At 40.1% G+C, this 72089-nt stretch overlaps 1 protein-coding gene across 1 annotated transcript; it reads right to left on the reverse strand.

Moving 5' to 3' along the window:
* Positions 1 to 12453: 12453 nt before the first annotated feature.
* Positions 12454 to 48113, reverse strand: LOC105863124 (fatty acid desaturase 2-like protein FADS2B). Its single transcript, XM_012749877.2, has 12 exons — positions 47455 to 48113; positions 35561 to 35671; positions 32498 to 32695; positions 31054 to 31155; positions 25159 to 25284; positions 22220 to 22280; positions 19497 to 19573; positions 19211 to 19308; positions 18114 to 18210; positions 16062 to 16141; positions 14306 to 14431; positions 12454 to 12924 (listed from the first exon to the last, which is right to left on the reverse strand). The coding sequence occupies exons 1-12, from the start codon at positions 47779 to 47781 to the stop codon at positions 12873 to 12875; spliced, it is 1455 nt and encodes a 484-aa protein (XP_012605331.2). The 5' UTR covers positions 47782 to 48113; the 3' UTR covers positions 12454 to 12872.
* Between the last annotated feature and the right edge of the window lie 23976 nt (positions 48114 to 72089).

Raw genomic sequence — 72089 nt, forward strand, 5'->3', positions numbered from 1 at the left:
TGTGCTGGATAGTCAGCAGAACCCCCTTGAGATTTGGGGAACTGAGTAGGCGCCAAGGTGAGGTACAGGTGTCCTGGTGAGTAAAAAAAATAGGGTAATCTAGGATGTTCAGTGAAGTTTCGTGGTGCCTAGGAGTAACATGGGCCAGATACAACCTGCAGCTCTTTTTAAAATTTGGATCTTGTTAGAGGATCAAAAAGCCTGTACATAAGAAATTTCTCCTTATTTTCCTTTCATTTTACAGAATAAGTTTAATCATAAAATTGTGTTATAGTTCAAAGAACCATTTTGAGGCCAAATTTCCTGGTCTCCAAGTTGGTATATGGGAAAGACAGTATGGTGATAGCAAATAAATTTCTTTCTTTTAGTTATTCTGACTTAAATATATCCCAGTTGTTGAAGAGTCATTGTAGTGGGGAATACTTTGGGATCCTCGTTGCCATCCCCATTTTTGAATGGGATTTGTATTAGATGTGGAGGCTTCTCCAAGCCTGGCAAGGAACTAATTATCTTGTCTCCCAGATTCCCACCTCCTCTTTTTAATTAAGAAAGTCAACAAGGCAATAGTGACCGAACCTTGCAAGGTCAAGGTTGATGCAGTTGAGAAAGCATGAAGGCTACATCTGTGCAGAATAATGGGGGCTATGTCCTCCAGTATAATGAACACAGCAAAACAAATGTTCCAATACACTAATTGCAAAACTAGGGCTAAAAGTATATGTCACCAAGGGGCCTGTTTCAGCCCTTTAACTTGTGGTCACTAAAGCAAAGAGAATCCCTTTCCCAATCGCTGAAAACCCAAGGGTACCTGGGGGGCAGTGTGGCCTTTTTCAGCCAATTGGTGTTACAAGGGGCCTGTTTAAACCCTTTCACTTGATATCACTGAAACAATGTGGCTCTGGCATCCCAGAGTCACCACAATATGAGATCTCTATTTAACAAAAGGAAAATAATTTCAAAATAGGGAAAATGATAATGATATGCTTTACAAAGAATGGAAACCATCACCCAAATATCTAAAGCAAAAAGTATAAATGCAGCTATCAAATAATGACAGGCATTAATTTATGGACTAAGACAAAAACAGGTCAGTGACAGTCCAAAACATGGAAGTGAGCAAAAAAGAAAGGCAAAAGGAGACAGTGAATTGCTGGATTCCTGATTGGTGTGGAAACAAGTCCTCACCAACTCCCAAGGCTGAGATCACCCAGCATCTGTCAATTACTTTAATCTGCACAGCATGGAGATTTAAAACTCCTGCCACCCTGTTTGTTACCAGGGGAGCCATAGTTAGATGCATGAAGTGAGTTTATGTCATTTAATTCAGAAAGAAAGTCTCAAGAACAGAGTCAGAAATGTGATGCTTTGGAAGACAAGAACACTGAAAAGAAACTAAACTAAACAAAGGGAGACTTATCCATCCTTCAGGTTCCAAATAGTGCTACCTGGTTTCAGTTTGGGGTCTGGGTGTGGGTATACCTTGGTCCCTTCATGGTTGCCAGGAAGATGACACAGGACAGTAACTCCCAATCCTGGGAATCACTTGAAGTCCAAGTGGGTCCTATGCTTTGTGCAAGAAAGAATTCAGGAAGGAGCCGGCAATGTAAAATGAAAGCAAGTTTTATTCAAGAAGTATAGAAAATCAACTCTACAGACAGAGCAGAGGCTATTCTCCCTGTGGAGGAGGACTGGCTCCCTGGTTCCTTTAGCCCTTGTCTTTAAGCAATGGCTTAATAATAGGCTCAACAAGGGGAGGGATATTCATGTTATTTCTTGCAAAGGGGCTGTGCTTTCCTAGAATTAAGGTGACACCTTTCTTTTGACCAAATGTGATCAAACAAGATGTGTTACAGTGTCAGGTGCATGATAGGAGTGGGAAGGTTCTTTAGAAACTTCTATGGTAATGAGGGAATAATTAAGTGGCAAGGTCAAGAGGCAGTTGATTTCTCTGCCATCTTGGTTCTAACCTGTTGTAACTAGTCCTGCCCCCATCTTTTTTTGATCAGGGTAGTTTGAAACCTCCTATCTCGCGTCCTGTTTTAATCAGGGTGGTTTGAGACTTTGTTTTGAGACTTCCTGACTCAGTTAAAGCAACACTATCAGTTCCCTACCTCTCTTTCCACACAAATGACACTATTATTCACATTGTTCAGATTGCATTTCACTTAATATTTCTGGGTGATCTGTCCACATCAGTATGGAAAGAGAAGCCTCACTCTTTTTGATGGTTGCGTTATATTTTATTAACCAGTGGCAGCACTTCATTTGTTTAATCAGACTCTACCCGTGAATGGTATACATTTAGAGTTTGTCCAATGTTTTACTAATATAAACAATGTTATAATAAACATGTTCGTAGGTGTGAATATATCTCCAGTATTACAAATGTTTAGGGAAGTGCTGAATGGTATGAGCACTATAAATTTTCATAGACATTGCCTAACTGACCTTTGATTTACATCACTTCTCTTTTTTTTAATTTCATCATATTATGGAGGTACAAATATTGTTAGGGTTACAAATATTGCCCCTGTCCTTCCTCCCTCCCCCCGATGTGTCCAAACCCCCCAGTAGTGTGGACCTGTGGACCACACAGGTTATGAAAGCATACACCCCTTTCCTCCTCCCCCCTCCCACCTGCCCACCACCCGATAAAAAGTTTTTTTTTTTGACATTTTGGTTACATTGTATATCTTTGGCTCTCCCTAAAAAGGGTTACAGTTATGCCCTTCCCCTCTGAAGTGCTCACCACATCCCTAAGATTGGGTCCCCCCTCCCCGCGCCCCCCACAATCCCTGGTGAGCATTGCCACCATTTGAAAACCATAGTTTTAATCAGTCAGTACCAATTTGATAGAGAGTAGATGTGCGGCCCATTTTCCATGTCTTGTGTCGCTTCGCTTTGGATAACGGGCTTAAGCTTAATCACTTCTAACAATTCTAGAATGACTATTACTCCAAATTCTCTTTTAAAGTGTTAGGAAATTTTTGTTATATATTGTCATTATGAGAGGTAAAAAATAATGTATTTTACTGTTTTTGATTATGTTATGAGTGAAGTCGAGCATCTTTGCATATACTTAGAATGATTAGTATTTTATTTTTTGTGAATTGTCTATTTATTTGTTTTTATTTCAGAATATTATGGGAGTGCAAATGTTTTGGTTCGTATGGATTGCTTTTGTGCTACTTGAGACAGAGCTATAGTATGTCCAAGACCCAGATAGTGTACATCGTACCCATTTGGTTTTATTTAACTCATCTCCTAATCCCCCACACCACTTGCTTTAGTTTTACTTCCATTTGTGTGCATGAGTGCCTTTCAGTTAGTTCCAGTTTAATAGTGAGTACATCTGGTGTTTGTTTTTCCATTCTTGTGATACTTCACGAAGGAGAATGGTCTCCATTTTTATCCAGATTGTTAAAAAAAGGTTATTAATTCATTTTTTAATGTCTAAGTAGAACTCCATGGTATACATATACCACATTTTATTAATCCACTCATAAATTGAAGGGCACATGGACTGATTCCATATCTTTGTGATTGCGAATTGTGCTGCAATAAACATTTGAGTGCAAGTGGCTTTTTGATAAACCGACTTTTTTTCTCTTTGTGTAAATGGCCAGCAGTGGGATTGTAGGATCAAATGGTAGCTCTACATTTAGTTCTCTGAGGAATCTTCATACTGTTTTGCGCAAAGGTCTCAACAGTTTGCAGTCCCACCAACAGTGTGCAAGTGTTCATATCTCTCCATATCTGTGCCAGCATCTATTGTTTTTGGATTTTTTTTAATAAAAGCCATTCTCACTAAGGTTAGGTGATATCTTATTGTGGTTTTGATTTGCATTTGCCTGATAATTAGTGAATCGAGCATTTTTTTCAGCTCATTTTTTTATTGACCATTAGTCTACTTTATTTTGCAAAGCTTCTATTCATGCCTTTGGTTCACTTTACAATGGGGTTGTTTGATTTATTCTTGCTGATTTGCTTGAGTTCTTGGTAGATTTTGGTTATTAGTCCTTTATTGGATGTATAGCATGCAGATATTTTCTCCCATTCTGTAGGTTGTGTATTTCCTCTGTTGATTGTTTCCTTGGCTGTGCAGAAGCTGTTAAGTCAAATCTCATTTATTTGTTTTTGTTGTCACTATTGCCTTTGGGTCTTCTTCATAAATCCTTTTTGTAGGCTAATATCCAGAAGAGTTTTCCAATATATTCTTCTAGAATTCTTATGATTTCATGTCTTAGCTTTAAGTCAGTTATCCATCTTGAATTAATTTCAATGAGTGGTGAGAGACTTGGATCCTGTTTCAATCTCCTACACATAGCTATCCAATTTTCCCAGCACCACTATTGAATAGAGATTCTTTTCCCCAGTGCATATTGTTGCCTACTTTGTCAAAGATCAGACGGCAATATGTGGATCATTTTATATCTGGGTTCTCTGTTCTGTTCCCTTGGTCTGTCTCTATTTTTGTGTCAGTGACATGCTGTTTTGATTACTATAACCTTGTAGTGTAGCCTAAAATCTGGTAACATGATGCCTCCAGATTTGTTCCTTTTGATTAAGATTGTTTTGACTATTTAGGCTCTTTTTAGATTCCAAATGAAGTGTAGAATTATTTTTTCTAGATCTGTGAAAAATGACTTTCATATTTTGATGGGAATTGCATTAAATCTATAAGTCACTTTGGGTAGTATGGACATTTTAACAATGTTGATTCTGATGATACATGAGCAGGATATGTTTCTCCATTCATTTACATCATCTGCAATTTCCTTCCTTAGTGATTCATAGTTCTCTTTATAGAGGTTTCTCACCTCCTTGGTTAAACATATTCTTGGATATTTCATTTTTTTTTTGTAGCTATTGTGAAAGGTATTGAGTCATTATTTGATCCTAAGCTTGACTGTTGTTGGTGTATAGGAATGCTACTGATTTTTGTACATTGATTTTGTAATCTGAGTCTTTGCTGAATTTGTTTTCAACTCCAGGAGCCTCTGGGCAGAATCTCTGTTTTGTTTGTTTGTTTGTTTGTTTCAATATATGATCATGTCATCAGCAAAGATCAAGAGTTTAATCTCCTCTCTCCCTATTTGGATACCCTTGCATAATTACTCTGTATGTGTTTCTGGTTAATCCAGCAAAAGTTCCATCAATTTTGTTTATCTTTTCAAAGAATAAACTTTTTTTTTGAGACAGAGTTTCACTCTGTTACCCAGGCTAGAGTGCCGTGGCATCAGCCTAGCTCACAGCAACCTCAAACTCCTGGGCTCAAGCAATCCTTCTGCCTCAGCCTCCCAAGCAGCTGGGACTACAGGCATGCACCGCCATGCCCAGCTAATTTTTTCTGTATATTTTTAGTTGGCCAATTAATTTCTTTCTATTTTTAGTAGAGACGGAGTCTTGTTCTTTCTCAGGCTGGTTTCAAACTCCTGACCTTGAGCGATCCACCTGCCTTGGCCTCCCAGAGAGCTAGGATTACAGGGGTGAGCCACCATGCCCAGCCAGAATAAACTTTTTGTTTCATTAATTTTCTGTATTTTGTTTTGTTTTGTTTTCAATTTTACTTATTTTTTACTTAAGAATGTATATTCATTTTGGGTAGAATGGTCTGTAAATGTCTGTTAGGCTCATTTGCTTTAGAGTTCCATTTAAGCCCAGCATTTATTTGTTTATTTTCTGCTTGGTGGATCTGTCCAATTATGTCAGTGGTGTGTTAAATCCCTGGCTATTATGATGCTGTTGTTTATCACTTTTTTTTAGAAGTTATGAGTTAAAGGGTTTATTCTTTTTTTATTTCAGCATATTATGGGGGTACAAATTTTTAGGTTATGTATATTGCTCTTGTTCCCTCCAACCCCCTCCCCAAGTCAGAGGTTCAAGCGTGTCCATCCTATCACTTTGTTTTGATCTAGTAGGTTTTGCTATGTGAATCTGGGTGCACCTGTGTTAGATGCATAATTATTTAGAATTCTTATGTCTTCTTTTGGAATTGCTCCCTTTGCCATTATATTATGACCATCTTTGTCTTTCTTTACTATCATTGATTTGAAGTCTGTGTTATCTTATATGAGAATGGCTATGCCTGCTTTCTTTTTATTTCCATTTGCATGGAATATTGTTTTCCATTCCATTTCCTTGAGTCTGAATGAGTCCTTGTGGGTTAGATATATTTCTTGGAGGCAGCAGATACTTGCCTTTTTAAAAAAATTCATTCAGTGAGCCAATGTCTCTTCAGTGGGGAATTCAAGCCATTTACACTGACAGAATTGATAAGTGGAATGTGTTTCTATTCATCCTGTTGTATAAAACCTTATTGTTTTGTTTTACCTCTTGAGACATTATTACATATGAACTCTGAGCTTTTGCTTTTGGGTGCTTTTACACTGATGGGTATCTATTATGCTGGTTTATGTATAATGCACATCTTAGTACTTCCTGCAGAGCCAGTCTGGTCTTCACAAATTCTTCCAGTGTTTATTGTTTAGAAAAATTCTGTATTTCTCCTTCATATAATAAACTTAGTTTTGCAAGATACAAAAATATAGGTTGGCCATTATTCTATTTAAGAAGACTGAAGTGGGGCTGCAATCCCTTCTGGCTTGTAAGGTCTCATTTGAGGAATCTGCAGTTAGCCTGATGGGTTTTCCTTATTAAGTTACCTGATGTTTTTCACTTATGGCTCACAGGAGTTCTTTCATGTTAACTTTTGCTAGTCTGATGACTATGTGTCATGATGATTGCCTCTTTGCAATGAATTTCCCAGGTGATTTTTGAGCTTCTTGTACCTGGGAATGTAAATTTCTAACAAGACCAGGGAAGTTTTCCTCAATTATATCCTCAAATAGGTCTTCCAACCCTTATATATTTTCTTCTTTACCCTCAGAGATTCCAGTGATTCCTATGGTAGGTCTCTTTATATAATCCCATATTTATGTAGGTTTTATTTCTTCCTCTTGTTTCTCAGATCTTTCTCTTTGACTGACTTGTTTAATTCATTGACATCGTTTTAAAGCTCTGAGATTATTTCTTCTGCCTATTCTTAAGGCTTTCCACTGTGTTTTATAGTTCCTTGAACTAATTTTTCATTTCCAGACATTCTGTTTGATTTTTTTAAATAATTCAACTTCCTTAGTAAATTTTTCATTCTTTTCCTGCATTGTTTTTGTGGTTTCTTTGTGTTGGGTATCTATTTTCTCTTGTATTTCATTGAGCTTCCTTACAATCCATATTTGGAATTCTTCATCTGTCATTTCAATTTTTTCATTTTGGTTGGTATCCATTGGTACTTCTCAGATTACCTCTGACCTACTTTTTTCCCCTCTTCCCAATAGTGTGTAGTGAGTTAGTTCCCCCAGCTTGCTCTCCATGACAGTTTGTGGTATTTTTGAGTGACAATGAGCCACACCTTATTTGCTTGAGTCAGAAGATTCTATAATGAACTATATCATTGTTTTTCCTCTCATTGGTTGATGTTTGTGTGATAGAACCATCTGCTAATATGCTCTTTTGTGTTTGTGGTAGACTCTGGTCCCTCAGGTGGAACACTTTAGTGCCTCAAGCTTTAGGGGGGGACTCTGTAGCTCCCAGGGATTTTTTTTTTCTTGACCACCACTGAGGTGCTGGGCAGAGCAAGGCAGTTTGTGGCCAGGTCCTGGGAGCCGAAAGGCTTTGCAAAGCCTCAGCAGGGCACAGAAGTTGATTTTACTGCCATTAGGGGGAGTTGCTGGTAGGAGGGTCAGGACAAGCAGCAGAGCTGTTCACTTGGAAGAACAGCTAAATTCTTCTAAGCTAGGGCCATGGGCTGAGTTCTTTCTGCCCTTATCTAGTAGTGCCAATTTTCTGTGGGGAAGGGTAGGTGCTCCCCCAAATGGCCACTCCTTTGTCCACCACACACCCCGTAAAATTGAGTCAGTAAATGCTCTAAAGGGCATGGAAATTGACCTCCCTGTCACTTGGAAGCACTTACTAGAAGGAACAAGCTGCAATGTTGTTTTAGGGTCCTATGACCAGCTCTTATCCCTCCAGAGAAGTACTCACATGCCCCAGGTGGTGGGTGGGAACTTCAAAATTCCTGGTGAATCCTTATTCTCTGCCATAGCAGAAAAGGGTGGAGGAATTTGGCTGGGCAGGGCTGGCTTGGGCAAGATTGCCCTCAAGCTCCACAAAAGCTGGCAATGTAGCAGTTTTGGCAGTGGTCAAATGTCTGCTGCCAGCTTCTGGGCGGATCTGCCAGGGAGAGGCTGAAGTGGTCCCACCCAACCAGAAAGTCTGCTTGTGGAGGCAGGTCCATCTGAGATTCACAAACTGGCAGTCTGCAGTGGGCCTCACTCCTTCCCCCCACCCTCTGCACTATAGTTTTTCCCTAGCCCCCCCTGGTAGGCAGGAGCCCCATCCAGTCAAGCTCCCCAATACTTGCTGTGGGCTGGGATTTCCCCAGCCAGTATCCCAGCCTGAGCTGAGAGTGTGGCCTTCCCATGGGGGAAGGGGTGCCCCATGAGCATGCCGGAGCTAGGACCCACACTGAACCCTTCCCCAAGTTGTGCCCACGCATGTTCCTTCACCTCCTGAGACCAAAGAGATCAATTGCTGACCATGCCAGGGAGAAGCGTACTGGTCCCAAGTCGTCCATGGGGTGGCCAAGCAGAATCAATGTCCCTCTGCCTCAGGGCATGCCTTGCTCTGATGGAGTCACCAGGCAAGCAGAATCATGGAAAGCCGGCAAGCAGGGAATTCACAGTTTGAGCACTCCTCAGATCACTGCAGGACAATAAGAAGAAAGGCCTGAGCCCCACTCTTCATGGAAGACTCTGTGTGGTGGCTCAATTTTCTCTCTCACAGCCATAGTGGGTGAGAGGAAGGGGAGGAAAAGAGTCTGTATGGAGGAATGCTAGCACTCTGATCATCTCTGACCATCTCTCTGGGAGGCAGTCCATCCAGAATGTGCAGACTCTGAAGTCATGAAGATCACTTGGGACCCATTAGACCCTCGTGACTCCTGCAGTCTGGGCAGGAGTTGGAAAATGTCTGTGTAGAAATAAGCAAGATGAAACCTGAGGAGTTGAAGCCCCCTGGGGAGGACAAAGGTGCACAGTGGGTGGAGAAGCAATATGGCATCTGCTGTCCTAGCTTGGGTCTGTGGTGGCAGGAAGTGGCCCAAGGGACTGGGAGCCTGGTGCACTGTCCACAAGAAGTTCTCAGCCCACAGATGGCAGCAGCCCCTGGGCTCATGTGGGCAGAAAGTCTCTCCAGCAGCTTGGGATCCCACTGACTGTCAGATATGCGAGGGAGGGAGGAACGAATCTCTCCACCTACCCTTCTTGCTGGACTTCAGGCCTCTTGGGGGTTCAACTTCACCAATACCTTGATCCTTCTTGTTCTGCACTGCAATTTCTTCCCATAGAGTCTCCCAAAGGCTCAGGCACCCTTCCTTCAGACTAACATACAATCTATGTTTCTCTGTCTGTTTTTTCTTCACTGTAAAATTATTTTTTAAATTTTTTATTTTCTCACAAGAATGGAAAAAAAGGACCCCATGTACTCACCATTAAATTGGCATTAATCGATCAACACTTAAACTCACACATATTAGTAACATTCAGCGGGTGTCTGGCAGATGGGAGTGGGGAGGAGGGAATGCACACGGTCTCAGGGATGGACACTGTAAAATTCTTAAAACGCTGTTGTCTGTTTCATAAATAATGTTGGGAAAGAAAAGGCACCTGAGGGTATCCCTGCCTTCTACAGGATTTAAGTTCAATCTCCTATACTTTCTGCACTTTTAGGATTGTACTAGAAGAGTGGATGACTAACAAGGAGGCGCACAAGAGATTCCATTATTATGGAATTGATTAAGCAAAAAATGGTATACTTATGTTGTACACCATTAGTAAGATTTCCAACAATAAAAATGGCACAATCAGGTGATCAGCCATGAGTTTGGACAGCTAGAACCCTGGCTTTCTACCCTCCTCCTCAGCCTGGGAGCTGGATGCTGCTCCCAGGGGATTAAGTACAGTCAGAAGTGGTATGTGATTCATGGGTGTTACTTGTTGCAACAGGAGAAATCAGTTTTTTCATTTGTGACTCATGAGCCTTTCATCTGAGAAAAAGTGCCCATTCTGTGAGTCTGTGTCATTTTGTGTCCTTTTTTGCGCTTAGTGGCTCTGGGATGGGAGGAACTCTCATTACAATAATAATGACAATAATTAGAATCTGAATGGGTGTTTCCTGCTTATAAAATCATTCCATTTGGCTTACTTCACTTCATTGTCACAACATGCAATGATGCACATAGACCAGGTAATATTATGGCCCAGCCCTATACAAAGGTGGGGATTGAGGTATGAAGTGTGTAAGTCACCTTGCCAAGTTCATTTTAGGGCACTAAATTAATGATCTGAAATTAGAGTTTAGGTTCCTGACTTCTAATCCAGTCACTCTTATTTAATGCCCAGTTGAAAATACAGGCAAATTCTCACTGCTTAATTTTGCCAAAAAGAGTAAAACTTTAGAAGAAATAGGGAATCAGGGAAAGCCATACAAATATAGCCATAGAAAAGATGAATTTGACCTGGGTTGAATTCCTGCCACTTAATTCTCCTTTAGTTTGGATTTCCTGGCATGGAAATTAAAGAACTTTGACTGTGAAGTTAGATATTCCTGGGTCTGAAACTCTACTTCACCAGTTTCTGCCTCTAATATCAGGAAAATTGTTTCACCCTCCTAAACCTAAAGTTTTTCATCTATAAGTTGAGGTTATTTATAACACCTGGTCCATGGGCCTGTTATGAGGATTAAATGGAATAATGTCCATGAAGAGGGTAGCTCAGAACTCATTAATAGTACATGGTTATAGTATTGGTAACAATTTTACTTAGCAATCCCAGTTCTGGGGATGTATTAAAAATGTTGAAATCAGAATCTCAAAGACTTAGCACTTCTATGTTCATTGAAGCAATATTCATAATAGCCAAGATGTGGAAATAAACCAAATGTTCATCAGTGGATAAATGGATAAAAAATATGGTATATACATACAATGAAATATTATTTACCCTTAAAGAAGGAAATCCTACAATATGCAATAACATAAATTAACCTCAAAAACATTATGTGAAGTAAAGAAGCCAGTCACAAAAGAACAAATACTGAAATACTGCATGATTCTACTTATATAAAATATCTAAAATAGACAAATTCATAGAAGTAAAGAATAGAATGGTAGTTTCCAGGGGCTTGAGGAAGAAAACAATAAGAGTTTCTAGTCAACAGGCATAAAATTTCAGTTATGCAAGATGAATAAGTTCTAGAGATTTTCTTTGCATCATGGTGCCTATAGAAAACAATACTGTCTTGTACACTTAACATATATGTTAAACGGGTAGCTCTCATGAGGTGTTCTTACTACAATAAAACAAAAAAGATCATACTTAGAATATAGAAGTGCTTCTCCTATATTTGATAAAACTTATCTTTCTACCTAACTGGAAAGAATTACATTAATATATTTTTATAATCAGAAAATTCTCATGATAAGAAAGCTTTAAATGGGTTTTTAATTGTCAGGAAAAACTTATTGGTGCTGGACATCCATAAGAAAGAGCAAGGGGATTTTAAGTTATAGCCCCTTAGGATGGGCATCCATCCATGCATTTCTCCCTTCCTGCCTTGAGTGCATCTTCACTGCGTGTCTACCACATGTCAGGCAGTCCCTGCTGTCATGGATATTGCAGGCTACAGGGGAAGACAAACAAATTAAGACATTATACCAATGAATGTAAAGTTATACCTGTCGTGCTTGCTACAGATCACACCACAGTAGGCCTTGACTCAGCAGGGCAGCATCCCTGGGGTGGTGGGTAAAGCTATGCTGAGACGTGATAAGGGTGCTAAGATCTGAAGGTGTGTGGCAGCCAGGTGAGAGGGAGTGAGGGCAGGGAGGGAGACAAAGTGGTTCAGACACTGGGATCAGGAGCAAAGACCCTGTGGCAGAAGGGGGCATGAAGACTTGCAGATAGTTCACTGGCTGAAGCAGAGGGAACAAGGCCAGAGTGGTACCAGGTAGGACAGTCTCAGGGTTTGGTCTTTATTCCAAGAGCCATGGGAATCCACTGGAGAGTTTTGCATAGGGCTCTGACATAACTCTTGGAAGTCATGTAATGTAAAAAAACAGGAGACTGGTTGATTAAGCCACCTTCATTCATCTACCAATAGAGCCGAGCCCCACAGCATGAAGCACAATATAAGTACAAGATAAGATGACCTGTACTTCAGGTCATCCAAATTCTAACTCAGTGCTCAGCAATCTGGGAAGCTATGAAAGCAACAGGTTTTGGTTCTCTTCCTCTGGTAAAGATGTTGAACGAGCAATAGAAATACAGTCAATGACTCATCAGTGGAAATACCATCACCACAGGGTGAGTGAGAAAAATCAGTTGAGATGGTGAATTCAGAAAAATGATGCTTTTTATTCATGAAGCAAATTAAGATTTACTCCACTCATAAATTTTTGTTCTTACCTAGCACCCTTTTCCCACATGATCCTCAATTTTGTGTTTGCTATTCTCTTACAGCATTTCTACATGTTTATGAATCCCTAAACAACAAACATCTTGTTTAAAATACTAATGAACAAATAAAAACACTGGGCTCCCATTTCCTTTTTGTCACCCTTTCCAATGTCATCTTGTGTTTCCTGGCTTCTTATTTGCAGAGAAGACTTTCAGGGAAGGAGTCATCAGGTGTCCTTGGGATTCACATTCCTGCACACTCAGATGTGCCAGTGGTGCTAATTAATTCCCAGTTCAGCAGGGAAGGGCTCTTGCACATCCACCAACCCTTTTCAGAGATGCAATTGCATGCATGCATCATGTTTCATAGTAAGCATCCTTCCAGAGAGACCCAGATTTCTTCAAAGCCCTGTGGGAGGAGTAAATGAAATCATCAGCAGGTGAGATTGTAATATAAAGGGGGCTTCTCCACAAAATTTGCTCCTCTGCCTGTTTCAGGGCAATGTCATCATTTCCAGCTGCATCTGATAAATGTCATTCTCTGTTCACCAGTGGAGGGGGGGTCAAATACACCAAATTGCTTTTAGTAGGTGGGTTCGCCTTTCCTTTTTGGAGGAGATTAAGATTTTCTTTCATTTTATTCTCTTCATTTTCATCTCTTCATTTTATTCTCAGGTATCTACACACCTGTATAAGAACCCATCCTATATCTACCTACCGTTTTCCATTCCATTCCTATTTTATAAGGTGGAAGATACTTTTCTGAGCTCTAGGGATACAGCAATGATTAGGATAGGTGTAAGTTTTGTCCATATAGAGTTCCTGGGCTAGAGTGAGAGACACATATTAAATAATTTCTTAGCCAATATGTCATTTAAAAATGATTGTGATAAAGGCCACACATGAAGAGAACCAGATGCTGCAAGAGCATGTGATGGATTTAGTTGTGGGGGTCAGAGAAGACTGACTCGGGGAAAAGACATTTGACATGAGACTTGGAGAGTGAATTGGAACCGACAGGTGGTGTGAAGGGAGGTGGCTGTTTGGAAGAAAACAGTGGCAAAGGCATGGGATGGCTGGTGGCAGGGAGTTTTGTAGCAACTGAGGATGGGTATCTAGAGGGCAGAGAGGGAGGAGGGGAGTGATGGAGAGTCTGAAGTTGGAACATTAGTCAGATATTATAGCAGATCAAACCTTCCCTGATAAATTTTGTTTCCAATCCTAAAAGGAAGAGAAAGTTATTAAACCCAGACCTCCAGCTGTTAACTTCACCAGCACAATCAATGTTCTCTATCTAAGTAATTGTATGTGAACACCTAAGTGTGAGTTTGGATTTTTGGTTCCCGTGCAGTTCACTATTCTTAATCAGTCAGCCCAGCCTGATTCACAGGTTTATGTCCCAGTGGACCCTGAGGTGTCTACAGTTGCAACACTGGACCAGATGACTCCACAGTTCCTCCCACCACGTAAGTTCTAAAGCATGTGCAAAACTCTGTGGGGCATGGAAAAGCACATAACACACACCCTTGGCTTCAAGAAACTTGAAATTCCATAGGGAGTAAAGCATTCTCACTAAGTCTGTAGAAGGCAACAGATGAGGGTTAAGTATTATTGTTGTTATTAATATCTTTGTTGTTGAGATGGTTCCCTGTAGGGTCTGTGTCCATGCTGTGCACACAGGCGCCCTCAGTAAATGGGTGTTAGGTGAATGACCCACAAACCAGTGACTAGTAGGGGACTGGCAGAGAAGAGAAATGAGAGCTGTGAGCTGAGAGAAGTTATGTTCTTACCTGACAATATCTCCAAACGCCTTCAACATGGGCTTATTCACGTACTGTAATCCGTGCTTGGCACACAGTGACCTCACCAGAGGTGCCACTTTGTGATAATTATGGCGTGGCATTGTGGGGAACAGGCTAGGGAAACAGACCGGAAATATAAACCTTAGACCTAAAGAAAAGCCCAAAGGACTTTTCTTTCCTCTATTGCCAAATAAATTATAATACCAATGCAGACCCAACTTTGAGCTTGCACAATGCTTCTGGGAAGTTCAAAAACTCTTGCTAAAATAGTCTAATCTTATCTCTTAACACCTCTGCAAGCTCTGTGGGTGGTAAATATTTGAAAAATGCTAATAAAATAAATATTACCTCCATAGACTATGTATATTTTTGGCCAGGTCAAATGAAGGTATGGGTTGTCTAACCTTTTGAATTACCGTGGAGTGCTGGAGATATCCCCTTCCCCATCTCTGTCTCTATCTCTCTCTCTTTTTCTCTCTATCCTTCCAACTCCTGAGCCTTGAATAGATGAGTATTCAATAAGTTCTAGTCATGGTATAAATGGAAAATCCAGTGTAAGATACTGGGCTATAAGGACAATGGACACCTTCCAGCTTCTGTTTACTGCTTGTTTGCTAACCGCAAGGCATTATGAGTACATTATGAGATGCAGAGGAGAAAGACAAAGAACGCGGAAACCTGAGTCTCTCAGCTAGGACTCGGAACAGGTTAGAGCCTATCATGGGCAGGATGAAGTAAGAATCACTGTGGGGGCGGATGCATGACCAGTGTGTAAACAACTGAGTTATAAAAGAGTCTCTAACACACAAAGCAGGGTCCCTGCCCGAAGAAGAGGCCACTGCGCTGGCACTCTGGGGGCTCGGACGCTAGCTCGAGCTAGACAATAAAACTCCTTTTGATAATTACAGCCTCAGTGACTCTGTCTCTCTGTCCTGTGGCCCTGCGAATCTCAAATATAACACCAGGATAGAAGGAATATAATCTTATCTTATCCTAAAGATTTCTACCAATCAGCCAGGTGACCTTCTTGAGTTTTAAATTCCTCTTTGATGAAATATGACTAATAATAATGCTTTCTTTTTTTCCTGAGGTTTTTAAGGACTAACATGGAAAAAAGAATGAGGAAATGCTGTGGACAGCTAAGAGACCTCTTTTCTTCTCTGACTATCCCAGATATGACTTAGATAAAAAGGATGCAAAAAGTCTGTCCCCTGAATATTCTAAAGGGATTGGCTCTCCAAGTGTCATCATTTTCTCTTTCTGTTTTGCATGTCCAACTAACTGACCCATTGGTGAAATACTGCCAGATACCATTTGGAAATTGCATCAGACGCTGGGTTTCATTTTGATTATTTCGTAACTTTGGCTCTAAAGAGACAGATATTTAAGTTCTACTTAAATTTCAACACAACTTGGTTATGCAAATGGTATGTTTTTCTTGGGTTTCACCAACAAACCAAATACCTAGAAAACAATCACAAATCCCTAAGCCTGTAGGTGTCTGGAAACTGAGGCACTGGTACTTTTCCAAGATTCCGCTCCATACTCAGAATTGTCAATGCCTCCTTCTTTCCTTTCTTTCTTTCCTCCCTTACCATCGATGCTAATGGAAAGATAGCAACCTTTAGAGAATCCTGGTTTTCCCCCTCTGAGACCCTGAGCCGAAGGCTCTGCTCTAGACTATATTTGGAGTTGTTATAAGTGACTACCCTCACCCCTGTCATGGACTATTTCTATTACTCACTGGTGCTCGATTTGGAAGTTCAGGTGCCCAGTGAACCAGTCATTGAAAAAGGACTGTTCGATATTACAGGTGGCCAAGACCTGCAAAGAAAAAGCTTACATTAGATATAAGTGAGCTCAAGTGTCAACAGAGAAAATGCTTTTTTATTCTTCTGTTTAGTCAATCATTTGATGAGTTTTCACTAAGTACCTATTTTATGTAAGAAACCATGAGAAATATAAAAGATACAGAGTCCCTAATCTCAAGAGTTTATACTTCAAAAAGAAAGTTAGACGTTTTGCTAAGAAGTACATACAAGGCAATCTACATAAAAAAGTATGTAGGATTTGAGGGGGAAAAGTCACTATCAACCCTGAGACATGGAAGACTGAGGTGTCATAAGTGAAGATGTTGGAAGACGGAAGTAGGGTTGTAGGATTGTGATAGAGATTGCAGGGATAGAATACCATTTTCACAGAGTGGACTTGAAGGACTTCTAAAGCAGTAGTAAGGCGTTCAGTTTCTATCCAAGTGTTCTGTGCATGGAAGTGCATTCCAAATTAAGCAGTTTCCTTTGTAATCTTATGTGCTGTGTTTTATGCATTAAAAACATTATCCTGAGAAGGAGTTCATAGCTTCTCATGCTGCCAAGGTTAAACACCCTTATGAATATCATTTTATTTGATTTTTTAAAAAGGTTTTATTCTAGCTGGGGTTATTGCCATTTTGAATGTTGTTTCTACTGTTGCTCTATGTTAGCGTTTCTCAAACTGTAGTTCAGGGAATCTTGAGGTTCCCCAAGATACCTTAATGAAATCTACAAGGTCGAAATTACTTCAATAACACTTCTAAGAGATTATTTACCTTTTTTATTCTCATTTTCCTATGCTCATACAGTGCAATTTTCCAGGGGCTACTAAACATGAGATGGCATCATCATTCTGATGTCAACATGTATTGCTTTCATGTCAGCAAACTTTTTCTATAAAGTAACGGTTAGTAGATATTTAACGTTTTTCACAACTACTCCTCTTTGCTGTTGCAGCATGAACAGTGAAAAAGAGTATTAAATGGATGAGCATGGCTGAGTTCCAATAAAAATATATTTACAAAAGCAAGCAATGGTCTGGATTTGGCCTCTGGAGTGGAACTGACTGACCCTTAGCGGGGGTCCTCAAACTACATGAGGGTGTTTTTGCCTGTTTGTTTTTTTACTTCAAAATAAGATATGTGCAGTGTGCATAGGAATTTGTTCATAGTTTTTTTTTAAACTATAGTCTGGCCCTCCAACGGTCTGAGGGATAGTGAACTGGCCCCCTGTTTAAAAAGTTTGAGGACCCCTGGTTTAGAGTAAAGGACCTATTTACTCTAGGTTTAAAACCTGCTTCACCCAATTAATTGTGTGACCTTATATAAGTTATGCAATTTCTTTGTGCCTCAATTTTATCATCTCTAAAGGAAGAATAACCATACATTTTTATGATTAAATAATACCTAATGCAGATAAATGCGGAGCACTTGACAGTCCCTGGCCCTGCCATGGTATGTACTCTTTTTTTTTTTTTTTTTTTTTAGCTGAGATGATTCTTTTTTTTATTTCGGCATATTATGGGGGTACAGATTTTAAAGTTTCAATAAATGCCCTTCCCCCCTCCCCCCACAAGTCTGAGTCTCCAGCATGACCATCCCTCAGATGGTGCGCCTATCACTCGTTATGTATGTATATACCCGCCCCCCCACCCCCCCTCCCCAATACCCTATTACTGTAGTACCTATGTGTCCACTTAGGTGCTACTCAGTTAATACCAGTTTGCTGGAGAATATATCTGGTACTTGTTTTTCCATTCTTGGGATACTTCACTTAGTAATATGGGTTCCAGCTCTAACCAGGAAAATATAAGATGTGCTATATCACCATTGTTTCTTAGAGCTGAATAGTACTCCATGGTATACATATACCACATTTTATTAATCCATTCTTGAGGTATGTACTCTTTAAGGGTGAGTCACTATCATTTGAGGTAACCAGTGTGTAAATCAGTGTGGTTTGAAGGATTCTCCCTCCACCATTACCTGAGTGCTGAGCCAGTCCTGGTTCTCCTCTGTGCTCATTTTCATTGGTATGTGGCTCATCTGGGTAACATATGCAATCCAGGGACTTTCAAGAAACCTTGGGGGCAATAAAGGGAGAAGGTGATGACACTTTGGGGTTTTTCAGTAGCAAGCACATCACTGGGCTTACATAACCCCTGGAAGAGCTCGCTGAGGACTGGAGGAAATGAAAAGGGCTCAAAGGTTACAGCAAAATGGTTGTCATTCTATTTCCTCTTTGAAAACCCTTTATGTCCTTTATAAAAGAGGTGACACATTAAGCATTCATTCATGTGAACTGCCCTGCTGCCAGGCATCTAGAGCTGTGCCTCTTAGGTATTCTGTAGCTCTGGTGCAAAGATCACAGACTCCAGGGAAACTCCAGAGCATGTGCAAAGCAGACCCAGATGGAGCTGGGTTCTCTTTTGGCACTGGCCTTAGCCCTAGCTTGCTCTTACATTCCTTTGGGCATGTCATTTAATCTCTTTGAACTTCAATTCCTGTAGCAGAAAAATGAAGATGATACTATCTACCTTGCGGTGTTGTGTGAGGATTACATCAAATAAGATAATGCATGTAAGGCCTTCAACAAAGTGCCTGAAGCATAGTAGGTACTTTACAATTACTTAGGATTTAGAAGAATAGTGCAACAGACTGAGGGAGGAATACGTTGGAAAGTTGGAAAGGGCTATTCAGGCAAAAAGAATAGTCTGAGATCGTTTTGTTTCTGGGAAAATCTCTAGTCATAAAAGAACTTTTAAAAAATCCTGCCCTGTCATTACCTATGCTAGAGATTATGATATCTAACTATTAACAAATTACAGTTTTAAGAGACTTGGGGATCCGCTAAAATGCTTCAACTGGGAATGAAGCCAGTGGGAAAAAAATGGAGATTGGGATAATATTCTTGCAAGGAGCTTGTCTTGTTCAACTATTTCAATTTTTTTTTTTCCACATTTGCTTGAAACACCTCAGTTCCAAATGGAGCATGGTGTCATCATCTTCTGCTAAAGACAAATAGCTCTGATAAGGAAGATAAGAGGGTCACCTGGGTTACGGTAATAAGATAATATTCTTACTTGACCAAATATATCAGCAATAGGGCTCCAAAGATTCCATAGAAAGGGCCAAATGTGATGAAATGTCGGATATAAAAGCTGCTAACCCAGGCGATGTCCTGCAGAGAAAAGCACTTGAAAGTTAGATGCTCTGAACATAATTTCATTTCCTCTTCATTGGCCTGGGGTCCCTTCAGGTACTGGCTAAATCTTATGCCCTGATGCTCAAGGAAGCTATATCTTGAAGCTATATCTCATTTTCCCTCTTCTACCTCTTTGGTTTTGGAGAATGAGCCAAGTTACTCACCACCCAGTCTCTTCTAAGGTACATCATTTCCATGGATTTCACGTTGAAATATGCAGGCATGAGGAGGGGGAGCCCAACTGAAAAGGAACACAAACAAGGCGAAGAGGTGATCAGAACGTGGCCCCAGTGCAAGTCAGCAGGAGTCTGTCTCCTTATTGTGCCGCTCCTGGAGTGCTGGCCCCGAGACGGGACACAAGTCCACATCCTGGACTCCACTGGACTTTCCAAGTTCAGGAAGCTGAACCAGGAATTGGGTCAGCATCTCCAGATTCTAGTTCTATCACAGTGGCTAGGGAAGCTTTGAAGATTTGAGTCATTTCTGATGGAGGCATCTCCAAAGAGCTTCTGCTCTGAGCTTTCAAATTTTTTCAAGGTCCTTAGAGTCCTTCAGTCTCCCAAAATTCTTAGGATTGGGCCTTGTCACAATATGTTAAGGTGGTGGAAATAAAGACCGTGTGCTCGTTTCCTGGTCAAAGAGTTATTTACCTGTGTCTCCCCCAGTACCATCGAGCTGCCCAGATCTCACAGGAGTCTTATAGAGACTCTTTGGCTGTCGGCAAAAACCCTCTCCTTGGCCAAACTCTAGTCTGTATCCTTTGAGCCCTCTTCTCCTGAACAGGGTTTCAACCTTGGCATATGAGGGCTGCAGACTCTCAGCACAAATGATTTTATCCATCCCACTCCAAGAAACTTGAACAAACACTAGCATAGTTTCTAAAAGCTCAATGTCCTTTCTGTAGGAGGACTCCAGCCCCCTTTAAGTTAGTTTCTGCCCTGAGAGAGCTCAATTCTGCCAAAAGAATTTACTGTTTATTCCAGCCCAAACCTGACTATAGGCACCTGATCCCCTTTTCTTAGAACATTTACTTTAGAAAACTTACAATTGTAAATCCTTCCTCTCTTCCTTTGAGATAGATCTTCTATAACCCAGAAATGTCTTTCTCAAGGACCTGAGAGCCATCCCTCTCAGATGTAGTTGTCAAGAAGGACAGGGACTCTGTCCGCCTGTCTCTGTGGGAGGGCAGGAGCCCAACTTCAATAAGCCCCAGTCAGCAGACATGATGGCCTGACTAATCACATGGACCAACTCCCCCACCCCTACCCAACTCCCCAACTTCTTTCAGTACTTTTTCTTTAGCTTGACCCAGCTGGTAAATAGCCTCTCCCCCACCTTTTGTTTCAGCAGAATTAAGCTCATTTTATACTGATGTTGCTCTCCCTTACTGTAGTAGCACAAATAAAATTTGTCCTGTTGCCCTTAATAAATGTCCAGTGTTCGTTCTCTTTGACAGTTTGAGTAGGGCTCATTTGCACCCAAGAAGCTAAGATGGCATTTGCAGGGAAAGGCCCCAGTGAAACAGCTCTTGGGGGGGCAGTGCAGTTTGTATTGTGGGCATTCTGCAGGGAATCCACACCATTCACTCATTCCTCATTAGCTCAGGCATATTGCACCACTGCAGACAGGGGAGGTAAACACACAGTTCTCTGGAAAGTTCATTAAAGACACTCCAACAGATTTTTCTTGTGCAAATGTAAATCTATTTAGGCTGAGGACCAGTTACCTTACAGAATGGGGCACCATTGTCCTCATTCCTGCAAGAGAAGGATAAGGGAGGAGTGCTTGGTAGGGGAGGCTAGATTCCAGCTGTTTAGGAGCAGGGATGGTCAGCCCCACCACCATCAAGTTCACCCACCACCATCTTCCTCAGGCATGTAACAATGGCCCCTAGTGGCAGATACTTGGACAAATCAGATCACCTGCACCAGTGTTTCTCAACCTCAGTACTGTTGGCATTTTGGCCAGATGACTATTTGTTATGAGGGGCTGTCATGTGTACTGTAGAATGTTTACAATGCATCCCTGGCTTCTGCCCACTGGATATCAGCACCACCCTCCACTTCTGTTGTGATAACTAAAAAATGACTCTGGGCACTGTCAAATGTCCCCATGGGGACAAAATTGTCCCTGGTAGAGAACCACTTGCCTACAGCAAATATTTGTTTCCTCCGCTGATTTTGATTTTTTTCCCAAGTGTGCTGCATGTTTTAGATGGGCAGATTTGAAGTTCCTTGAAAATTCTCTTTGTGAGCTGCCATGAATTTGCTTTCAGTTGAGAGCAAAGGCTTTTTACTCAAGATGTTCTTTTCACGGCATCAGAATTACTCAGCTACCGTATTTCCTTTCAGGCGTGGCCTATGTGTTCACACTCAGGTGTGTAGGTCTCATGCCTTCTATGGCTGTACATAGGCCATGGAGCTGCCAGCTTCCTTCCACACAGGGTCGTGGGAGACGCCTTTTACTCCTAGGCCTCTCCTTTCTCTGGTGTCACACTAAATTCTTCAGGATTATTATCCCATCTCCTTTCCATCCCTGCCCAAGTACCCCTCTCCTTTTCTCTTGGCAGGTGTCTTGTCTTTCCAGGATGAGAGTCCTGGGTGCAGGTCCCCTTGACCGGCAGCTGCCTTCCCTCCCTCGTGGGGCATCTCCCTCCTTCCCTGCTCACCACACAGAGTGAGGAGATGCTGGTTAAAAAGGCCTATTTGCTTTTCCATTTCCCTTTGCAGATGTCTACCTTAGTGAGTCTGAAGCAAGACATGCTGCTTTTCTCAGTAACAGTAGGAAATGTCAGGTTTCTGTGAGAGAATTGCAGTCAGCCTTCCGGCTTGACAAGGGCTCATTCAAGGAAATGGGATATTAAGGAATGTGTCTCTGGCAGACTCACCCATGTAGAAGTACAGGTGCTGCTTTTTGTAGTCGATGTATTTGATTTTCTTCTTGCCATACTGAATGGAGAGAGAGAGAAAAAAACTGAAATAAGGGAAAACACTTCTGGTCATCACACTCAAGGACATGTGTGTGTATGTGTGTGTGTGTGTGTGTCAGTGTGTGTTTAGTATCTCTATGAATTACATAAATTGCCTTTGCACCACCCACGTCAGAGCTACAAGCATTCCCACCCCAGACAGTGCATGCCACACCTGTTATGTATGAATTTTCCTATCCCCCCCTCCCCCCTCACACCAGCTGGTAATATTTTGAAATAAAAAGTTAAAAAATAATATCTCTATGGAGAGAGCCATCTAATCAGTTTTTGTTAGCTGTCAAACCTGAGGCACTAGAAGAAGCAGTACTAGGAAGGGAGGGAAATATTGTGGCTTCTTTTTGGTTTAACTAAATGTGGCCAATTCTTTCATGAATAGATTATGGGGATTCTGATCATTTGACTATGGGATTGTGATCATTTTATTTTTCTCATGGAAATAGTTTTGAAATTTTTTCTCTGTATGTGAAGTGGAATTCTGACTAAAAAGGAACATTTCTGTTGAGTTTTCTAGCTCTTCTTCGACTGTGGCATTTAGTATTCTGCTTGTAAATTAGATTCCATCTTCATTCATTCCTCCAACAGATACCAAATGGTCATATGATAAAAGATATAGGCATGGACTCCTCCTATTTGTCCCATCTTTTCTCTTTTGTATTCTCATCATGGATCTCACACTGTGATTTACTATTTTAAGGCATAATGCTAATATATTTTTATTATATATCATATAAAATTACTTATCATATATAATAATATAATTATTATGTTACACTCACTAATGACAATTTGATTCCTTTTTCTAACAGTCCACTTGGTTAATTTGGCTTGTGGTCAGGGCACAAAGACAGAAAATGCTTTGAGAGGAGGATAGAATTAATGGTTATATCTCCAATTCTCAGAAGACATTCAATAAATGTTTATTGAAGGAATTAATGAATGAATGATAATGTACACCCATTCCATATTTTTCTCTGTGCTCACTCAGTTGCAACGCTATAAGCAGTGTTTGACTCTTGTTTCCCCTATTTCTTTGATAAGTTCCCTCGTATGGATAGATTTCTTCCATTATTTGGATGGCATGGTTGGTCCTGCCTTCTCTTATTGTCACAAATCATAAGAATTATTATGGTGATGAAGTAATAATAGCTATTTGCAGTTACTCCCAAGTCTCCAAATATTTGAGTAATGGGAAATATGGAAAAGGGACTAGGTAGAAAATGCTTGGCGTGATTTTGATATCACTACAAAGGAGGATTCCAAGTCTTTCAGGATGTGAGCTCAAGACATAGAAGATTCAATAAATGTTTGTTGAAGAAATTAATGTCTGAAGAAAGTAGTAGAAAGACTGGCAGTAAAGAGGGAAGAAGGAAAACTCAGGGCTCAACAGAAATGTTTTTGATGACGAAGTGCTGAATTTTGGGATCTAAATAATTTTAGCATTTAAACAGAGTATAAATAATGTCTTGTACAGTGGCTTTGAAACTATACTACAGAGAACTCTAAGGCTCTAGGCACGTGTCCCCGGAGCAGATGCAGGAATTGGAGAGGAGCCTCCCTGATGTGTGAGGAGGCAGCAGGTGCACTGAACGCAGCTCTGGGGAAGGCAGACGTGGAGAGAGCCAGGCTGCTTCATGAACTGTAGTGGGACAATCTCCCTCGCTCTGAGCAGTGGGGGAAAATTAGAGAAATCAGTATTTCACAATTCTAGTGACAAGCACAGCAGTGCACAAACATCAGGGAAGTCCAACTTGTTTGGGGAGCCATTGTCAAATGCAAATAGTTTGTGATCACAGCCTACAATTTATTTTTTTAAATTGAAGCAAGAGACCTTGTTTCCTCTTTCAGCTGGGGAAGAGTGTGAGTCTCCCCAAACTGGGAAAACTTATTTTCAAAAAGTTGCAGGAGTTTTCATTTCCGTACCAGATAGGCCCAGAGAACAACTGACAAAACTACCTTTTCTATTATATAAATCTCTTCTGTTTTTCTATAAGGAGATAGGAACTTCTTCCTAAGAACCTCACATTCAGGAGCCAGTATTTCCCTTTGAGGAGAGATATATTTTTTTTGTTATCCTTATATCTCCTTTGTTTAAGGAAGACTCCCTCCTAAAAAACAACCTGGTAATTTAAATAGTCCTTTACATGATAGTTTCAAGTTGAAGTTAAAAAAAAAAAAAGCAAACAATCACTGAGAAATTTTGAAGATGACTTTTCTAGTCCATTTTATGTTGTTTAAGAAATTCAAATTAGATCTGGCATCTCTAGTGCTACAAGAAATTTAGGCTGTGGTTTATGTATAAATGCACCAAAATGAACATGAGTTAAATATAACAGTATAGACTCTTCTAACTGTGCTAGAATTCGTTGAGATAATGAGATATTTAAATACTTGTGATCTAGTGCTTATAGTATGTACTGACCTGTCTTCTCTCAGTGAAGATTTCTCCACATCCTCATTAAACTCTGGACAGTCACTGCCAAACTCACTCATCTAGATCCACTATCTATCCCTGGCTTGTGTTGCCTCAGAGGTAATGATAGGCACTGGGCAGGGACCCATTGTCACTGGGATAGCTCAAATAATCAGGGTTCTCATAGTTCCTGGAGCAGGATGTTGGACCAGATGGCCTTTAAAGCCATATATCATGATTCCAAATCTTGAGCCCTAGGTTCAGTTATACCAAGTCTATATTTTGGACCTAAAAGAAGGAACGATGCTCCCAGATCATGTGTAAAGCCAGAACTTCCAGCTTGATGTTTCCAAGGCAAGGCCAAAGGTCAGCCTTGCAGGAACCACTTCCAGGGACATTTCTCAGCTGCCAGGATTTCTAAATGTACCTTGACAGGTTGCAAATCTCCAAGCAGAAAAAGCGGACCCATGTTGATATCCGGGTCTTTGGGGTAGATGTTTGTTTTTACATGATGTTGGAAGTGCCGGTCATTCCACCAGTTTCCTGACAGGCCCTGAGGAGAAGAGAGGGCTTGTTAGCTGGAAGACTTCTCTCCAGAAATACCCTTCACTGTCAGAGTTTTCTGAATCCACCCTTAATGTCAAAATAAAATATCTGAGTTTCTTGAGCTTGTCCCCACTGCTGGGTCACAGAATGACTCACTGGACAGAGGCTCTCATAGCTTATGAAGAAATAATTCCCTGATCCAGAAACACCACTTCAGGCTAATAAGGAAAATAATAAAATTGTGTTGAAGTGAAATATTTTTCTATCCTTCTGTTATTTTATCCTCATTTACTAAAAAAAAAAAAAAATCTGAAGATAGATGGAGCAGAGTACTATTCCTATTTTATACACAAAGAAGCCTCAGCCCCAAGATTTTAATTAGCTCTGGAAAAAAAAAAAGTGGCCTCAGGTTTCCTACGTCAATGAATATTTCAAAGACTCATGGATCTGAAGTGATCTCTTTGGGGGGCTTGGCTCAGATCATTGCATATTCCGGCTTCAATGCTTTCATATCAAAATCAATGAGAATAAAAATATTTTAGCTGATGCCAAGCTTGAATCACCTCTGATTAACTTGTTTGTGAGTCTCTCTCACTGAAAGTCTGAAAGTTGTAATAAACAAAAGGATTTGGAAGCACAGCAACCTAGTTACACAAACTAGATGTATAAATACCGCTGTGTGGTTTGAGCAAATCACCCACCCTCTGTGAGACTCAACTCCATCTGCAGTACATACAGTAAAAGCACATTTACCTCCATGGGTTGTTTGGGGAGACATGACATGCTGTATGCAAAACGCTGGCAGAGTGAGATATTCAATTTTACCTCCTTCACATTAATAATTTACAGAAGAATAAACAGTAGTAGTAGTTTTTATCACATCTTAGGAATCAATTTATACATGTTCTACTCTGCACAGTCTAGTATAGTAGCCATTAGCCACATGTGGCTTGAGCACTTGAAATGTGGTCAGTCAAATTAAGTTGGGCTGTCAGTATAAAAATACTAAATTTTGAAGACTCATTATGCAAAAAAGAATGTGAAATATCTCAATAATTTTACATTGATTACATGTTGAAAGGATAATAGTTTGAATATATGTTGAGTAATAAAATTACTCTTTAAATGTGGTTATTAGAAAATCTAAAATGCATATGTCATTTTCATGTAACTTTGTATTTTGTATTTTTCTTGGCGCATACTGGTCTAGACTGTATACATCTATGGCAGAAGGGATGTGTCAGTTTGAAATTCTGTGAGTGTTAACACTACCTTTCCACAGCCTTCTTTTCAGAGTCCTCTCTGTAACTCCCCCTACCCCAACCCAACAGGAGCCATATTCTCCTCTCATTCCTAACACTCGCCAATATATTTTCAGTGGAATGTCTCCCTCCAGCCCAGATCCCTGTCCTTAATCTCATGCCTGAATGGGCACTTTCCAAACATTTTATTTTGGGTGTCTCATGATATCTCAAACTCAATATGTCCCAAACTATAGTCAACAATTTCTATTCCCCTTCTGGAGCCCCATCACTGCTCTTCATTTTTCCCATCAAATTCCATATGATGAATACAAAATTACAGTTAAATGGGAAGAATAAGTTTAGGTGTTCTATTACACAGTAGGGTGACTGCAGCAAATAATAAAATCTAGTTTATTTCAAGATATCTAGAAGAGAGGATTTTAAATGTTACCAGAAAGAAATGATAAAAGTTTAATATTATGTATATGTTATTTACCCTGATTTGGTCAGTATACAATGTATACATGTATCAAAGCATCATGTTGTACCCCATAAATATGCACAATTTTTATGTGTCAATTATAAATAAAATAAAACTAAGAAAAGACACTGAGAGAAGTATTTAAAAAATTGCAGATGATCCACTCAGTCTCTTACAATTGTGCATTTATTCACCCATCCATTATTTATTTTGAAGTATGTCCCATGTGTCAAATAATGAGCTAGGCATTTGGAATGTGAAGATAAACGTCATAAGATGGGGTTCCCACACTTATGAAACATACAATCTAATAAGAGCAGTAGACAACTAAGTGCAGTCAGTGTGATAAGGACTGATTCTCTTTTCAATTAAGTACTTTGAAAGCCAACATTTTGGCCACTTCCACCAGTTGACTGTACTCTTTTAGCCAATGACTACCTGTGGTAACTGGTAATATGAGAGACAGATTTTGATTCCCAATACTTGAGGGAGCAGATCTTAACAGATAAAGCTTAGAATAGTGTTCAGAATAATTATGGGTGTGATCTAAACTAGTTGGCTCTGTCTGGGAGCCACTATTACTGGAGACAAAAGAGACAACACTTAATCTGCAAATGTGGATTATAAGCTCTGTGCCAAATAAGCTGCCCATGCATCAAGTTGTAAACGGGAATCAACCTAAGTCATGTCTCATTTCTAAGTTAGGTCTTTTTTTGGTGCAGTAGAAAGAATCCAGGCTTTGGTATGAAACCCATATGAATTTAAATCCCTGCTTGGATTTAATCCCTGTTTAGGATTACAGGCAGTAACATGCTTGACACTTTCCCTCCTCTCACCAAATCAAATGTTTTAGCATGTAGTCATGTAATCAGTATAGGCCAGATTTTCTAGGAAGATCTTAATTTCAAATATTCTCTCCTATTATCCCTACAGTGAGATTCAATTCTTATATTTTTTGAAATGTGCATTCTGGGGGTTATAAAAATATATTACAGAGAGTCCATTTTGATTTTAGCATTGCACAAAAGTCCAATTGTATGCAGACATTTCATGGTTTATTTTCAGAAGGACTCTTTCATAGCACGAACACTGCAAAGACCAGAACATATATATTTTTGCACAGCTAATAAATGAAAACCCCAAAGAATCTTAATATCTGTGCCTTTTACAGAAAAGGGGAGCAAGGAGGTAATTTACATGCAGTTAAGTTTTGAAATTTAAAATTGTGATGTATGTATAAGGTGGAGATGTTGCTGTTTATATTATACTTTTCTGTATAATGTCCTATCCACAGGTAAAGTTCTCTCCTGCTCATTGTTGAAGCTTACATTCATTTTTCTCCTGAATCACTGGTTTTGGCTGCAAAAATGTAGAGTACACATGACTTGCTTTTTTTTTTTTATTTTTTAATTTGTTTTTTATTTCGGCATATTATGGGGGTACAGATTTTAAGGTTTCAATAAATGCCCATTTCCCCACATGACTTGCTTTTAAAAGTCATTTCCCATTTTATCATTCTGCTCACAAATCATTAAGGTGATATTCATTTCAACTAGTGCAAAATTGTTTCTGGGACACAATTTATATATAAAGAGCTGTGTACAAATTTGGAGCAAGGGGATAGTAGTTATTTTTAAAGTACCTCCAAGGCTGGTACTTATCTGAAATATTCCACACACTGGCACCAGATCAACTGACAGTTACTCCAGGGCATGTGAGTCCTATCTTTCCCCTGATTCCTTAGAACAGAGGAGGGAAAATGGGAAGGGGCATTACCTGAAATGCACAATGACATAATAAAAGTCTCTGCTTTTATTCTGTGTCAAATGTTTCTGAGTGTATCCAGAAATACCTCATCTATCTAACACTGGTGGATAAAGGGTAGGTGCCTACAGGAATTTTTTTGTTAAATGTAACTTGTCACATAAATGACAATTTATTATTCATTCTAATCATTTGGAAGGACAGACATGTCTCTAATACAGATCCAAATCCAAATCTGTGCTATTTAATCTACTTAATGCCTCAGTCTGCTCTGTGGGAGAGAGTGCAGATAAGAATAATTGACTCCAAGTGTCTTGCAACTCAGTGATATTGTGACTTACGAGCTACTTCCCCATCTTCTGCATACTATCACCATTAAACATGTGTCTTCACGATTCTGGGCCCTCATTTTGGTTACAGAAGATTTTCCCACTATTGGTAACAGCTAAACATTATTGAGCATTTCCCATAGCCACGCACTGTGTTGAGCATGACACATGGGTATAGTATATAATCCTGACAATGTCCCTATCAGGTCCCTCATCTCATTTTACAGTTGAAGAAACTGACGTTCAAAGACATTAAGTAACTTGTTGGAGGTCACCCAGCTGTTGAGTGGCTGAGCTCCCACAGAAGGCAGGTCTGCTGTTAAAGCAGCAGTTCTCCATCCTGCCTGCAGGTTAGAATGGCCTTGGGGTGATTTCAAAACCATGCTCATTCCAGACCCCACCACAGATGAATTTGATCAAAATATCTAGAGATGGTGCCTAGGCATCAGGGTTTTTTTTTTTTTTTTTTTTTTTGGTAAGTTCTTAAGGTGACTTCAAATGACAGCTAGCAATGAGAAGCACTGCTCTAGAGCCTGCACTATTTAATAGTGCGCTAGGAATTCTTTCACTTACCAACTTGTGGCCATTGGCTTAAATAGTTAACCCTTTGAATGTCAACCTCAGCTGAAAAACAGGGGTGTTATAATCCCCATCTCATGAGAATCACACGAGACAATAGGGGCTAGTTCTGAACCTGGCTCGTGGCAGGCTGTCATTTGACATGGGTCCCATCTGCCTTTCCTCACCATTTGCTGGCAATGGTTACTGCTCATGGCTCTCTGTGGGCCTGACCCCTGCATGCCCTTCACCCTTTTGTAGGGGACACTTTCCAGCCACTGTAGGTGGGGGAGCCAGACACCCAGACAGACATACACGTGTGAAACTGCTGTGTTAAGGAGGAACAAATGGGCTCTGAGTCAGTCCGTTTCCTTAAGAGGCCCGTGTTTGAATGCAAAGCTTGGTTAGTGCAAGGCTCTGGCCTCCCTTCTGGGCCAGAGGACAGTGTGACCAAATCCTAGAAAGTTCTAGAAAAGCAGAGATTTAGTTTTACTCCTAATATTACAGATGGGAACACTGAGGGCCAGAGATAGAATGTGCTTTACTCAGGATCCCATAGTGAACACTGTCAGAGCCGGGGCTGAAAGCTGTTCTGAGAAGCCATGTTTACTCATTCATTCCTTCATTCAACAATGCTTACTGAAGGCCTACTATGTGCCAGGCACTCTCCTGGGTGCTATGTGGCAGTGGTGCACAGGACAGTGTACTTGCTGCCTGGAGCTTCCTAGCTTATACTGGGGGGATTAGACCAGCTGTCGTCTCACTGTCTACTTTTTCCAGCAGTCTGGGATGTGCAACCCCCAACTGTGGAGCAGAGCCACCTGTCTTTCCCTGGCTACTCTTTCTCTTTCTCTTAGCTTTTATCTGTTCTCCTGCATCTTTTTATTTATTTCTTCACAGCCCCACTCTTCAAGGACTAATCAAGCCTGCTGAATTTCCCTGACTTTCCAGAAGTAAATGTGCAAATCCCTTCTAGGAATATTTCCTTTCATGATTTTACAGTGCACATCTTTGTTTTTAAAGGCACAAACTTTCTCCTGCTGGGTGGTTCCTTAGGGGAATGGGGTGCCAGGATTGGAGAAAATAGTCTATCAGGGCAATGAAAAATGTAATAACTTCTTGAATAAAACTAATAATTATTTTCCCTGTAAAAAATTTAAAATTCTCATTTTAGCACATATTTTATTTTATATATATAATTATATATAACAGTGCAGATATATAATATATAATAATAGGTAATATGTTATATATATTTTCTACACTGTTAGTTCATTTACATTTATTAGTTGGGTATGATAAACATTTTTTACTGATGTGAGTGCACAAACAAATGTGGAAGCCAGTGCCTGAGGAAATGACATTCAAGAATCCCCATCACACTCCCTGACATCCTGTACCTTGAGATGGCACATCACAAATTTGTGCAACAGATGGTTCCACTTGGACTTCTTAAATATGGAAAGGTGTGCTGCATCGTGCTGCAAAAATCCACTCTGAGCCTAGGAGAGACGAAGTTGTTGTTTGAGACACTGGGAACTTAAGAAGAAATCAATAAATGAGCCCGGCAGTATATTCACAAGCCCGTTTGTAAATACTGGGTGATTTCTTTTGACTTCAAGACAAGTTTCTATTTTCCACCATGTCCTGCTATTTCTAACCTCCCTGCCTTGGCACAGGGGTTCTCTCAGCCTGGAATGCTCCCCTTTCCACTGTCGAAATCTCCCAGTATGGGGTGGAAAGAACATGGGCTTTGGAATGAGACAGATCTGGATTCTAAACTGTTATTCACTGCTATTGAGCTTCAGGACTCTGGGCACATTACTTGGTAGCTCCGACATTCAGTTCTTCACCTGATAAACGGGGATACTAATACCTGTGACTCATAGGCCATGGTGCAACTTACATAGGTGCAAACTGCCCAGCTCCTGCTAACCACCAAACAACTACTGGATTCTTTTCTTGTTTTCAAAAGTCACTTTTCAACAAATAAAGCAAGATGGCTTTTCAAGAAAAAGAATTAATGTGCAAAATTCTGGAACTTGGATACACATTGATGGGTTAATTCTCTACAAACCTTCCGTATTTGTTCTAATAAGAATTAAATGTTCCTTTCTGCTTCAAGAGCACATGCTTGTTCCCCTCGTTGGCATTAATACCTTCCTGCCACGCAGTTTAGCTGTTTGAGTGACTCTCTGCTCCACTAGATGACTCTTTTCTGAGGAGCAGGGACCATGCAAATTTCCCTTTGTATACACAACACAGTGTTGTGTTCATAGAAGGCCATGTTCAGAGATTCATGCTTTATTCCAGAAGGATTTATCAAATACCTTTCTAAGTATCAGTTACTGTTCTTCATTTCCTTTCAATATACAAGAGGAACTCGTATGTTCTTATTCTTATATAATAAGATAGTCTCTGCTGTTGGATAATCAATGGTCTGATGCATTGGTAAATATTGATTGCTTAATGAATGAAGGATAAAGATGAGTGTTACATGGCCAAGGATGGAACTTCACTTACTGAAATTGTGGAAATAAAATGGGGCAAATAGTAGCAAATGTAATTAATCAAACATTTACTATAAGCCTGACACTGTGCTAGGTATTTTACAATTAGTTTGTTTAGTCCTTCTCAGAATAATTCAATATTCATTATTAGCCTTATTTTACAGATAAGAGTACTGGTGCCCAGTGAGGTTTTGTAACCTGCTGGTAAGTGCCTGATGGTTATGAGTATCTGGCCAAGAAGCCTCAGATAGCAGCTGACACCAAGCTACAGAGAGAAGAAAAAACTCTGAGCCATTCTGTGAGGACACTGTATTCCCTTAGGATATCTGCTTACCTGAGAAATTATGAGAAGAAAGGTGATGAATATTGTAACACGCCAGCCACTGCCAAACTGATACAGTGTTAGCCAAGCCAGGCCTTCCAAAATCAAGATCTGGGCTAAGTGGAGGAAGAAGAACCCCAGGTTGGCATCGAACATGTTCATAGCCTCTACTGTCTTCCGCAATTCTTGGAAATCTTTCACCAACTCGGACTGTGAAATAAGTATTTATAGAAAATAATTAGTTCATTCAGGGAAAAGGAAATACAAATTAACATCATTAATATTATATTTTATTAATTTGTGATAAATTTATTTTTTCAATAGAATTTTATTAATGTTAATAAATTTAATTTTTAAGAATTATAAACAGAAAACACTGAACCAGCAAACATAAGCATTGGAAAAAATGTGAGGATAATTTTTTTTCTGGCATAGAAAAATACGGTTAGTGACTTATAAACTGTCATCAAATGTCTATGAAACTCAGAATTAGTTTTTTTTGCAGAGGAGGAGGAAGGAGAGGGCTCTGTAGGATACATAAGCCTAACAGTATTTTAAGGCATCATTATTATTTCAGGTGTTGATTAAGCTCTGGTTTTGCTTTGGAGAACTTGGTCATCTATGTGATTCTGTATTACCATAGTTACTGACATAGTTTACAAGGTTCTGTGCAAGTTATTGTTTAATGTGTACAAAGGACACGTTCATAGAAGATGGTGCACATAGAACATTATAGTTCAGTCAGATTAGCTCTAAAGATGAATTTTCTGAGAGCTTCTCAGTAATCTCCAGAAGCAAGACAGGGTTTCCAGAGGCATTAGTGTGTATCTACTAGTTAGGGTTGTCTTGTATAAGTACACTGTGTGTATGCACATGTGTGTGTGTTCATGTATAACATTAGCATTTTTTTCATCAGCTTGCTGAAGCATACTGGGTAGTGTTCAAGGATGGAAAGAAATATGTCTTATCTTCTTGACTATAATGGGTTTGAAACCAAGATAGTTGAGAAAGTAGGGTTGTACGTGTAAGAAAGGAGAGAAATTAGAAATAAAAAGAGCTATGAAAATAATTCTAGAAGTTGAAAATATCATTTGAAAATTCACTGATGAACTTTTATTTTATTTTTAAAGACAGGTTCTTGCTCCATTTCCCAGGCTGGACTACAGTGGCCTGGGAGCAGCTCACTGCAGCCTTGAACTCCTGGGCTCCCACCATCCTCCTGCCTCAGCCTCCCAAAGTGCTGGGATTACAGGCATGTGCTACCACACCCAGTCTGATGCTACTTTGAAAGGACACAATGCCAGACAAAAGTCTGGATAGGTTCATTTCACCAGCTTCCATCCACCTTGCAATTCTTATGGCCATAGATAATTTCAATAATTTTCTAAAGTTAATTGGTCATTTCTAGGCTGCCTCACATCCCAGGCATAATTTCCTACCCATTTATTGTAGGGTAGTGGGTCATTGAAACCTAGAAGAGTGACTGGCCTGAAGACATAAGCAAGTTAGTGACAGATGCTGGACCTAAACTCACACTTGACAACCAGTTTCATGCTCAAACACTAATTTTCTATACATAATGACTTGAGTATCCCCATAGATTTACAAAACAAAATTTATGGTAGATCTTTTACCCCAGAGATCCATAGTCTTTTATATAGTGATTGTCTTATATCTCTCAGCCATTAGTGGGATTTTCTTTTTATTACAGGTAATTTTTAGAAAAAGCAATAGAGCTTTGTGTCATCCTCTTTTTTTAACCTAGGGCCATCTGACACAAATGATGGAATCTATCTGGAATTTTGTGAAATACTAATATCACCATTGTGCTCATAATAAGGATGATATTTAAAATTTATCAAGCATTTATTATGTTAAGACCCTGTTGTAAGCACTACAAATGACTATACTTTTTTCAGCCATCTTCCCAATAACTCTTCTCAGGTTGGTCCTATTGTTGCTATTTTACAGGGAGAGAAACTGAGGTTTGGGAACTGGCCTGAACTCATACAGCTTGGGAATGGCAGGGTTGGGGTTTGAGTTAAGGCTGTGCACCCTCAGAGCCCGTAGTCCAAACAGAGCTGTGCTTCAGGATGCACATGGGCCTATGGTGTGAGCCTAAGCATTAGTCTCAGATTTGCTCATAACCAGTTCTGTGTCCTCAGATGAGCCTTGTTATGTCTGTGTGTCTGTCTCCTCGTTTCTTAGAGAGGGAATGAAATCTTTATTCTCTCTGCTTTATAGTGGTATATGGATCAGTGTTATGTACAAATTATTTCAAAAGAATTAAGAATCAGACAAATGTAAGCTTTTATAAAAAACACATTTCAAAAAAATGGAATTGTTACATATTAAGTAAAATTCCATTAAGCTTTATGTAAAATCATCCTGGTGAATTTTTCCACTTATAGAGACCCTGTATTTGAGAAGGCAACATTTCATGCAGTCAAAATATTAAAGAAAGAACAGCATTCATCCTTGGGAATACCTAAGGGATTGGAGCCAGAAAGAAGTAATTTGGAGTCTCAGCTCTCTGATATACAAGCTGTGGGACTTTCTGAAACTAATTTATTCTCCCTCAATGATAATTTCCCCAAATGGATAAAGGGCGGTAGTTCGGAAATATTTATGTCTTTTACTCAACAGCTGCTCACAGAGTTCCTACTACATGTCTGATCCTGTGCAGGTAGGTCCCGAGGACACAGCATCAAGCCAGATAGACAGATTCTCTGCTCTCATGGAACTTAGTTGAGCAGAGAACATAGATACAGACAGGAAATACATCAGATAGTCACTGAAAAACAATTATATGTGTAAGTTGCGTGGCATGAAGTAGGTGCTTACAGAAGTGACATTACTCATTGATCCAAGACCAAAAGTTCATTCTTTTGTTTCACAGAGGGTTCTGAGGACAAAAGAGGAAGACATTGCTTTGAAATATGCAGAATCCACTCATTTACTCTGCTGTGGGCACATTTAGGCACAACAGCCGGTTTCTCACGGAAAAGAGTAAATTGGCCTCTAACTATGCCATGTCTCCATCCTTCCACACACGGATCCTGAAACCTCACTCACATTTTTGTTTCTCTCCTGGCTGGGCTCTCCTGGTGCAAGCTCTCCAATGAGCAGTGGCTTAAGGTACAAGTTCACAACATCAAGCTCCGGGTGTACAGCCCTGAAGACATCCTGTAAATCAGAGAGAGCTGTTAGCGTTTTCCAAGGGACATGCTTATCTACAGATCGGTCCCCTTGCTTATCTCTCCCTGTGCCCACACTGGCAGCCAGCACAGAGTCCATTATAGAGGATTTGGTCTAACTCCAGGTTGATGTTTCAAGTTGATTGATCCAAATTACCCTTGAGATCCCCTCTTTGAAAGTCTCCTGCTAGATACCCACCTACTGTATACAGTGTTTCTCTAGGCACAACTAACGCAGTCAATTTATTCTGGAGCACTGACAAGATCACTGTTTATTTTGTTTAGAACAAGGAAAAATAGTTGCTTGAGTTTATAGGCCCTGATGAGTCTTTAAGTTCAGCATCAGTCTTGGTGTGGATGTTGCTCACATGATCTGAGGCATGCCCCAGTTGAGGTCATCTCCCATAGAGGGGTCCCTTTTGGTTCTTGGCCAAGGCCCAGAAGAACATTATTTCTCGAGTTATTTCTTCTCTAGTTATTTCTAGAGAAGGGCAGGTTAAATTTGATGATGGCTTAAGGCAAAGGCATGAGAGATCATGGAAGTACAGCCCTTGAGCCCTGGGTTGTATAAATACTCTTGGTTAAGTTTGTCCCTCTCTTCACTCTCTGTGAAAAACTGTGTGTTGTATTTTATGTAGAGAATGGCAACAGCCAGGTACAGAATAGAGGTGAGAAACTGTATTTTTTTTCATCTCAGGTGCACATTAAGCAGCAACTGTATGTGGGTATAATAAGCAGCAGTGATTCCTACCTCCTGCTGATATTTGTTTAGGAGGAGACTCTTCCCTTCTAGGGATTGAAACAGTTTTTGAAAGGAAGAAAGATTCTTCAAAAGGGAGATTCTTCAAAAGGGACTTCCTGCTATTATGATTTGAGGATGATTAAAAATGACAAATACAACCAGAGTCATAAATTGAACACATGGAAGCCAGATAGATTACTCTGGGTTGGTAGTGTTGCATAGCACTAATTAAGAAAGTAGACCCTGGAGCTGCCTTCCTACATCTAAATTCTGGCTTTGCTACACTAGCTGTATAATTGTGGACAAGACTCTTAACTTGTTCACGCTACTTCTATATTCTCTTCCCTAAATGGAAATGATGATAATACCCACTCAATTCATAAAGTTTTTATGATGATTAATGAAATTAATTAAATGCGGAATGACAGATACTAAGTTTTCAATACACATTAGATATCTTTCTTATATGTATATCTCTACTGATAAGAACTCATTACATACCTTCTTTTTAATACAGAAATTTAGAGATTTTCTTCCTGTACCCCAATTCATAGCTCACTCCATGTTAGTGAATATAATGAATCCTTCATTTTCAAATGCTGAAGCAATTTTAAATATTAATATATCCAAGAACTATATACAAGCATACTTCTAGGAAGGCACTTATATAATGAATGAAGTTAATTAGAAGGGTGCAATATCAACTCTTCAGATTCATTTCACCTACGGGTCTCCAGAAGCAAAGACGTAAAATGGGTTTTTATCTGCTAGAACCGGTCCAGATAATAGTGTCCATTCTGAGTCTGCACACTTCTCCTGAACACCTTGGAAAATGCTGGACTACATGATTTCAAAATTGTTATCTAACTTTCACATTCTATGATAGTAAAGTTTAGATCGCCTAATCAAGAGAGTGATTCAGTGATTAAGGGGGTGATTCAAGACTCATGGTGCTCTATAGTGAAAAATCACATTTTACTTGTTATTTCAGAGCAGGTTAGGATGGAAAACATCCTGATGGATCAAGATCAAGGTGCAGAAGAGTGTAATCTATTGCAATTTCATCAGGCTCTGAGCAGCTACCTAGAGCCCTGGAACAATGGGCTGACAATGATATTCTTCAGGGTTTATTGTTTCTTCTGATTAGCAGGAAGGTGCACGGGTCAGTACTGTGACAATAGATACTGCAGAGCTACAGCTTTCCAGAAGGGGGGGGCACCAGCCTGCTCCGTGGAACTCTTTTGCTTGCATCAGTGGGGCAGTAAGACAAAGGAGGTGAGGTAGTCTTAGAACATCCTGTTTAAAAGAATCTTGTAATAGAACCTGGATACTCTGTTGTGAAATTTCCTTCTTGAAAGGCCTGGAATAACAGGTCCTGTTACCAACATTCTCAGGCAAATAAATTCTGCTAAGTGAAGGGGAGGGGGTAGAATGAAGGGGAGAGGGACTAGTGCCCATGTTTGTAAAGCGTGTCCTATGTACAAGGCGCTCTATGGGCCAACTCATAGGTGTCATCTTAGTTCTGTGAGCTTCTGTCACTTCCATTGTACAAATAAAGACATTGATTCTCAGAGAGGAGAAAAGTTTTGCCCCCAAATGCCACAGACAATAGCAGAGTCAGGATTTCAACTAAGGGCTATGGGAGTCTAAAGCCATGAAGCCCTAAAGGTCCATTCCAGCCTTAACAGGTATAATTCCTTTCCTGAAAGGGCTCCCAAGAAAGGAGCAGAGGCAGGGTGTTCTGTGATGGTGCTGAAATGAGTAAGTACCTGCTGGGCAGATGGTATCTCCTCATGTTAGGTTTTAGTCACATAAAGCACTTTGCCTCTGGCCCCAAACTGCCTCCCCAGACTCACGTTCTCCACACCCTTCATGCACCACGTTCTCTACTGACACCTCCCAATTCAATGTTCAGCCCACACCCCTCTGTGGTTCTGAAGCTTTATACAAACTGTTCCTTTGCCTTGACTTCCTTCTTCCATTTTCTCTCCATAAAAGCTCCTCCCACACTTGAAGAGCCATATTAATTATGCCTCCCTGGATCACTCAGGAAAGTTACTCATGATTGTTCCTGGGCTCACATAACTCCTTGTTACTAGAGATTTTTAAATTATGTTGTAATAAATTTATATACTTGCATCTGATTTCATGGTTTGTAAGTTTTAATGACAGGGTTTATGCACTATTATTGATCATTGTATACCTAACGCCTAGCACTGTGCTTGGAATAAGGCATGTGACCAATAAATGCTTGATGAGTAAGGGGAAGGGTGAATGAGTGGATGGACATAGCATTTCTATAAGGAGGAGCTGGGATTGTCAAAGTGTGGTGCTCAGAGAATACAGCATCTCCACCCTCAGCATCTCTATTTTATGACCTCCTTGCTACTTTAGCATATCCGATTTCATCTCAGCCTTTTGACTCCCTTCTCAATTATCTTCTCTACTCTTTAACTTACTCAAAAATTTATACCATAACTCCTCTGGAAGTTGGTTATTTCCAGAATAGTAACATGAGAAAGATGTGATTATTATTTTGCTCTTTGCTTTTATAATTACCTTTGAAATTCTACTTTTTTTTTTGTTTTGCTATTATTTGGTGGGGAATGGAGTGATGTGCATTAGTGTGAAAGCAGTATAATCTCTAATGGAAGAGACAAGTATGTAAAGCCAGAAGGCCTGAGATAAAATCCTGTTTTTACACTTTACAGGCTGTGTGCAGATTGTGCCCTGCAAGAAGGCACTCAGCCAAGAGGGCAGTTGTGGTCTGACTTCCAGCAGACACTCCATCTACCAAACCATTTGCCAAACCTTTGGCTGCAAGCATCCAAAGAGTGTGCCTTTCCTAATTCACGCGAAGGCACAGTATAAAGTAGCCGAGGAGTAGGCTGTTTCACCTGGGCAAATTGCTTTCTTTCTCCAAGCTTTGGCTTTTTTCCTCTATGTAGATAATACTACATAGTCTTGCCCTTGGGCTCAGTAATTCCTTCCTTCATTTATTCAGTCATTCTAAAACCTGTCAAGGACTTAGCCTAGAGGCTAAGAGGTTAAGCTTTAGAATCAGACATTGATAAATGACTATGACTGTATATCACTATTACTTCATTTATCTAAGTGGTTGGTGGGTTGGAATTTACCAAAAGAAGGCTAGTAAGAAACAAATATAAATTCAGAAAACAACTATGGGGAATATGTGTATGTAGTCACAAAACAAGAAGTCCTCCAAATAGTTGAAACAGACTCCGCCACTTTTCCTCCAAGCTTTTGTCATCTTTTCTCTGTCATGTTGGACTCACATGAGAAAGAAGTTGATTTTCTTAGAGTGTCGTGTCTAGAGATAAGGTATGTGTTGGTCATTCCACAGGATAATAAACCTGATTTCTGTGTTCTGAACGGGCTGCCTCTGTGAACACATCACACGATTGCATTTACTTTTTCTGTGGAGCTAAGAACATGCTGTTGTTTTATGCAAAACTTGTGGCCAGCTATTTATTCATATGTATTTTCTATCATCAAAATGCTTTGTGGTCCTTATTTTAATAATTGAATGTTAGTCATATTATAATCTATATAATCAATTCTTTTTGGACATATATGTTTCTGGCTTTTCTTCTGTGAACTCTTACTAATGAAAATACTTTGTTGTCAACTCTAGTTATTAGGGTGGTGACATTAGTTTTAAATTATATAGTTTGAATACAACCAGATAACTCATATGAGTAATAACAGGACTTTATGTGCCAATTTTGTTTTATAGATTTATTTTTCTTTGTAAAGTTCCTGGGAAGAAATTGAAATCCTTCTCGGAAGAATGAAGTAATAATAAAATACAGGAACCGCCATTTTTTGAGTATTTAATCTATGCAAAGCAGCATAGTGAGCACTTCATTTTATCTCTGCTGAATTTCACAGCAATAATTCGATGAAGGTATTGTTATCCCCATTTTCTAAATAAGGGAGCTGAGACTTCAAGAGCTTAAGCAACCTCTTCAAGACGTTCCTGGTAAATGTGGAGCCCATATGCAAAGCAGGCCAGTTTTATTTCCATTCAGCTGGGCCCCTCACATGAGTTGTAAAAGAACTGACTGCATGAATGAATGAAGAATGCCATGTGATTACCTAGGTATCACTAGCCACCTTTAAGGGGAGGCTGGAGGCTGGAAAATAGTTACCATGTAAATAAGAAAAAGATGCCCCTCTTTGGGCAGGTGCAATCTTGAATCCAGGGCTGGCACACAGAGACTGTACTTTGGGACACACTTGCCACTCAGGGGCTCAACCTGAAAATGCCTCGTAAGTTACAGAGTGAGCAGTTGGCCTCAGGTCCTCTGACTTTATGTTCTGCCTCCTTCACTAGACAGCAGGATGCTTCTCCATCATATACCCCTCTTTTCCCAGTCAGATGACCCCAAATACACCTGGGATTTCTAGGCTGGTGGAGAACAAATAGAGAGTAATAATTATATTTCTGAAGACATGGATGCTGGTGATATGAATAATAATGGATGCAATTGAATGAATTTTTACCAAGAGTCTGGCATTATGCCAAACACCCTACATGCACTGGTTCCATTTACCATAAACCAGTCAGAATGGTCGTGTCATTCTCATGCTGCAGATGTAGAAGCTGAGGCTCAGAGCATTTCAATAACTTTCTCAGATTCACTCAGCAATTCCAAAGCTCAGGCCCCTGAACTCTGAGTAGCCACAGAGTGTTGTGGATGCTCCTGGCACCTCCCATTCTTCTTAAGCCATCTGCCCTTGAAACATCTTTTCTCTAAACATTTTTGGATTTATTTTTCTAAAGTCTAACATATATAGCTGTCCAGGTTAGGATTTTTTTTCCCTTGACATGTATGAATCTTAAGGTGGCATGAATATTTGTTCCCAAGATCCTGATGGTTTTTCTTATATTCATCAATTTCTCCTTGGTGGCTATAGTTTGACAGGACATCAGGGTCTTTTCCTGACCTCTGTGATAAAAATTATAGACTTGTCATTTAGGGGGTGGCCTAAATTGAATGAAACCAGCAATTGTTAGGTTGGTGCAAAAGTAATTGCGGTTTTAGCATTGTTGAAATTTGCCCTTTGATATTGGAATACACACTTCAATAAATGTGGTTATGTTATACATCTTTTTAACTTGCATTCTCACTTTTTTTTTTGCTAATGACTTATTACTTGCTTTAATATTTACTTATTACTTATTTATTTTGTATGTATTTAGATTATGGACATGATGTTAGACAAAAAACAAATTCGAGTGATTTTCTTATTCAAGTTTAAAATGGATCATAAAGCAGCAGAGACAACTTGTAACATCAACAATGTATTTGGCCCAGGGACTGCTAATGAACATACAGTGCAGTAGTGCTTCTAGAAGTTTTGCAGAAGACACAAGAACCTTGAGGATGAGAAGCACAGTGACCAGCCATCAGAAGTTGACAACGACCAATTAAGAGCAACCATCGAAGCTGATCCTGTTACAATTACACGAGAAGTTGCCAAAGAACTCAAGGTCGACTGTTCTATGGTCATTTGGTATTTGAAGCAAATTGGAAAGGTGAAAAAGCTCAATAAGTGGGTGCCTCAGTGCTTCAGTGGGAGCTGACTGAAAATAAAAAAAAAAAATTGTTGCAGGTGTCTTTGTTGTAGAGTGTCATTTGATCTTTTGGGTAGATAGATGCCCAGTAGTGGAATTGCTGGATCAAATGGTAGATCTACTTGTATAGCTTTAAGGTATCTCCATATTGCTTTCCACAGAGGAGGAACCAGTTTGCAGTCCCACAAGCAGTGCAGGAGTGTTTCTATCTCTCTGCATCCACACCAACATTTATTGTTTGGGGACTTTTTGATAAAGGCCATTCTTACTGGGGATAAGTGATATCTCATTGCAGTTTTGATTTGCATTTCCCTGATGATTAGAGATGTTGAGCATGTTTTCATATGTTTGTTGGCCATTATTCTGTCTTCTTTTGAAAAATTTCTGTTCATGTCCTTGCCTAGTTTTTTATAGGGTTGTTTGATTTTTCCTTGCTGATTTTCCTGAGTTCTAAATAAATTCTAGTTATCAGCCCTTTATTGGATGTGTACTTGAATATTTATAGCAGCACAGTTCACAATCGCAAAGATGTAGAAACAACCCAGGTGCCCATCAATACATGAGTGGATTAATAAAATGTGGTATATGTATACCATAGAGTACTATTTAGCTATAAGAAACAATGGTGATATAGCACCTCTTGTATTTTCCTGGATAGAGCTGGAACCCATTCTACTAAGTGAAGTACCTCAAGAATGGAAAAACAAGCACCACATGTACTCACCAGCAAATTGGTATTAATGGATCAATACCTAAGTGGACATATAGGAGTAACATTTATCAGGTGTCGGGAGGGTTGGGGGGAGGAGGAGATGGGTATATACAAACATAATGAGTGAGATGTGCAACGTTTGGGGGATGGCCACGCTTGAAGCTCTGACTCGAGGGGGGATGGGGGCATGGGCAATATACGTAACCTTAACATATGTACCCCCATAATATGCTGAAATTTTAAAAAATGGGAAAAAATTGTTGTTTTGACGTGTCGTCTTCTCTTATTGTATACTACAACAATGAACTATTTCTTGGTCGGATTGTGATATGTGATGAAAAATGGATTTAATACAAAAACCAGTGATGACCAGCTCAGTGGTTGGACTGAGAAGAAGCTCCAAAGCACTTCCCAAAACCAAACTTGCACCAAAAAAAGTCATGATCACTGTTTGGTGGTCTCCTGCCTGTCTGATCCACTACAGCTTTCTGAATCCAGGTGAAACCATTACATCTGAGAAATATGCTCAGCAAATCGACAAGATGCACCGAAAACTTCAACACCTGCAACCGGCATTGGTCAACAGAAAGGGTGCAATTATTTTTCATGACAAGGCCTGACTGCACGTCACACAACCACCACTTCAAAGCTTGAACGAACTGGGCTACGAAATTTTGCCTCCTCTGCCATATTCACCTGACTTCTCGCCAACCGACGACCACTTTTTCAAGCATCTCGACAACTTTTTACAGGGAAAATGCTTCCACAACCAGCAGGATGCATAAAATGCTTTCCAAGTGTTTGTTGTATCCTGAAGTATGGATTTTTACACTATACGAATAAACAAACTTATTTCTTGTTGGCAAAAATATGTAGATGGTAATATTTCCTATTTTGATTAATAAAGATGTGTTTGAACCCAATAATAATGATGTAAAATTCACAGTCTAAAACCACAATTACTTTTGCACCAACCTAAATATTTCTGAGGTGGTTGCAGACCAATGTCCTCACCAGCATGACCTCTGAGATGATTCTGTGACTCGTACCTGAAAAGCCTCATTTTCTCTGAGTTGAACTAAGGAGATGGATAGCTAAGAGTCTGCTGTATTTTCATTTATTTTTATTTTTAATTTTTTTTATTCCAGCATATTACTGGGGTGTAAATGTTTAGGTTACATATATTGCCTTTGCCCCACCTAAGTAAGAGCTTCAAGTGTGTCCATCCCCAGACGGTGCTCACCACACCCATTATGTGTGTACATATCCATCCCCTTTTCCACCCTTCCAACTGCCCAACACCCAATGAATGTTACTGCTAAAAAAAAAAGAACTGGTGCCTATTCTGCAGAAAATATTCCACAACATCGAGAAGGAAGGAAGCCTCTCCAACACATTTTATGAAATCAATATCACCCTGATATCAAAACCAGGAAAGGATGCAATAAAAAAAAGAAAACCACAGACCAATATCCTTTATCACTATAGATGCAAACATTCTGAAGAAAATCCTAGCAAACTGAATTTAGGTGCTTATCAAAAAAATAATCCATCACAACCAAGTGGGATTCATCCCAGAGATGCAGGGATGGTTCAACATATGCAAATTTATAAATGTAATTCAACACATAAATAGAAGCAAAAACAAAGACCATAATCCTCTCAATAGATGCAGAAAAAGCATTCAACAAAATTCAATGCCTTTTTATGATAAGAATGCTTAACAAAATAGGCAAAGATGGGAGTTACCTAAAAATGGTACTAACCAATGGTACACCAAATCTGCAGCCAATGCCATACTGAATGGAGAAAAATTGAAAGTATTCCCACTTTGAACTGGAACCAGACGTGCTGGAAGTCCTAGCCAGAGCAATCAGACAAGAGAAGGAAATTAAGGGCTGAGAGCAGAAGAGGTCAAACTATCTTTCTTTGCTGATGATATGGTCTTATATCTAGAAAACCCCAAAGTTTTTGCCATGAGACTACTGGAATTGATAAACAAATTCAGCAAAGTTTCAGGTTGCAAAATCAATGTACAGAAATCCATAGCATTCCTATATGCCAACAACAGTCAAACTGAGAACCAAATCAAAGACTCAGTACCCTTTACAACAGCAACAAATAAAATGAAATACCTAAGAGTATATTTAACTAACGAGGTAAAAGACCTCTACAGGGAGAACTACAAAACACCGAGGAAGGCAATAGCAGAAGACATAAAAAGGTGGAAAACCATATAATGCTCATGGGTCAGCAGAATCAACATTGTTAAAATGTCTATACTACCCGAAGTGATCTATAGATTCAAATGTAATTGCTGTTAAAATACTGAAATGATTTTTCACAGATCTAGAAAAAATAATTCTTTGCCTTGTATGGAACCAGAGAAGACCCCATATAGCAAAAGCAATCTTAAGCAAAAAGAACAAATTGGGAGGCATAAATTTACCAGAATTCAAGCTATATTATAAGGCTATAATAACTAAAATAGCATGAGATTGGCATAAAAACAGAGACATAGACCAATGGAACAGAATTGAAAACCCAGATATAAAACCATCCTCATACAGCCATCTAATATTTGACAAAGTAGACAAAAACATACATTGGGGAAAAGAATCCTTATTCAATAAATGGTGCTGGAAAAACTGGATAGCCACATGTAAAAGACCAAAACAGGATCCCCACCTTTCACCTCTCACAAAAATCAGCTCTCGGTGGATAACGGACTTAAACCTAAGGTGTGAAACTGTAAGAATTCTAGAAGAAAATGTTGGAAAAACTCTTCTAGACATTGGCCTAGGCAAAGAATTTATGAAGAAGACCCCAAAGGCAATCACAGCCACAACAAAAATAAATAAATGGGACCTGATCAAATCAAAAAGCTTCTGCACAGCCAAGGAAACTATCATGAGAGCAAACAGACAACCTACAGAATGGGAGAAAATATTCACAGGTTACACATCCGATAAGGAACTGATAATTAGAATCTATATAGTATTCAGGAAAATCAGCAAGGAAAAATCAGACAACCCTATCAAAAACTGGGCAAAGGACATGAACAGAAACTTTTCAAAAGAAGGTTGATTAATGGCCAATAAACATATGAAAAAATGCTCGACATCTCTAATCATCAGGGAAATGCAAAGCAAAACCACAATGGGATATCATTTATCTCCAGAGAGAATGGCCTTTATGAAAAAGTCCCAAAACAATAAATATTGGCGTGGATGCGTAGAGATAGGAACACTCATTTTCTTTTCATTAATTTTTCTCCTGCTACTTTCACACTAATGCTCTTCACCTTGATTCTTGTACTCTCTCCTCTCTGTTTCTATGTATTGTGTTGAAATTCCTTGCTACAAGCTCATGCACATTTCCTAAGAAAAGGTTGAACTTTTTTTTTTTTTTTAATATCAGATCTGAGAGGGGTGGTAGGGATGCAGCTGGGTTTGTTCAGAATTGCATTCACCTGACTGTAGAATCAAGACAGGAAGATGATAGAAGAACAAGAGCCTAAGCAGAAAAGGGGGATTTGAAACTGGGGGAAAAATTGAAGATTGAAGAAAAAAAGATGCTCATAGAGTAAAAAAAAAAGTCTTTCATGCTTTACAAATTAACCAGGTATTTGCAAATCTTCTTATTAGTAGTAAAGTACCATTTACCAACTGGTGCTTAGTGAAGGGATGTTTTCAATCCTATGTTTTGAAACCAGTTGGAGAAGTTATATGGTAAACTGTGAAACCAACAAGAGCAACAAAATAAAAAAAGAAAAGCAATAACTCGGGTTTAAATTTCTGTTCTGTCATATATTAATTTTTTGACCTTGGGTTAGTTGTTTGGTTCCTCTAGCTCTTGGTTTCTTCATCTGTACAATATGAAAGATAACATTTATAATTTAAATATTTAAATGCACTTAAGATTTTGGGAGATATCCTTATCAAATATTCAGTGAAAATTTTATTTTTTAAGAATCCAAATATATAGAGATTTGTGGCCAATCCAACCTGATTTCAAAAGGTGGCACTATCACTTGCTGGCTGTGTGACACATTATTTATCTCCTTGAACACTAATTTTCTCACTTGCAATATGAGAAGGAATAATGGTCAGCGTCCTTATGGGTGGGTCTCAGCAAGGTGATGCATTTGAATGTGTCCATAAAAGTGGGTTGTATCACATGTATGACACTGAGTGAGCTGCAGGAGGCAAAGAACTCTTAAAGCTCTCAAAGCCTAGATAATTGTAGGCTTTCATCATTATTTACAACATTTTGATACCCACTAGATGGATTGCTTTCTTTGTTTTAGACACTGCAATTGTAAGAGTTTTAGAAATTTCTACTTGGGTGCTGATGTTCGTTTTTTCCCCCAGATTTTACTCACCTCTATGTATCTTTCTTCTTATAAGACAGTGACTCCACTTACAAACAAAGCAAAACAAAACACTAACTATAAAACTAAACCCAGAATACACAAATACAGTATTTATTGTCAGTGACTGAGTTAATCCCAAACTGGGTGCAGCTAATAGCCAGACCATGAGGCTCAATTTGCTTCCAAATTCTTGCTAGATAGGAATCCTGAAAAATCGGTTTGGGAGGAGATGAGTGATCGTGGAGCCTGAACACGTACTTGAATGCATTTGGGAAGGCAGCCAAGATCTCAGCCATTCAGCAGCTTGGGGTGGAGGGAAAGAAAGAGAGAGAGTTTCTTACCGTGGCATCTTCCCCGGCATAATGGGTGAGGACCCGGCGCCCACCTGGATGCCTGTCTGCCCAGCCAGTGACATTGTAAACCTTGCGGTTGATGACCAGCCACTGGTCAGCCTCCTGGTTGTGTCTCTGGATCTCCCGCCAGGTGTACGTGTTGAGGCTTTTCCTGGGAACTCCCTGCTTCCCATTTGCCTCCTGCTTCACATAGACCTCAGCACCTGCACTTGCCACTGCTTTCCCGCATTCCTGATGCTCCTCACCCAGGTGTGGCTGACTCCTTCTCACAAGGCTCCCGTTTTGCCCACACTTTTCTTCGAGCTTCATTGTCATTCAACTCCTAGGATTTCTGAGTCAACTCCTAAAATTTCTAACCCTTGTCTCTGCTTGCACCATAAAATGATGGCTTTTCTCTCTTTTTACTCCACGGCAGTATGATCCCTGCACTGAATAATTCTGCTTAGTCAAGTTGTCTCTTCATAGACCTGGTAGTGAGCACCTTCCCAGGCTCTCACTTCTCTGTCTGTCCTAAATAAATCTTCTCTGCCCTGATGGAGGCTATACCACCTTTCTCTCTTTGCTTCTCCTCTCCCTGCTGTCTGGCCTCCTCTGCAGCATCCTTCTTCACCAATAAATGTCCCTTTGTAAAGAGCATGGGCAGGTCACAGTCTGGCCTAATTGTCCAGCCCCGAGGGAGGAGGGACTAAGCTCTGGCTGCTATGATTCTCCACCACTGGGTGGAGGTGGGCTGGCTTCACTGGCTCTCTGACTTGCCTCTGAATGGAGATGTTTGGATAAGTTAGTTCAGCATTTGAGCAAAAGCTTTCAAAATCTTCAGGATGACACCAATTATTGGTCAATTTGGGAAATGTTTTTTTTTTTTTTTGACAGTTGTTATTTACCCCAAAGGCTTTAAAACTCTTTAAAAGTTTTTTAAACAAAAGGTTTAGGTTTTATTTTACCAAGATGCAGGTCAACAAAAATCTGTTTTCTCTCTTTTGTTTGCTTTTTGGAAGCTGCCTAATCTGTTAGTCTGTCTAAAGGTAACAGCAGCTGGCGTTTGCTAGAACACATGATGGCTTTACAAAGCCCTTTCCACATGTTTAATCTGATTTAATCCTTGCATCAATCTCCTAAGGGAGGTACTATTATTAATGTTCCATTTTCCAGGTGAGAAAACAAAGGCCGAAGGTCTCAGGTCACATGCCAGAATTCCCTGTGAATGAGAAGTAAACTGGTGCATGAATCTAGATTTTGTGATTCCAAATCCCAAGCTCTTTCTACTCTGTTTCCCACACCTAAGATATAGACATTTGTAATATTAGTAATATTAATAACTTGACTCTGTGGTTTAGAAATAAGGCAGAAAAATGATTCTGGGGTGATAGTGGTGGGGAAGGGTCTTCATTTCAAGGAAAAAGATGCATCAAATCATAGAAAAATACTTTCTCATATTTGGGAATCTATAACTAAATAACCAATACTTTAGTCCAAGATTTATGTATAAAGAGATTTAATCCAGTATTATTTATAATTGTTAAAAATAAAATATGACCTAAATGTTTAGCAATAATGAATCAGGCTGCATTAATTATGAATATATTGAATATTATATAAATATTAAAAGGGAAGGTTTTACAGAATTTTTAAGGGCATATGTTCATGTTTGCCATATAACAAAAGAAAAACTAGTCGATAAATTGTAGGTGGCATAAAAGGGCAAGTTTGGGTTTCTCGTGCTCTCTCTCACCATCTTGCCTTCTGCCACGTGATGACGCAGCATGAAGGCCCTGGCCAGATGTTGGCATTTTGATGTTGGACTTCCCAACCGCCAGAACTGTGAGCCAATAAATTACTGGTCGTTATAAATTACCCAGTCTCAGGTATTCTGTTACAGCAGCCCTAAAATGGACTAAGATACACACTAGGCAGAGATACTGGTGGGAGGGGTGTGTGTGTGTGTGTTTGTGTGTGTGTGTGTGTGTGTGTGTGTGTGTGTTAGGGTGGATAACTAAAGACTTTCACATCTCTAATATCCAACATGACTAAGATAGCTTTGTCTCCTCTTAACCCTTCATGTGCAAAGTGTTTGAAGACTCTGAAAATATTGGTAACGGGGGCTTTCCTAGCAAAAGTCCTCAGTACTCTTGGCCTCCCATAAATGTTTCTTTTCAGATTGGATGCAAGTCAGTCAGAATATGGGCATATGTTGGTTGTGTTCGATTTTTCCCAGACTTAGAGAGGAATGTCCCAGCAGTACAAAGCTGGTCCCTCCTCAGCCATTTCTGTGGTTTCCTCATAATATTCTAACGCTTACTTGCAGACACTTAAGTCTATGCCTCAACCCCTGTCATGCTTAAGACTGTTACAATTACAAAAAGATGTATGTAAACCAAAGTTGTTTTAACCCTTTGCACTCGGATGTTGAGTGACTCAACACGGTTAGCAAAAATTATAAAGATTAATATTACTCTTTGAATGTATCAATAATTTGAAATATAAAAAAATATAAATATAAATAAATCCAAATAAGTTTGTATGAAAAGAAACTCAAGTTTTTTATTCTACTGTAAAATCGGGGGTATTTAAAAAACTAAATCCCCTAAAGGAATCGAGAAAGAAACAAGCAAGTGTAAAGGGTTAAGGATAAGATTCTGAGATGTCAGTCCCACAATGAGCTTTCTGAAAAGCTGACATCTTTTTCCAGTGGAAGGTGAATCATTCAGTCACTTATTTACAAATCCATCCCTTGATCTTGTATTGCTTGGGTGGCTTCCATGGGCTGCCATTTTGCCTCCTGGCCTTTTCACCATCTTTAAAAACAACTGGGGCGGGCCGGGCGCGGTGGCTCGTGCCTGTAATCCTAGCACTCTGGGAGGCCGAGACGGACGGATTGCTTGAGGTCAGGAGTTCAAAACCAGCCTGAGCAAGAGGGAGACCCAGTCTCTACTATAAATAGAAAGAAATTAATTGGCCAACTAATACATATAGAAAAAATTAGCTGGGCATGGTGGCGCATGCCTCTAGTCCCAGCTACTCGGGAGGCTGAGGCAGCAGGATTGCTCGAGCCCAGGAGTTTGAGGTTGCTGTGAGCTAGGCTGATGCCACGGCACTCACTCTAGCCTGGGTGACAAACCGAGACTCTGTCTCAAAAAATAACAACAACAACAAAAAAAAACTGGGTCTTTTTGACATGATCACTCAATTGTACAACAGAGTAGGGGTCACCATGACTCGAATGTGTGCATTGAATGACGTACGACACCCCAGGTGCATCTCATGGCCAGGATACTTTGACCCGCAGCATCCTGTGCCCCGACTTCTGAGCCTGAAACTGGCCAGACGCATTATAGAAGTTTTTCCTGCCATCAAGGACCTTTTTCTCTTTATGTAACTTATTTACTGGGATTTACTGGGATTCAACCACAGCAAATGTTCAATGAGTACCTGCAATTGCCAGGTATTGCACCATTACAATAATTTGGTATTCCTAATGGAGGTGGGAAGACAGCCAATGAGCAAGAAAAAGAAACAAACAAGTATTCTTCTAGTGAAGGAAGTGGGAGAAAAAGTTTCAAAGCGGAAATCTCAGACTGAAGAATCGGGCTCATCTTTTCTTCTCCCGCTGACAAGGGCTTGGTTTTTGGACCACAGCCGTGTACCACTTTCAATCTCTCTTCCCCAGACTCCTTGTCTCCTTTTAAATCAATAAGTGAACATTCTCTGGCTCTGCAATGTTATAAACTGACACAAAAATGTCAAGCTTATGAACAATCCTATAGTAATGCTGTCAAAACCAGAGCATTACTCTTTTAGGTAAAAAAAAAAAAATCACTGATAAAGAGATGGTACAAGAGGCTCAGATGCCAGTCTATGCCACTTTTAGGTACTGTAGATCCAAACTCTGCAACGAGCAAAGAAAGATCTTCTTTGAGGACAGCACAGACAGCAAAGGAACCCTGGTCTTAGCAGTGTCAGAACTGTTCATACCTCTTTTACCGTACTTCCTTCTTAAAAGCTGTGCATCTTTATATAAGACACTTGTCCTCTCTGAACCCCAGTATGCTTCTCTGTTCAGTTGGGTATGATACCTAGTCTGCCTATCTTTAAAGGGTTATTGTGAGTCTCAAAAGAGATAACGGAGATAGACCTATGGTTTTAATGCAGAATTCTGTTATCATCATGATGATTGTGACTTTACAATGAATGCAAAATTTTCCAAGTTTTCCATGGGAACTATTTTCATGGATCCACCGTGTCACACAGAGAAAAACATAACCATTCTTTTTAGCTACAGAACCATGTAGAATGTTGGACTGAGCAAAAGGGGATTCAGTTCTTCTGTGGGTTTACTATCTATTCATAAAGTGCTTTGATCTTGAGGTCTGACATGCTACAAGTGCATGTGAGTGTGGCTATTATCAGGGGCCGATCTGCTCGCCAGCTGGGTTCGTTGAACTCAGGGCAAGCCCTTGCTCTGTGTGTGTTAGCTCCTGTTTACACTGCATACCCATTTTTCCCAGGACAACTGTTTTGAAGTGCTGCTTTATCATTCAACAGAGTTTGTTTGAAAAACATCCCAATTAGCTACTGGTGCCCAGGCTTAAAAGAATCTCATTGTCTCGAGGCAGACATTCCGGAAAGACTGCTTTAGCTGGCACCCTGACAGCCTGCGGTTGGCTGGTCCTGGTTCTGCCACAGGCAGGATTCAAGTGGGGCAGTACGGCCTTGTTTTCTCACAGAATCAACACAGTCCTTCACTTTTGTGGTTTCAGCAGCTGCCTTATCTTGCGGGGACAAAAAAGAAACAGAGATCTAGTCCCAGAAACACCTGAGACTCTGAGTTCCACTAATCACAAAAGAGATGAGAAAGGCTGGGAATTACATTCTAACATCCAGGAGGGCAGGGACTTTTCCCTGTTATCTCCCTCACTCTATTTGGGTCTTTAGATTCTGGCATAGGATTAAACCTTCCCTAAATATCTGCTAAATAAATGAATAAATGCACGAATGAATGGCTGGGGGGATGGGACATAGTTCAGTTTCAGGTTTGCCAGTGACCTTTGGCTGGTATCTAAGGTATGCCATTTGTAGAGAGAAAGTGAAAAGTGGGGACACTTGTCAAGTATTTGCCATGCATCTGTCCTGTTTGCTTATCTCATTTTACTTAATTCTCACAATAGAGATATATGATAAGTGTTATCAGTGACATTTCTCACAGAGGGAAAATTAGACTCATGATTAAATATCATGCCGGGATTAGACAGCTTAAAAGTGGCTTTAAGATGGCTTCTTAAAATGTTCCTTCTAAAGACTCTCTCATATTCAAGGAAAATAAATGCATGCCATAGGGGTCATGCTTCAAGTGGCTTCACATCACCGGCTGGTGCAGTTTTACTGTGAAACTTCCTAGCGATTTTGTTTCCTGCTCAGTAATATCCAGATTAGCCTCCCCTCAATTTTGGGAGATGCTGTAGGTTTACCCTGTGGTTTCATGACACCCTTGGCCACAGTCCCAGGTTTAATGAGCCTTCTATAATATCATCTGGCCTCCAGGGAGCAGAGGCCACATCTAGAGGTATTGATACACTGTTTCTACGCATGCATTGTGAATGCATGGAGTCAAGTTTATGGGCAAATATGATTGCAACATGATGATTTATGGAAACAGACCCTATCCTCACAATTTATGTCTTGATTCTTCTCTACTTTTCCTTGCCTCCTTCACCTTTCCCCATCCTCTTCTTTTCTTCCCATGTCTCTATTTCTTTCTCTTTTTATCTTCCTTTTTGTGATTACTACAGAGAATAATAAAGTTTCTTTCTTCCCTATGTCTCTTCAGGTGAATGGAAAAGTAGCATTGTGTTTCTCAAGATCTTGATGATACTTCCCCTAAATCCATCACACACAGATGGATCTATCCACACACAGATATGTGTGTGTGTGTGTTTCACAGTGAAGAAGAAAAGTAACTGGCCAGAATAAGTTGCTCCGCAAACAAAACATAGACCTATATTTGAGTGTGAAGATAGAAATCCACTATGGTGATTCATCTGGTATGTGAAGAGGGGAGGTTGTGGAGTTTTATTGAAAATATATTTTAAAATATATATAATTGCTATTTTGAATGCTAGCATTTTTTTTTTACCTCATTTCAGCAGGGTTAAAATACATGTTATACATCTTGTGATTATCATATCAAAACAATTTACCTCTTTGTTATACATCTTGTGATTATCATATCAAAACAATTTACCTCTTATAAGAATTATAGATGGCAAAATAAACATTCTGATAAAATGGAGCATAAAAGCTGTTGGTGTAAAAGAGGTGGTCAAATTTTAAAAACACTTGTAAATGATCCGGGTGAGATCTTTACCTAACAATGATCAGTATATCTCTTGATATTAAAGAGAAATAAGACATTTGTATTTGCAGAAAGATTTTGAAGTCCATAGTTTACAACCATTAAAGAACTAAGTTATTTAATTTTTTTCCAAATTTTTATTTTTGAAACTCCAAACCTACAGAAAAGTTGCAAGAATAGGGAAATGAATGCTCATATAACCGTCATTTAGAGTCACAAATTGTCAAAATTTTACATTTGCTTTATTTATTTCACTTTATGTCTCATGCATGACCCATCTGTCATCTTATATCTGTCATCTGTTTCTATCTATTCATCCTTTTCTTTCCAGCCATCTGCCTATATCCATTCAACCAACCATCCATCCATTTTTTTTTTTGCTGATTCATTTGAAAGTTACTTACTGACATTTGCGACACCTCACCACTAAAACTTTAGCATGTATTTTTTTTTTTTTAGCAAATATTTAATATCTATGATATTCATTGTGTGGATATCTTGGAGGTTTATCCTCAGGGTAAACTTCTATATGTGAAATTGCTGAGTCAAATGGTGAACACATATGTGGTTTTGTTAAATGGCCTTTTGTAGGGTCGTATCATCTGATACTCTTAGTGGCAATGTGCGAGGGTCTATTTCCTATGGTGGAGGCTTTGAGCTTCCTCTGAGGGAGATCCCCATGTTATGCTGAGACTGGGTCTATGCTGACTGTGTTATGGAGAAATCCCTGGGGCGTGGGGATGCCTGTCACCTGGCACTGTGGCCCTGGATGCTGTGGGGAAGGTGCCATGCTAAGCAGGCAGTCATGGAATAGACTGCTGAAAAGGCCAGCAAAATGGTTTAACACCATTGCTTAAGAAAAATTTCGTCAAGGCCAGTGATAAAAATTATCCTTTCTTCCAGGGTAGACCTCTCCTATCACCTTGACCTTGGTATGCTATTGACTGTGATATGCCATGATCTGACTGGGTCCCTGCCAGATCCCAGAAAAGACATACCTGCTCAGACTCCTTTATGTGCTCAGAAAACAAGTTCTTAGACTCTTCCAGGCAGCCAGGAGGTCTCCAAGAACTTTGTGTCTATTTGTCCAGAGATTTCCTTTCACTCCCAATCTTGTCTGAGTATGTTGGATAAGTGATAAAGTTACTTTAGGCCAGTAAAGGTCCATATAGGGCCAATCCACAAAAATGGGCCCAATTTACAGGACCAAATCCTCCCATCTCCTTTTTCATGGGCCCTTGTTTGATATTTTAATGCATAGTAAAGAAAGAAAAAAAAAATCAAATGTTAGACTTGGAAGAGCCGCCTAGTTTTACCATCTTGCTTTACAGGAGAAAATTGGCAATCGGAGAAGATATGTGACTAGGCCTAAGTCACACAGCAAGGAAGTAGAAAATGGGGGCACTGAGCACTTTTCTTATGAGGTTGTTACGAGGAGTAAGAAAATGCCTTTAGTTCATTGCCTGGCATAAGGGAAGAACCAATGAATGCTGATTGCTAAAACATAGTTTTATGCAGCAGAATGATCAACAGTAACAAGGGTGGCTGTCACAGAATGAAGATGAAGCATGTTCTGTCATTTCATTGCCCCAGTACCCTGAGGTTCTTGAACCATAATGTGGCAAGGGTTAGGAACAAAAATGCATGATTTGGCACATTTTTGGCCAATGTTTGGGTTCTGAAACTAGATTTGATACGACTTGGAAAAATAGAGAATGTGTTTGTGTAGGTTGGTGGTAGAAGGTGAAATTTTCAGAGAATTTAGAACACAAAGGTGTGGGAATACTGGAGGGATCTGGAAGAAGTGGGATCGAGAAAGAATAGGGTGTTTTAGAGAGTTAGTGCTACAGAGTTCAGAAAATACAAGAAAATAACTTTAACTATTTCCAAAACTAAGTTTTTGTTTTACTGTACTTTTTTGCTTACTGCTTTAAGACTTCACCACATGGTCACTTTTTATTGAAGTATAATTGATGTTGAAATATAACTACAAAAATTTGACATCCCCTAAACTGCACATATTTAAATTGTACAATTTGACACATGTATACACCTGTGAAACCATCACCACAGTCAAGATAGTGAACAAGCCCTCACCCCCAAAGTCCCTTTCTGTCCCCTTTTAGTAACACTCTCACTCCTCTTCCTCAGCCCTGTCCTCATCCCCAAGCCATCACTGATCTGCTTCATCTCATTTTTCTAAAATGCTATATAAGTGGAATAACGCACTATGTATTTTTTCTTTTGGTCTGGTTCCTTTCACTCAACATAATTACTCTGAGTTTTGTTCATGTTTCAGCATGTACTTGAAGAAACATCCTGAGTTTTTAAGTGCCACAATTAGACATATTTTTATAAAGTTTATCTAAAAAACAGAGAGCAAAATGGAAAGCCAGGAGACTAGTGAATGTCCTTGGGAAGAGGTCATAGGAGGAAAAGAGGGTGGGGAGAGCCAATTTTACAGTTATGTCAGATGTGGCCCTCCCACTAAATTATTTTTCTGGAAGGATGATTTTCAACAGGTCACGCCCTTATTACAACCTTTAATGGATCTTTGTTGCTTATAGGATAATTTCTAAACTCATTAGTCTGATAATTAAAAAGTTGGCTCCACCTCTGTCACTTGTGCCTTGCAACACAAACTCTCCACTTCAGTAAAAGCGTCTTAGCAAATACCTTGCATTTGTACCTCTGCAAACCCTAGCTTACTTTTAGTGCTTACACTTACCCTCTTTTTTTTCTGTAAGGACCAAGTCAGATTGCCTTTTATCTGAGAAACTTTTATCAGTCATCCAGGCCAGAAGTTTTCTCTTTCCTGATTCCATAACTTGTACTATACCCTTGAAAGATGTTATATGTATCAATAATAACTCTGTAGTTGAAAGACAAACACAAGTCACATTAACTAAAGATAAAATGTAATTTGCTATCTCACAAAATGAAGGCAAAAAAAGAATTGATTGGCTCACAAAACAGAAAAGTCCAGGGCTACACCTGTCTTCTGTAACTAGTGGTGCCTGGCTATAGTAGACAAAAATCATTTTTTTCAGAGTGCTGTTCTTTTCTGTCTTTTTTTCAATGTTCAGTTCAGTTCTTCTCCATGTTGGCTTCATTCTCAGAAATATTACTGCCTTGGTAAAAGCCAGAGGTTTGAGCTTCTGGTTCATGCAAAGTGCTACTCTTTCTCTAATCATGAAAAACAGTAAACCATATTGACTTTCATTCTGTGGCCCAAGGAGGAGAGTTTCTGGGTTAGCTGGCCTAGATCATGGACCCTACCTGTGAACTGAGTCCAATAAGTTGCGAGTCCACCTGATGAGGTTGCAAGTCCACCACACACTGACGGCCCCTTCCCTTTTAGGTAGATCATTAGACACATGCACATTCACACACATACACAATCATATTCATATACATATGAGTATGCACATATATTCATATATTTTAAATAAATAGCATGAATTAAATTCTACTGCTGTTTTGTATCCTGCTTTTATCCACCTAACATCTTTATTCCTAACATTTTCTCTATGTGAAATATTCTTTGAAAAAACACGATTTTAAATGGCTACCTAATTTTCTACACTAAGGATGAATCGTCTTTTATTTAGAAATGTCCCTATCATTGGTTAGGTGATTCTCAAATTATTTACATCATTAATAATGCAGTAATGAAACCCTTTAGAATTTATTTGCATTATTTTTTAGGAGAAGTGCCTTGAGTGTAAATGCTGGATCAAAGGATTTGGCTGTTTTTTTTTAATTTTTAAACTTTTATTTCTTTTAATTTCAGAGTATTATGGAGCTACAAACACTTTGGTTACATAAATTAACTTTGCACTAAAATTATTGACACATCTTTTTTCAAATTGCCTTTGAGAATTTACACTATTAATAAAAGCTTCATTATATGTTTAAGAATTACAAAGTCAAAGGAGCGAATATTTCTAAGGTTCTTTATTTGTGTTCCTATACATCTCCTACTACATTACTCTCCAGAATTTACCATATTATTAGCTGACTCACTGATTGCTGACTCTGCCCCTCCCCAGGGTTTGGGTTGGTGCCAATCTTCCCATAGGTGCTCAATGAGATGCTTGTGGATTTATTTCTGTTGATACTGCATACTTTGCTCAAGTATGACCAGAGCAGACCTTAAGAAATAAAGAAAAAGAGCCCCTATTTGGATACACTCGATTTCCTTCTCTTGTCTGATTGCTCTGGCTAGGACTTCCAGCACTATGTTGAATAGAAGTGGTGAAAGTGGTAAACCTTGTTGGCTTCCAGTTCTAAGCAGGAATACTTTCAATTTTTTTCCCATTCAGTATAATGTTGGCTGTAGTTTTGTTGTATATGGCTTTTATCACTTAGCAGTAAGTCCTATCTTGCCTATTTTGTGAAGTGTTCTTATCATAAATGGGTGCTGAATTTAATTGAATGCTTGTTCTGCATCTATTGAGAGGATCATATGGTCTTTGTTTTTACTTCTTTTTCTGTTTTGAATTACATTTATAGATTGGTATATGTTGAACCATGCTGGCTTTTCTGGGATGAAGCTCACTTAGTCATGATGGATTATGTTTTTGATGACAGCTGCTTTGGTTTGCTAGGATTTTGCTGAGAATTTTTGTATCTATACATGGAAGAGTTAGTAGTCTGTAGTTTTCTTTTTTTGTTGAGTCTTTTCCTGGCTTTGATATCAAAGTGATGTTGGCTTCATAAAATGTGTTCGGGAGGATTCATTTCTTCTTGATGTTGTGGAATTTCTGTATGATAGGTACCAATTCTTTTTTGTAGGTGTGTTAAAATTAGGATGTGAAACCATCTGGTCCAGGAATCTTTTTTTTTTTTTGAAAGATTTTTTATTGTGGCTTCAACTGTGATAATTGATATTGGTCTGTTCAGGAATTATAAATCTTCCTGTTGAACCTAGGGAGGCTATGTGTTTTTAAGAATTTGTCCATTTCCTTCATATTTTCAAGTTTATGTGATAGAGATTTTTACAGTATTCAGAGATGATGTTTTGTATTTCCATGGTATCAGCTGTAATTTCTCCTTTTTAATTCCTGATTGAGCTTATTAGAGTTCCTTCTTTTCTGCTTCTGGTTAACCTAGCAAGAGGCCCATCAATTTTGTTTAATTTTCAGAGAACCAACTTTTTGTTTCTTTAATCTTCTGAATAGTTCTTTTGTTATCAGTTTCATTTAGTATCTCCTCTGAGCTTGGTAGTTTTTTTCCTATGGTGAATTTGGGATTGATTTGCATATCCTTTTTCAGTTCTTTGTGATGATTCATTAGATTGCTGATTTGTGATTTTTCTGTCTTTTTGTATCAGCATTTAAGGCTATGAATTTTCCTCTCAGGACTACTTAAACTATATCTCACAGATTCTTACAGATTTTGATAGCTTATGTCCCATTTATCATTTAGTTCAAAGAATCTTTTAATTTCTATATCAATTTCCTCCTTGAACTATCATTGAGCAGAAGGTTATTTAGTTTCCATGACCACATGGAGAGGTGAATGTTTCTGTTGGAGTGGATTTCCAATTTTATTTCACTGTGGTCTGGGAAGATGCATGGTATAATTTCTATTTTTTAAAATTTGTTGAAATATGTTTTGCAGCCTAGGAAGGTGATCAATCATAAAGAATGTCCCATGAGCGGATGAGAAGAACCTATATTGGAGAGCTTTGGTGTAGAATGATGTGTAAATTTCTGTTAGGCTTATTTGTTCTAGAGTCCTATTTAAGTGTTGTTTCCTTGTTTATTTTCTGTTTAGGATCTGTCCAGTTCTATCAGAGTGATGTTTAAATCCCCAGTTATTATTGTGCTGGTGTTATCATTTTGTTTAGATCAAATAAGATTTGCTTTACGAATCTTGGTGTACCTGTTTTGGGAGCATAAGTATTTAGAATTGTTATGTCTTCTTGTTGAATTGTTATCTTTCTGATTATATTTTGACCTTATTTGTCTTTCATTACTTTTGTTGCTCTAAAGACCATTTATTTGATATGAGAACTGCTGCACCAGCTTTCTTCTGGTTTCCATTTGCATGGGATATTGTTTTCTATCCCTTCTCTTTGGGTCTGAATGAGTCCTTGTGGGTTAGATATGTTTCCTGGAGAAAAGAGATACTTGGATTGTATTTTTTTTATTCATTCACCCATCCCATGTCTCTTTAGTGGGGATTTAAAGCCATTCACATTTATTGAAAGAATTTATATGTGACATAGATTTCTGTTCATCCTGCAGAGTAGAACTTTATTTTATCTCTTGGGCCTTTGTGGTATCTGGACTTTGACCTTTATCTTTTGGATGATTTTATACTGGTGGGTGTCGATTGTGCTGATCCATGTATAATGCAGTTCTGAGTACTTTCTGCAGGGCAAGTCTTGTCTTGAAAAATTCCCTGAGTGTTTGCTTATCTGAGAAAGTCTTTATTTGCCATTCATATTCAAAACTTAATTTGTGGGATAAAACATTCTAGGCTGGCCATGATTCTGTTTGAGAAGACTGAAAATTGGGCCTTGGTCTCTTCTGGCCTGTGAGGTCTCAGTTGAGAAGTCTGCACTTAGTCTGATGTGTTTTCTGTTGCAAATTACTAGCTGCTTTCACCTTAAAGCTCATAGGAGTGCCTCTTTCATATTAATTTGGTCAGTCTAATGACTTTGTGTCATGGTGTTTGCTTGTTTGTGAGGAATCTCTCATGAGTCCTTTGAGCTTCTTGTATCTGTATATATAGATTTCTAAGAAGGCCAGGGAAATTTTCCTCAATTATTCACTTAAATACATTTTCCAACCCTTCTATATTTTATTATTCACCCTCAAGGATGCCTATAATTCTTATGTTAGGCCTCTTTACATAATCTTTATGTAAAGCCTTTTCTTGTAGGCTTTGTTTGTTTCTCTTATTTATCTGTTCTATCTCTGTGACTGACTTATTTAATTGAAAGGTATTGTCTTCAAGATCTGAGATTCTTTCTTCTGCCTAATCTAACCTATTATTCAGGCTTTCCACTGCCCTTTGTAATTCCTTGAATGAATATTTCATTTCCAGAAGTTCTGTTTTTTATTTACTAATTCAATGTCTTTAGTGAATTTTTCATTTATTTCTTGCATTGTTTTTGTGGTTTCTTTATATTGTGTTTCTATTTTGTCTTGTATTTCATTGAGATTGCTTTCAATCTATGCTCTAAATTATTCATCTGTCATTTCAATATTTTGCTTTGGGTTGGTATGCATTGCTAGAGAGCTGGTGTTCCCTTTTAGGGGTGTGTTTTCACTCTGATTCTTCATACTTTTGGAATTCCTTCTCATCTGGAGAAGCTGTTGCTTCCTACTTTTGGATTTTCTTTTATTTAGTTAATGACACACCCAGCTTACTGTCGGAGTATGTAGGTGGTATTTGTGGGTGAGAATCAACCACACCCTCTATGATAGAGACAGTAAATACTGTTAAGGATGTACAGATTGACCTCAGTGTCAGTAGGTGGCACTTGTCTGATGGTTCAAGGTGCAATGCTATTTCTGGGTCCTATGACCAGCTGTAGTTCCTCTGGAGAAGCATGGTAATGCCTCAGGTTGTGGGTGGGGTTCTAGAACTTCCAGGTGAGTTCTTATTATCCACTACAGGAGAGACAGGTAGGGGAGTGAGGTTGGGAGGGGCTTTGTTGCGTGAACCTGTCCTCAAGCTCCACAAATGCTAGCAGGGGATCTGCTTTGGCAGGGGTCAAAAGGTCTGCTCTCCACTTCTGTGCAAAGCTCCTAGGGAGGGGCTGAAGTGGCCCCACTCAACTAGAAAGTCTGTCTGTTGAGGCAAGGCTGTCTGAGAACTACAATCCAGCAGTCTGTAGCAGGCTTCACTGTTTTCAACCCTTCCTTATTCCATGATTTCTGCTGGTCCTCTGCTGCCAGGCAAGACTTCAAGTCAGCTGAACTCCCCAAGGACTGTGCTGGGGGCTCGGAAGGACACAGCCCAGGATCCTGGTCTGAGCTGATGTCAGGTATGGGGACCAGATGTCAAGTCCCTGTGTTCCCTGGTTCTTGGTTTCCAGTACCAAAGAATGGTTACTGGTACTGAGTTAAAAGAGCAAATGTGCAGACAAAGAAGATATAAACAAACAAAGTGCCAAAGTTTATTAAAGCATAGTACATTCCAGAGAAGGAATGGGTCAACACCCTCACGTGGAGGAAACCCTGAGTTGAAGAAGATTTTCCCTTTTATCTGGATTCTCTAATTTTATGTTGAGTGGGGGTGGAATATTCATGTTCTTTCTTGGAAAGGGGTGGAGAATTCCAAGAACTGGGAACCTTTCCCATTTTTAACCTTGTAAGGCAATTTCTGGGAGTTGCATGGTATTTGTAAACTATCATCATGCAGATGGGTGTGATTTTTATGATGTTAATGAGAGTAGATCACTTGAGGATACTGTCACCTTATACACATGATCCAGAGACCCTTGTTTGTGGCCTCAATCATATCTTCACTTGTGGCATTTCTACCTCTTTCTGGTCAGTTAGTCCTTGGAGTCCATCTGTTGTAGACCAAACATCTGTTCAGTCCTTGGGAACCCTTTTACACACATCATCTGTTCCTTCTTGGAAGCCCCACTTCTGATCAATTTGTTCCTTCCACTAGACAAAGCATCTCCTAGTGCCATCTATTTCTCAGTAGAAAACTCCTCTATGCAAAGCATCTGTTCTCCTTCCTCCTTGTTCCAACCTGCCACTGGGAGTGTGGTCCTCCTATGGAAGGAGAGATGCTCCATGTGCACGTTGTATCTAGGACCCACACTGCACTCTCTTCCCTGATCTAACCTGCAGGTACCTGCACCTCCTGAGACGAATTCACAAATATCCCCCTCTGTGTCCCCGGGAAAGGTGATTGAGACCTGGGCGTACAGGATCTGGTCTTCAGGCCCGAAGATCAATCCCTGACCATGCTAAGGAAAAGGGTCCTGGTCTCAAGTTGCCCACAGGTACCCAGCTGGTTTAATGTCCCTGTGCCTCGTGGTGTGAACAGGTCTGATGGGGATGCCAGAAAACAGAAAAGAGGGCCTGCAGGCAGGGATCTCACAGTCTGAGCACCCCTGAGTAGCATAGGTTGCAGGCCCCCAGAAGGAAAGGTCTGAGACCTGCTACCTATGGAAGCTTCTGTGTGGCAACTCAATTGTCTCTCTTGACAGTCACAAGTGGGGGAGAGGAAAGGGAGAAAAAGAGATTAAAGTCCACATTCTGGTCATCTCTGACCCTCTCTCTGGGAGGCAGACCACCCAGAATGACCACGATCTGGAGTCATGGCAATCACTTGGGACCCACCGGACCTCTGTGGCTCCTGCAGTCTGGGCCAGAGATGGGAAATGTCTATGTGGAGATGAGCAAGACAGAACCTGAGGAGTTGAAGCCCCATGGTAAGGTCAAAGGTGCACGGTGGGTAAAGAAGCAACATGTCACCTGCCATCTGGCTTGGGTCTGTGGGGTGGGAGGTATCCTGAAGGGGCTGGGAGGTTGATGTTCGATGCCCAAGAAACTCTCCACTCACTGGTGGTCTCTGGGTTGGTGTGGGCAGCAGGTCATTCCAGCAACTCGGGAACATGCAGATGGTGGTTCAGCCTGACCAGGAGGCAGGGTCAGGGCCAGACAGGCAGGAGATGGCTGGGGCTGGAGGATGGTTTCAGGCCAAGCAAGCTCATATCTGGTTCTTAGGCACAAGGGTCTAACAGGCACCAGGTCAGATGTACAGAGGTTGCAGCTCTCCTTGTTCCACCCAAGACTCACTGAAGGGTAGTCTGAGGGCTCTCAGGGTAGAACCTTTTGCACCCCAGCATGAGAACCTCCAAGTGAAGAGTGGGATGGAGCTAGAAGATAAGCCTCTGACCAGGGCCTCCAAGCCAGGGTTAGTGTAGATGGAGGGCCAACCTGGACTGGAGGATAGGGTCAGGGCCACACAGGCAGGAGGTGAATGGGGCCTGGAGGGTGGGGTTGGGGCCGAGCAGCCTGCAGGCTGCTTCCTAGGCACAAGGGTCCCATGGATGCCAGGTCAGATATGCAAGGTTGCAGCTCTGCATGCCCTGCCCAGAACCTGCTGAAGTGGTTGCCCAGTGCCTCTCCAATCGGTGTCTGCTGCTCTCCAGTCAATTTCCACACTCAGGACCTGCTGCAGTCTAGGGGTGAAGTGCCTGGTTATAAATTCCAGGGCACAGCTCAAGGAAGCCACAGGTCAGTCCAGTCCTTCCCGAGCCTGGTGTAGACCCAGCATAGTGTACCCGAGAGTTAAGGATGGCCCTAGCTGTTGCCGCATCTCCACAGCACCTGTTGTCTGGTGCAATGGCTACACACTGACTCCAGGCATGTCCCTATCTGAATAGGTGGGAGTTCTGTGGGAGAGGTGGGTGCATTCTTGCAGGTCAGATAGCCTGTGCCTGCAAGTTGAGCATGGTGCTCCCACGTTGTATTACCTGTTGTTCTCCTCGTGTTCTCTAATCTTTGTGTCTGTATCACCCCATAACCTTTTTTCTACACTGTCACATGTTGCTTCTCTGAATTCACAATTCTGCTTTTGGGGTGAGCAATCCATATTTAGGCAGCTGCTTGCACCTTTCACTTCTTTCTTTGTGAGCAGAGAGCTGGCAGGCTGCCTCTTGGCTGCCATTTTTCCTCCTTTCCAGGCTGGTCTTGAACTGCTGACCTGGAGCATTCCTCCTGCCTTGGCCTCCAGAGTGCCAGGAACATCTGTTACTTTCTAATTTCTACCTTATTTTATAATTTGATAATTTTGCCAGTAGTGAGTGTTTCTTTTATCAAAAAAAATTTGAAAAACACAATTATGCACAAAAAACAGGGGAAGCATGAGCCTATCTGAAATTTTTATGGTCTTCAAAAGGAGAAAGAATTCAAAGGCATTGAGGGAACAATCAGATGAATTTTAAACTGGGCTCCTTCCAGCACTGCCTTTTTATTCTGCGTCATGGGCACCTCCTGGACTAAACACTCACAGTGAAAAATATAATGAGCTCATGTTTATGAAATTACTACTATTGACTATGTGCTTCACACTTGTTATTTTATTTCTTCTTCACAATAGATAGATAGGTAGAAATGAGTATTGTGCTTTTCAAGACTGGCTCATACTTTGGAACATTCTTCTGGAAGAAAATGGTTGGATCCAAATTTATAGTCTCAATAGTGGAGGCTGGGCTTAGGGACTAGTGTACTCAATGAGTTCTTACCAAACAGAGTGAAGTCAGCATCTTGTGATCAGGGCATGCAACTGTGCAGAAGCAGCAGGTTTCCTCACCTGGACCTGCTGGTGTGTGGGATGGGGTATCACAAGGAGTGAGGTCACACTGCATTGGACCTTTCTTTGCTAATCCTATGAAATCCACCATGATCTTGTCAGCAGCACACCTGGGAGTGGGAGATTTGTTTGCAATCATGATAATGATGATTATGATAACACTAGAACATTTATTAAACACTCAAGATGCGCCAGCACTATTCTGAGTACTTCACATGTATTAGAAAAGTCAATTCTAAGAATAATGCTATAAAGTAAGTGCAGAAAATTTTAGTACCTTGTCAAAGTTTACACAGCTTATAAGTAGTAGGGCTAGGAACTCACTTATATAGTGACTTTTCCTTCTCCTAATCATCCATCTGTAGTCACTACTTTACCTCTGTGCCATGAAACTTCCTTCTGCTACACATACCTTAACTTTGTTTTCATAATATACTCTGGGAGTTTCCTTGCTCTACTCAGAAAACTTCCTGTATCCCTTAGGACCCATCTGTGAATTTCCCTAAATTTCCCTTTTGTTTCCTTAGTACTCAGTACTTGCTTGTTTCGCACTAAATTATCAATATGTGTCTATATGTTGGCACCTCCACTACAGAGAGCTCTGAGAGGAGCAATGCTTCCGTTTTCTTCTTCTTATCCCCAGGATCTGGGTCAGGTCAATGCCCAAAAATGATTTTATGAGTGCATAATGAAAGAATGAAAAAATCCCTCAATTATCTGAACAGAGCCTAAATTCAGACAGTAAGCAGAAAAAAACTCTGGCAGCCCAAAGGAATGACTCGGCAACCGTGTTGTGAAGTGCATGCATGTCCTCACAGAAGTACCCTTGAAATGTGTTGAGTTGTCTGTCCGTCATCTCTTTCTAACAGAATTGCCCCAGCCCCTCTCCAAGGATGTAGGTCCATGAGAGCATCAGGCGCCTGTAAGGTGACTCCTTTCCTCTAGGCCACAGTGGCTGGTCCAGGGGAGGTACCCAGCCCATGTTGAGCCTGTGAGTTTCTTTTGGAAGTGGTTGCTATAGCAAATGGAGGAGATGTGAATCCCAGAGCTGGTGGTGGTGGTTACTTTCCACTGTTTGGACCAGTGAGCCAGGAAGGCTTGTCTGTAGCAAATATGACAAGTGAGGTGCCAGGAATAAAGAAAACAGTCAAGTTTATAAATTGAGTAAAAACTACTGGTAAGAACTCTCATTGTAATCCAGTGACTGAGATATACAGGCTCCATGAGAAAATGGCCGTTTATATATGTTCACTGTTGTACCCTCAAGTGTAGCAGGGTAGGCGTTTAATAATCATTTGTTCAATGAATGAATAAGGAGTATGTCAAACAGAGGAAGTAGCTAGATGAAGGAAAGGGGCAGCTGATCCCAATCGCCTTGTTCTCGGGAGGTTTTGGATTTTGTATAGGATTATAATTGCCATAGCTGATTCTGTCATTTTCTTAGACTCCTTTGCTCTGAAAAATAGGCAGGAATTGATTCGTGTGGACTAGATAATCATCAGAGTGACCTGTAAAGCTTTTATGAATGTCAGGTTCTGCCTGGGGGAATCTGGGGTGGGGTTCCAGAGTCTGCATTTTTCAAAAAGTTCCTCAGGCAATTCTGCTGAACATTCTCTTGCACAAATCCCCACACCCTGTGGTTCACTCACCTCCCAGTTCTAAATTATTTATTGCATTCAGTGTAATTAATTAATAATTTATGCAATTTATAATAATTTATGGGCAATATTATTTTGCTATTTATCATTTATTTGGTGACTACTTACTATCAAATATATGTAGAACACAGCACAAATTGATTGCCTGCTTTGCTTTTTAAATTTTCTAACAGGAAAGCAGTTCTTACCTTCCTTCCAAGTGAACAAAAAAGCAATATTTTCTTCAGAGTCAGAAGTTTCATGGTATCATTTCCTTATAATGTAAGTAAAAATCCCTCCTATATGTGTGAAATCACAAATTCCATACCATGAGAAGTCAGAGAATGTGATTTTTTTTTTTTTTTTTTTTTTTTGAGACAGAGTCTCACTTTGTTGTCCAGGCTAGAGTGAGTGCCGTGGCGTCAGCCTAGCTCACAGCAACCTCAAACTCCTGGGCTCGAGTGATCCTTCTGCCTCAGCCTACCGAGTAGCTGGGACTACAGGCATGTGCCACTATGCCCGGCTAATTTTTTATATATATATATCAGTTGGCCAATTAATTTCTTTCTGTTTATAGTAGAGACGGGGTCTCGCTCTTGCTCAGGCTGGTTTTGAACTCCTGACCTTGAGCAATCCGCCCGCCTCGGCCTCCCAAGAGCTAGGATTACAGGCGTGAGCCACAGCGCCCGGCCAGAATGTGATTTTTTTAAACTCCCTAGGCTGGAGTTCTTCATCCTGACCTGTTCTGCCTGCTTCTCAGAGAGGCGGGAAACACACATAGTCCAAGATAAACCCGAAACTGAAACTCTGACTGTGAAGGTCAATTGCACCATTTTGAATTATGAGCTGAGTTCCAAGTTTGGATCTGTATTTGGAGATCCCAAAGTCATGTTCTGGTGCCTGTCTGTTCAGAGGAGCAGTGGCTGGACAGTGGTCCGGCAATCACTGATGCAAGCACCTGGGTGCGAGTCCCCGCACTGCGTAGCTGGGTGCATCACAAAGTCACTTCCCCTTCAGGGTCTCCTGACCCTCATCTCCCATGAGGCATTGCATCAGCCAAAGCTGTTCTCAAACACAGGACTTGGGGACCTTAGAGAATATTGAATTAGAAGTCTAATGCTGTCACTTTGGCGGATCATTTGACATCGGTATTTTCAAAACTACAAACACAAAACTTGACTACCAAAATTGCATCAAAAAACTTGATAAAAAGAGTGGTCATTCTAGTATACTTATTATTTTTACAATTTGAATAAAATCAAAATTTTTCTCATAGTCATTGGGGATGCCAAGTTAAGAAATAATACTGTTAGAGGATATTAGTAGTGTCTTCTACCCATACCTGATTTCCCTGCCATCAGATAATCTTTAGGCAATTAGTCTTTTCCTTCTGACCATAGACAAAGTGTCTGAATTTGCCCTACCAGACAGAGAGAGTAAGCCTACAGATAGCATGGGGTTTAATAACATTCATCTCCTGAGAACGTACTGTGTGCTGGACAATTCTTGGATGATACACAAGGAAGGATGAGTGTGTGCTCCCTGCCCACCACCTGTGGTTTGCTATCTGCTGCTCTCCTGTATTTTCTGTGCTCTTGTCATTTGCCAGGAACTAGACTATGCATGAGGTCACAGGGAGGCCACCATACTTTTGCTTGAGTGGCTCCTATTGCGTGGAGTGCCCCATACCATCCCATCTTCCTAAGGAACCTCTTGTTCAATCTTCAACATTCATTTAAGCATAACTTTTGTTGTATCATGAACACTCTCGATAGAACTAGAAATCCTTTGTGTCCTTACTGTACCTGGGCATGGTGTGATTACAGCTCTTGTTATACTTTGTTTTCATTGTTGTTATTGTTGTATTTTTTCCCCACCAGACTATGAATTATTTGAGGGCAGGGACATCTTTACTTTTCCATTTCTCAAACCTGCAACTAACTATTGCTCAATGCTTGATTACAGAGTGATGAATATTTCAATGCTAACCGAGATCCAGAGATGTTCACACTCTACTCGGCCATAAATTCTCTAGGAAGGAGGTTGCAGGGTGGATGAGTGCAAGACTCAGTTAAAATAACCCCCTAACTCCCTTTTCATCTTAGCAATGCCAGGCCCTATGCCGCTTTTCAGCACTATCCCTGATTATTCCCTCTCTGATTAGAAGCATCATCAGGTATTTCATTCTAGGTGCATACTTTCCTTTTATTTATTTATTTTTTTCCTTTGGATATGCCATTTACAGTCTTGTGCTATTTGCTTCATCATCTTTAACTGTGATGATAATTGCACTTCTGGCAAAAGAAATTCTCATGGAGGAGGAAAGGTGCTTTCTGAAGGCCTAATGAATCCTTCAGGTGACAAGATAAAAACATAAGCTTCGTTTTTTAAGAGGTATTTATGTCAAGTGGCAGTTTCATGCCTCTGCAGGCCGAGGCTCAGTAATACACATTCAACTCTGTGGTTGATTTTCTAATTCTTGTAGTCATTTTGCCTTTTACTGAATAACTATAATGTTCCAAAATGTTAATTGCAATTTCTAAAGCAGTTTTTACAGCTGACTTGTAGCCTCATTTTATAGGTGAGATTCAGAGGAGACAGGAAATTGTTCAAAGTTACACAGCTGGATAGTGACTGGAATTCTAAGCTATTTGCAGCTGGGTTTCTTGCTGAAGCACTTTCAGTTTTGGCATGGTGTCAGTCAGCATGACTAGTTTTATTGTATGTTTATATACTGTCAAGCTGTACCCTGATAAACCTTCACCTTTCCTCCTTTTCTTAGGCAGAGCTTTTAGATGTTTCATAAAGAAATCTCTTTTCAATTCCTGATCTGTTTCTTATGGGCTGGTTCTAAATTGAAGGAGTTAAATACTAAGGATTTCTCAGCCCTGTCCTTTTGTCAAATATGGTAATGAGCACTATATGTGTCCCAGGAGTTGTCCTAATATTTGGCCTTTAAAGAGCTATAAAGCTCAATAGTTTAGTTCTGCCCTCAGAGAGCTCACAATCTGTAATGGGAACAAAATAATGTCACAATTCATGATGACACAAGGCAGCATCTTAAAACTGGCATGAAAATGTATAAACAATCCATAATGGGGAGTTGAATGAAGTTGGAATAATTCTCATATGCTTGACATGATCAACGAAGGCTTGATAAAGGCAATGGCATTGGATGAGACAGTGAAAGAGAAGCTTTCAAATGGCAGTAGTCAGGGCAGAATGTGTAGGCAGAGGTAACAAGATGAACTAAGACTTACACTTGCGAAAATACAGAGGAAAGGTGTGAGTCCCACTCTCTGTGGAAGCCTTGGTTTGGTAGGCACCCCAAGAGAGGGGAAGCAGCCACTCCAGAGAGCCCCAGGTCAATCAGCTCTCTCAGCAACCACGGGTGGGGGAGGGGCAGGGGAGAAGAAGAGTCTGGATGGAGAACAGCTAGCACTCTGGTCATCTCTGTCCCTCTCTCTGGAAGGCAGCCCACCCAGAATGTTCAAGTTCTGGGGTCATGCAGACCCCCTAGGACCCACTGGCCCCTACGTTTCCTGCAGTCTGGGCCAGAGTTGGTGAATGGTTGTGTGGGAACGAGCTAGACGAGAACTGAGGGGTGGAAGCTCCCTGGGGAGGACAAAGGCACACAGTAGATGGAGAAGCAATGTGGTGCCTGACATCTCGGCTCAGGTCTGTGGTGCTGGGCGGTGACCCCAGGGAGGGCTGGCAGCCTGGTGCTTTGTCCTCAAGAAGCTCCCAGTTCACTGGCAGCAGCAGCTTTTGGGCTCATGAGGGTAGAAAGGCTCTCCTGCAACTCAAGAGCATCCTGGCTGCCAGAGATGTGAGGGAGGGAGAAACAAAACCCCTCACCTACCCTTTTTGCCAGGATCGAACCCTCTCGGAGGTTGATCTCTGCTGATATCTTGATCCTTGCTCTGCTCTGCAACTTCTTCTTGTGGGATCTCTGGTAGGTTCAGCACTTTCCCCCCAGAATTACATCTGTTCTCTGTTTTCTTTTTCATTTCTTATCTAAAACTTTTCCTTCTTTCTCAGATGGTCTGGTTGCTGATGTCTCTGGTCAGCCATCTTTAGAATATATTTATTTCTTTGTTTAGCCCGAATAGTAAAACTTATATGAATAGCATTTGGAGTAAGAATTAAAGAACTTTGAAAGACTTTCTAAAAGAAAGATTGCCCTCTTCCTCCCTGAACTGGCTTTTTTTTTTTTTTTTTTTTGAGACAGAGTCTCACTTTGTTGCCCAGGCTAGAGTGAGTACCATGGCGTCAGCCTAGCTCACAGCAACCTCAATCTCCGGGGCTCAGCGATCCTACTGCCTCAGCCTCCCGAGTAGCTGGGACTACAGGCATGCGCCACCATGCCCAGCTAATTTTTTGTATATATATTTTTAGTTGGTCAATTAATTTATTTCTATTTTTGGTAGAGACGGGGTCTCGCTCAGGCTGGTTTCGAACTCCTGACCTTGAGCAATCCGCCCGCCTCAGCCTCCCAAAGTAATAGGATTACAGGCGTGAGCCACCACGCCCGGCTGAACTGGCTTTTACTATTTAATTAGAACTCTGGTGTTCTCTCAGCCTCTTTACACTCTTATCCTGATTTTATTCTGTAACAGTCAGAACCCCACGGACCATGCCCTCTCTAAGATGCTGTCTCAGAGTGAAACTAGCCTCACAGCTGCTTGTACCTGAGCATCAGATTATTGCTCCTAATTATATATCTTATCAGAGAGAAGCAGCCTAATTATCTCCTCTTTGGCAAAGTCTTTTGAGGGAAAACTCCTTGTCTGTTTTCTCCTTTTTTTCCTTTTGAAGAAAGGTAATATCTTTGAATTTAATTTCATCTTGGGTATGGAAGCAGGAGAGAAAAACTACATAAAAAGACATACACACATTTACATATTTAATTTTTTGTAAAAATGGTTTTTTAACCTCTGTTTTTCTGGTTTTATAAATATTTAGAATTGCATAAAGGGGTTAAACCCTTAAACCTAACACATAACACAGGTGCAGTGGTGTAAGTTAAGATCTCTTTAATTCACATATTACTTCCTTTGAACTCCCTGTTCCCACACCCAAGAACAGCTTGTTCTCATGCTTAATTTAAAATGTGTATTATAATGTTGTATTATAATAATATAAAATTATATATACATAATGTGCATGTATATGTATGATTTTAACAAAATGAAGAAGAGAGAAACTATTTTCCAACCATCTTGCCTAATATCAGCAGCTTATCTGGACAAATATTGACTGAATCAAGAATTAAGTAAGCTGGGAGATTTAGGTACAATATTACAAATGTCATGCAAGGGAATTTTTAAAGATTCTGT

The sequence above is a fragment of the Microcebus murinus genome, chromosome 4 (genome assembly GCF_040939455.1).
Source record: "Microcebus murinus isolate Inina chromosome 4, M.murinus_Inina_mat1.0, whole genome shotgun sequence".
Lineage (NCBI taxonomy): Eukaryota > Metazoa > Chordata > Mammalia > Primates > Cheirogaleidae > Microcebus > Microcebus murinus.

Excerpts from the sequence above, each read along its gene's own strand:
- LOC105863124 (XM_012749877.2), bottom strand. The coding sequence starts at position 47,781 with ATGACAATGAAGCTCGAAGAAAAGTGTGGGCAAAACGGGAGCCTTGTG. Across the intron at positions 25,285-31,053 it reads TTGTGATGTGCCATCTCAAG|GGCCTGTCAGGAAACTGGTG; the intron begins GTACAGGATGTC and ends TCTTCTCCTCAG. Across the intron at positions 14,432-16,061 it reads AACTTCCAAATCGAGCACCA|CCTGTTCCCCACAATGCCAC; the intron begins GTGAGTAATAGA and ends CTGTTTCCCTAG.